General features: G+C 36.5%; 1 protein-coding gene across 1 annotated transcript; it reads left to right on the top strand.

The window, feature by feature from the left end:
* Positions 1–24,500: 24,500 nt before the first annotated feature.
* On the top strand, positions 24,501–53,128 carry RASEF (RAS and EF-hand domain containing). The gene is made up of 17 exons (XM_021534473.2): positions 24,501–24,899; positions 34,906–35,052; positions 35,833–35,923; positions 38,614–38,709; positions 39,698–39,775; positions 40,299–40,414; positions 41,152–41,220; positions 42,064–42,148; positions 43,450–43,541; positions 46,236–46,470; positions 47,475–47,612; positions 47,706–47,853; positions 48,726–48,807; positions 49,814–49,928; positions 50,780–50,899; positions 51,774–51,850; positions 52,913–53,128. Exons 1-17 carry the CDS (start codon positions 24,532–24,534, stop codon positions 53,019–53,021), a joined length of 2,166 nt encoding a protein of 721 aa, XP_021390148.2. The 5' UTR covers positions 24,501–24,531; the 3' UTR covers positions 53,022–53,128.
* Positions 53,129–72,089: the final 18,961 nt, after the last annotated feature.

Below are 72,089 nucleotides of genomic sequence, written 5' to 3'. Positions count from 1 at the left end.
GTTGAGGAAACAGGTGAAAATGGGCCCTAGCAAAAGTTACAGATTTTTAATTAAGTTTTACATTAATACAAAGCATGGATGTATGTATACAAACATGTTTGTAACTGTCATAGAGGCAATGATTTTAAAAGAAATAAATATTTGAGTTACAAATTCCATAGAGCAAAGAGGTGTTCTGGGCTCAGTCTTGAGTACCAGTAGTTTCTGAAGATGAATAAAGTCTGGGGGATTTTATCATAATCTCCAAAAAAAGCCCCAGCTTGTCAATATACTACATACAACAGGGTCATTTGTACATATAGTTTGAACTGATCTACATCCCAGAATGAGAATAAAGAGATTAAATCAATTAATTGAAATGCCTAAGGTTTGTCAAGTCATTTAACATGGAACTTGTTTTGTAATTACTTTTTGGAACTGCAATTTAAATTAATGAAGGTAGCTACTTTTAATCCATTGAAGTTTTGTTGTCAAATGCTAGAATGAGTTTTGGCACACAAAAAAAGACACTAAGGGGATTCATTTAAAGTAATATAATACATATTTTGAGAAACAGCAGATTCTAGACATTCTGTGAATTAAGTTTGTTATTGTTTTTGTCCTATATACCACTTGACATGCATCTGGTATGTTTTGGACAAGTAAGCAAACTATTTTAGATTTGTTCTAGATCAACTTAATGACATTTGAAGCAAAGGACAGTGAAAAAATGGGAACACATGATAACAGTGTCTTAATATACTTTTGTGACAACCTGAAATCCTGAGCTGTAGATCCTTAGAAGAGGTGAAATGAGCAACTCATAAATGGCAGCTACTGTTTTCTAGGATGTTTTCAAATGAAAGTGCAAATTCAGGTTGCTGTCATATTGAATATCTATGCAATAATGAGAATATGAAAAGCCATATGAAGTAGTGTAACAGGTATTATCCTGTAGTGCTCTAGTTGGATGTAGCATAAAGTTTGATGTGTATAAGCAGAGCAGTCTTATCACCTGAATCCACTGCATGTTCCTTAAGATAGTTTTGGCAACTTTTAGGGAATTTCTATGGCACCCTTCAAGGAGAATTCAACATGTTGGTGCTAAAAATAGAAAAATTGAATGAATGATGTATGGGGCAAAGTTTCACTGCAATCCATTGTTCTACATGGAGTCTGCAAAGATGCTTCACAGGAAGATCCCTCATAGGCACTTGAACCATCAACAGCACCAATTTCTTGAGTAATTGTTTGGGGCACCTGAGCCTTGCCTTGGGTCCCTTCCTCAGCCCAGCTCTGCTGCCTCAAGGCTTACCCTGCATTCTCCAGCTCTAGAAAAGTCCACAAGACATTACTGAGACTTGTTTCTTATCCCATCACCAAAGAAAACTAATCCATGTCAGGGAGACCTTCTGCCCCTGGCATTCCTGCTCCCAGCCACCCTAACCTTTTTTTGCAGCAAAGCCTCCTTGCCCTCTACTTTGTCACAAATTATGGCTGCTAAGCAGTCTCAGTTAGATTTTCCCTTTCACAAGTAAAGTATGACTTATTTTTCATGTCCTAGATTTGGATTTTTCTTATGCACTGAGCTTAGTAAAGTGCAACCATTTAATCCTTTATTGATCTAGGAGTTTTGCTTTCCCTTTTTTTCCTTGCTGTCTAGCGCTCTTGATATTAAGCAGCTAATTCAAAATGTATTTCAGGTATTTATATAGAGTACTTCCTGATGTGGGATCATCAGCCAAGTAACAATATTTAAAACAGAGAAAGGGAGGTAACTGAGGTGGCAATTCTTAGTGCCTTGCCTCACCCTCTGCTTGGAGTGGTAAGTATGCCCTGGATCAGACTCATGGGGTTGCTATGGACGCTAGTATACAATGTGCTGCAAACAGAAGAGGACTGAACTTTCCAGAGGGCCCTTCTGTTAAGTAAGTTTCAGCAATTTGGAAAATGTTGAACCTTTAAGGTTCAACAGTAACAGTCAAACTAACATTTTTAATAACAAGTATTAGCATTTGAGTATGTATTACAAGTGTTTTGTTACTTTATTAAGATACATGCCAGAAATAACTCATGTTTCTGCTCAGATTTTATCTTGGTTATTTTGTTTAAAGTCAGCTGGAGTTAAGGCTAAACCACTTTCACAAATGAGCAGCTAGAAGTAAAGAGTCACAGCTGGAAAGAAATACAGTAAAATCTTGGGTATTAAGATCCTTTCAAGACCAAGATTAAGAAAAGTTTTATCAAGTCCAGAAGGGCTCTGCCTAAATGGAAACCATTCTCATATCATGACCATGTTGATGAGGTACTTCAAAATGTAAATGTGGAATGTGAAATCCGCTCTCAAGTATGACCTGAGAAGTGTACTTTAGATGAGTTTTCTTGAAAGGTTTTATTATGCTTCCTGTGTTAGCCCAGATACTCAAATGTTGTTAAACAGGCTCAAACAGTGCAGAACTAATTAGCTGACATCAAAGAAATTACTTATTTGGAGGGGGATGAAGTAAACATGATCCACATGAACAAGATGATCCTTTTCTGTGAAATAAACAGAGCATGACCAAGGCTGAGCTGTTCTTTATGTAAGCCTGACATCTTACATGAAATTGATAATGCACCTTCAATTTTGAGTAAGCACCAGGTAGTCAAAACTTTATCAGAGCGTTTAGAAACAAATACAAAAATGCACCAAAAACCAGAAACCAATTTTTTTTTTAAATTAAGATGAAGAGTAGGGGTAACCCTTCAAAGAAAGTGGTAGTATAAAACCAGAAGAGTGACTGTGTTTTTATGCCACTTGTAAGGGAAACAGAGCTTTGTGAACACACTGTGTCAAGAAAAAAAATTCATCTCTGAAATCCATATCTTTCTATAGGTCCACCTTCTAAGAGAAATAAACTTACAGGAATCTGCTATAGGACCTAATAATGTTGCAGAGTAACAAGTATTCAGCAAAGCACATTTTTAAAATCTTTGAATTGTCTTTTGCAATAACTTCAAATGTACTAAAAATATGTGTTTTGAAAAGCAAGAGAAAGGTTTTTCTAAAAGTTTTACACATACTGATACAATAGATAGAATTACAGAATTTTTAACTGCTGAATATACTCAAATGATACCTTTTGTTTGGGGTTCACTGTCTAGAAGTGTTTTGATTAGTAGTTCAGAAGCTAGAATTAGTATTCAGCATGGCTCTGCTCTGTGCTAATTAGCTTGATTGGCAGAGCTAATTAGCCTGGATGTAGCATTGTGCTGATACAATTAGACAGCTTTTTGATACATAAGCTAATATTATTGCATGGCAATGTGGTGTTCCAGTTCATTAATAACTAGATCAGCTCCTTCCCTAGTATGGCATTGCATTTCCTGCTGTAGATATGTTCACAAGGACTTTGCACAAGGGATAATATCTGAAAATTTACCATAATGATTAACATCCTGCTGGAAACACTTGGATATTTGAGGTAAGACAGGTTGCTTTTGCTGCTGCTGATCATCAATCCTGTCTTAGCAAGACTTCAACTAAACAGGTGGATTTTTAAAAGACTTTGAGCTATACTTATTGAGACTAGACTTTAAATGAAGAGAGAAGAGAGTTCTTAGAAACTGATTTGATAATTGGCATAGCCTATCAATAGTTTTGGACTTCTTTATTTCACAGAATCACAAATTAGCTGATGTAGGAGGGAGGTCTAATACACCAATTAGTCCAATACACCAGCTCAAAGACAGCCAGCTAGGCCAGGTTTCTTAGTGTTATCTCCAGTAGGGTGTTGAATATCTCCAAGCATGGAGACTCACCAGGGAGAATCCACAGCCTACATGGGCAGCATGTTCTACTGTTCAATAGTCCTTAGTATCAAAAAGTTTTTCATCTATTTAAATGTAAATTCTTGCATTTCATTTTGTGCCCATTGCCTTTTGTCCTGCCATCAGATACCACCAAGAGAAGTTTGACTGTCTTCACTATAACTTACAGTCAGGTAGTTATGCACACTAAACCTTCCCTTCTCCCTGCTATCTCAGCCTTTCTTTCTGCGACAGATGCATAAGTTTTCTAATCATGGAATATCAGTCTTCTTCATAGCTGTTTGCTGGTGTTGGTCCCATGTGTCCAGGTCTGTCCTGTGCTGGGGAGCCCAGAGATGGACCCACCTTTCTAGGCGTGTCTCACCAGTGCTGACTAGAGAGGAAGGATCACATCACTCAATCTGTTGGTGATACTTTCCTAATGCAGCCCAGGCAACTGGTGGCTTCCATTGGGAATCTGCTGGTTTGACTTGTCCAGAGGGCTCACAGGTCTTCCTTTCATGCAGTATTAAAGTTTTCCACCACTTTCTGGAAGTGGGATTATATCATTGGCATTATTTCCTTTGTTGCTAATTTATAGGAAACATATTTATCTTGCTGTCCTTACATCTGACTATATTTTACTTCAGAAATCTTTAGGTTCTCTAATCATTTTCCAACATGTTATAATTGCATTTGATTACCATCTATTTTTTTCATTTTAACATAAATGAAATTATTTTTGTTTTGTTTTGTTTTATTTTTCCTTATTGTTGTTTCTAAATGCAGTTCTCTGTTATTTAGGCAGACTATCAGAATTAAGGAGTTCTCTCAAGCACAGCATTTGTCATAACTTCAAATTTTAACTAAAGATCTCAAAGCCCAGTTTTCTCTGAAAATTGTTCTTTCCAGTATTTTTTCTTACAGCTTTTTGAAATGGAAAATGTAGTCCTTTTGAACAGCATATTACTTGTGGGAACTGTATTCTGTATTTCCATAACAAATACATGTGTGTGACAATAACTGAATTTTAAGCAACCACTAGTTTCCAATGTAGTAATTAAATAATTTTTATTCTATTGAGATTAAACTAGATCTATTTACTGTTTGGTAAAACCTTTGCTTTTCAATTACCTTCTATACTATTAATAAATATTATGATTTACTGCTTATTGCATAAATGTGTTGTATAATAAATAATTTGAAGTCTACTCAAATCCTCAGGTTTAATTTTTATCTATTACAAACAAAGATATTAAAGAAGGAATTTTTTGTCTGGTCTTACCTCGAGATATTAAGCTATCAAACTTCAATTTTTATTTGTTTTTTGGTGGCTTTATCTTGTTTGTTTGTTTGTTTTTGTGTGTGGGTGGTGGTTGTTTTGTTTAATTTTTTTTTAAATAATGCATATTGTGACATCCTGTAAATAAGGATATGAAGAAATCTGCACATTTAATCCCGAATTTGAATAGAAGAGGCATTACTTGCTAATATTAGTATCTTGTAATGCTAGTTTTGGCACATCAGAAAACATTCTTTTTTAAGTAGAGTGAAATAAAGTTTGGATAACTAAAATAATTTTATTTTGCAGTCAGACTGTAAAAAATCTGAACTGTCATGCTAGAGAAATCAGTGGCACAGATTTTGCAATTGTAGGCAAAAACCTACATCAGAACTATTGATCTTTTTAAATTACTGGATACTTAACCTAAGTCATCTAAGGACCTGTTGGTTAAGTTTTCAGATTAAAATGGAGACTAAATTTAAACTCAGCAGCACTGCTGTTAAGGTACATAATTTTTGTCTTGGTTTTAGAGGTGGTACAAAGAACAATTAACTTCGATTCATGAGGCTAACCAGTGGCCAATTTTTGTCTTATCTGCAACTTTTTTTACAGCAAACAGAGACTGTTCATGATACACAGTATTATAAATGTAAGGAGATTGAGTTAAAAAAAAAGATAACACAGCAAGTTAAAGGCTAATGAAACTATCTTGTTTTTTGAAGAACATTCAAGAAGCCCAGAGTTGGGAAGTGGTATTGACAAACCTCCACATTAATGCAAGAGAAAGGGCAATGCAGAACCTGTAATAAATCTTGGGCATGTGTTTTCAGAAACTCATTATCACTCCAGCAAATGAAACCATAAGCAGAATTAACTTTGGTTGCCTTTAACAGGATGCAGATGTCTAGCCGCATGATCTGGCAGTATGCTTAATTAATTATCCATTCTGAAAATGATGAATCAAGAACTCTTTGATTTTGATCATTTACAGATGATTTAGAAAAATGTTATTACACGGAACACATTTTCTTTCAGAACATTCCCTTGCCTGTATGTTACTAGTCCTTACAAATTTAAGGGGTTTGTGTGGAAAATTAAAATCTTTCATAACAAAAACCACGAGGGGGAGCCCATGTCACCACGTTGGTTTTTTTTTGGGTTTTTTTTTACTTTTTTTATTTTTTAATACACTGAGCAAATGAGCCTCTGTGGTTTAGAGTTAAGCATGATGTTTTTTCTTTAGTAATTAAATGTCTTCAGCCTTCTTTTCAACTGGACCTGGTGAAAAGTCATCTTGATACACCAAACTTCTGAATGTTACCTTTATATAGGAGATGTATTAAACAGGTAAGAACCTTATTTTGTATAAAACCAGGAAAAAAAAAAGTCCTGAAGCTCATTTGAGTCAGCTGATTATTTAGTTTTCCTTCTGTGTTGCCACACTGAAGAGGAAAATATTCACAGGCAGCAATTGTCATAGATGTACTTTTGCATACATAGAGTCATGGAATGGCTTGAGTTGGAAGGTACCCCAAAGCCCATCTTGTTCCAAACTACCTGCCATAATCTGAATGTCACTCACTAGATCAGGTTGCTCAAAGCCCCATCCAATGCGGCCTTCCAGGGATGTGGAACATCCACAACTTATTTGGTGAACAGGAACATGCAGGGAAGCAGAAGAAATCCATTGTCAAGGCCTCAGGTACAAAGAAAATATACTGCATTTTCTGTTAATTAAATTGAGTGTAGTGTAAGACTGGAGAGCTTATATATATAATGTTTATATCTCTAAGCTAAAGCTAAAGCTTAGAGATATAATTCCCATGGAATTGTCTCATAACTATAAAATGACACAGAGCATTTTGTGGTTGAAACATATATTATTAGGAACTGTTACATGGAATTTTTGCTTATTTATTAACAAGATAGCCACATATTTCCAAAGGAGATGTAGCTAGAGCATTTTATCCATAGTTACAGAAAGTCAGTCTACAAAAGTGGCAATAAGAGGAAGGCAAAACAATTGTATTATTTGGACAAGGAAAATGAGTGTCAGACAATGTAGGAAAAATATTTACATCAAATTATGCATAAGGTAACCACAGTAATTTGTATAAAATCATTGATAATAGAGATGAATGGATAAGTGCTCAACATTTTCTAGGGGAGATACAGGTTAGGTAACACCTGCATAACTCAGATGTTTGCAATTGATCGGGCCTTCTGTGCTTCCTCCTGACTACTGCTCCTAAAGCACAAGCAGATAAAAACTAAGCCATAGCTACAAAGTTATAATTGTGAAGAAAGGGGTCCCAGAAGACTAAAAGCCCTTACCAGTATTTATTTTTGAAAGGAAGAGAAGCAAGCACTTAACTTCCATTCCTTGACAAACTTTCAGAGAAATAATCAAATTTCACTATTACTAGTGAAGGGAAAAAAAACCCAAAAAACCTAAACAAAAAGAAATAGCTACTCTCTTTCAATCAATCTTACCCTGCTCTGCAATATGCTAACAGACCTTGAAGAGAGAGTAAGAATAGATATCAAATGAGTTTTTGGCACTGTTCTCTGTGTTGTTCTCACAAGCAATCAAGTGAAACATGCTATGTGCAAATATTTACAAATTAATGAAAAAATGTTTTGAATCTATTTCAAGAGTAGATGGCAGTGATTTGTTTTAGTGTAGAAAGAATGTTTTGAGCTCTTCACAGTCTTTTCTCTTAGTCCTCTATAGTTTAGAGTTTTCAGTGGTGGCCCTTATGATTCTTCTGGCTTTGTAGTTGAAATCAAACCGAGGGCATGTGGCAGGGCTTTTCCAGTCGGAATTAGGTAACAAATCTTAATATGTTTCAGTAATGTCGTGTTGTTTCACAAAAGGTGAGAAGGGAAGAAATAAGAAAGTTTTTGACATTTTGAATGTTGGAATCTCAGAACTGCTACTGCTTATTGATGCAGAAGAAAATCTCTCAACAACAGGAGTCAAGTAGTCATGTTAGAGACTGATACTTCATATGCATGGGTAAGTGCATAGCTGCAAACACATAGGTATAGACAAACTAGTTAACACATTTCATATATTTATTATACCCCAAATCAGTAGTTTGAGCTGGGTAACAACCAAGTAAGATGAACAAATCCTTTAGCAGCAAACCTGAAGTTACTGGTAAAAGAATTTAGCTTGTAAATAGATTGTCATGTACATACATTTCCTAGTTTTCTTCCAAATGTTAGCAATAGATGCATGCTTCCTAATGAGAGTCTCAGATTGCACAGTAAAATTATTTTAAGACATAGAATATGTCTTATAATATTTTAAGACTAAGAATAGTTAAATTGATTTCTGCAGCAAATCATTTTTGTGCAATAGCTATTTCATTATATATCCATTTCTGTAAATTTCAGATTATTGAATTGGAAAAAACCAAAATCCACTCTAATAAAGGTGTTATGGGGTATTTAGTAGGACTTTGGTAGAAATATTAATTCTTAGCTCTGATGCTGGGAAATTGATGTTTTATGAAATTTGAACTAAATACTCTTTCTACTCATAACTCATTTAATATAACTACAATTTAGAGTTAATACAACTTCCATTACTGGAAGTAGAAAAGATCCTAGTGGTTTCTGTGAGAGGTAGGTTCTTCCTTTCCTCTTTGTTCACAGATTTTGAGGTTCATCTTTTGTTTATATATGGTCTTCTTCCCGGTGTTTTATAGTAAATCTGAAAAAATCTGGTTGGTTCTGTAGTGATTAAAGAATTCCCATATCCATCTCTTCAGTTCATATTTTTATTAACTGCTAATGGGACAAATCATGACACTTTTATTCCCAGAGGTCACTGGAAAGATGTTTTCTTTACCTGTCAAGTGTGATGATAACACAATCCTAGAACATACAAAATTATCTTTGCAGATGAGTAGGGGAAGAATATTGCATTAAAATTATAAATAATTTTCAATATTGTTAATATATCTATCATGCCATATATGAAAGCAAGAGAAGGAAAGAAACAACAATATTTAACTGGAGTCCCATGACCCAATTCAATATAAATATTTTATTTGTAGTACCTAGTGATTTGAAGATTGCATAGATGAACAATTAATTGGTAATTGATTTAAAATTTATTAAAAATACAATAGAAACCTGTTTCAGTGCTTTATTCCACAGGAGAATAATAATGAATTTTCTATTGATTAGCACATGTTTTCTTTTTTTCATTGGAAAATCATATTTGTATCCTGTCTTACAGAGAAATAATTTGTGGTACCACAGTAAAGTTTCTGGAATTTACAATTGGTTTCATTCTACTGCAGTGAGTAAGTTTCAGAGCAGGGGTAGAGAGAATTCAGTTGCCAAGGGGACAGAATGTCAACCAGAGGAAAACCATAGGGGGTATCTGACTGGGGCAGCCCATAATACCTGACTTCAGTTCAGAGATACTGGCATTCAGTCAACTGTAACCAAGAGGGAAAAAAAAGAACTTAGAAAGGACTTTGGATTGCTTTGTGAGGAGTGATTAAGGGCAGCCTTGTAATATGATTATCAGCTGTGAACTTGCCTTCTGTTCGGAGAACAGAGTGGAGTGCAGGTCCCAAAGGCTTCACTGCACCACTGGGTTTGGGAGAGGGGATTTAACTGGCTGAAGAGGAAGCGAGGGAGGACACAAATCCAGGCACTGGCTGTCTTCACACTCACTGTAAACACACACTGGTTTGTCCATAAGAGTGAGTGTGGTGAGTGTTGTCACACGGAGAACTAACTAAAGATGAACTGCCTGTGGGCTGGGAGAGTAATTGCTTGCTGTTGCTGCCCACAGCTTGTGCTTCATAACTCCTGAGGCTGAGCAGAGAGAGAGCAGCCTGGGAACTACATGCTTCAATTTGCACTCTAAACTGATGCATGTGGCTACCTATCAGTCACCCCTGAGTAGAGTATTTCTCCAATTATTTTGTTTTAAGTGGAATTAAAACAGCTTGAAACTTATAGCTGGGGTTTTTGACTTTTAAAATAGATAGAACAAAATATGAATGCCCCAGCTTATAATTTTATTTCTAACAATAGACCAAGGAAACAGAAATTACCTTTGTTGTCCATTATTTTCTAGTCAACATCTGTGACTTTAACTAATGAACAAGTTACATTGGAATAAAATGTAGAGAACAAGGCTATAATATTACAGAGGTATAACAACTTCAACTCAAACTGTTGAAATCTCACTGAAGTGAAATTCAGCAGCACACAGCCACATAATATACAGCCAGAATTTTGCAAAGGTGTACTGTATTCACACCTACAGAAATATTTATTTTGTTTTGCAACATATAAAATATGTAACAACACACATAAGGTAATGTAAACACAGCTAATTTTTCACATCTAACTCTACACTTTTTGTAAGAAAATTATGTAGTATATGCATGTACTTTTCTATATTTATATATACCTATGTATTTTTAAATGTGCTAGTAAAATTCTATAAAAAAAAGAAAAATCTGAAGCCATTGAAATTGTCAGTTTTGGGTTGTTTTGTTGTTGTTGTTGTTTCTTTTGCTGTTGTCTTGTGTTTGCTTTTCTGTTCCCTTTTCCATTATTTTTTTTTTTTTTCCTTCCAGGAGTGGAGAAATAGATATCAATGTTTGCATTTCAGTTTTCAAGGTACTTCTGCCCTTGGATGCCATATTACTGATGATACTTCAAATATCCTGTTGGAAAAACATGGTTAAAGATAACTGCCATTCAAATGAACATGTGCAGTACAATTATCAGTTTACTGTGGCAATGCAGATTCTTTTGGCTTAAAAATTTCTTCTTAAAAGCTTAAAAGTTTTTGGCTTTGAAGTTTCATCATCTGTTTTGACCTCAGTAAAATTGTGCACAACTGTGTTTACATCAGAAGGTGGATAGTAATATAATGTGCAAGGAAAAATTTCCTTAACTTTCCCTGAAATTGGCTTGTAGCTGCTGCAAAACAGTGCTTGTTTTGCAGAGCTCTAAATCTTTATTCTACATGGTATAACACCTGGTGATAACCTAGTGGTTTTAGCAGCTGGGTTGTGATTACCTGAGGGTAATCACATTACAGCTGTTTGGAGTTGTGTTTTTCACACTCGAGAAACACAGACCTATGTCAGAGCTGTTACTGTCGATTGAGCTTTGAGAAGTGACCTGGCCACAGCTTTGAGACAAGTCAAGGCAAACCCCCATAAATTTCCCTACTCTCCAGTAAGGAACAACTCCTTAATAATCCCTTGGCCTTACATATATTTACATCCATCTGTGAGAGATCAGGTTTCATTCCAGATGTGTTTATGAGTTATACATTGAAACTAAAGAGTCATAATATGAATTAGTACTGCTCGAGTATGTCACCATCTGACTGTTCAGATTTAAGATTGCTCATTCTCCTCTAAAAGGATTCTGTGCTGTAACAGAGCTAATCAAACATGAAAAAGAAGAACTGAATGTATGATTGGCTTGTTTCTTGGCTTTATACAATTTAAATTGGTTGATATGTTGTGTAAGGACCCAAATATCAACCTACATGAATTTTATGTCTCAGAATATATAACAGGCAAATTATTTGCTAGGAAAAACAATCAAACTGTGAAACATTAAGGGTTTGTTAACAGTGAAAGCTATGTTAGCATGATATTTGGAGAAATAAAGCAACAAGATGCATGAGAATGAGAGAAAATCTGCTAATTTTTGCAATAATTTAGTTGTTCTATATTTTTCATAAAACACAAATCTAATAAGCAGGAGTAGAGTGCATATGTGTGTTACACATATATTCCTGGTTAAAAAACAAAATAATTTTTTTACATTAAATATTTTGACAGTAAGATATAAGAATGAATGTGTCGCCCTGTGATAAAAGGAATCTTGGCTGTGTGGCATCTAAAGAGTAAACAGAAAAATTAAGGGCGTGAATTGTGACATTTTTTCAACTATGCAGATAAAGGAGTAATCTGGAGCAGCCTTTCTGGCTTGTCATTCAATTTTCTTGTAATATATGGAATTAGGAAACATTTATATCTGTGGTTTGTATGTGTGTGTGTTTCTGACATTCCATTCATTATTGCAAATAAGTGTGACGCAGAGGACAGAGAAGCTCAGCCAGATGAGACCTATTTGTCTTTTGTTTATAGCCAGTGGCCAGTCCTTTTCCTCAGATGCTTGCTTAGGGTGGAGAACAGCAAATAAAAAATCATGTGAATGAAGTTAAGGGTTATGAAGACGTTAATATAGATTTCTTCTGAAATGCAATGGAGTTAAGTTTTAGGTGAAAGCCTTGTTTGGCATGAGAGGAGGTAGAGGATTTAATAGCTCAGACAATCAATATATTTTATTCAGTAGCAAATTTCTCACTGTGATTTCTTGGGAGGAAATGCTGGTCTCTGACTCTAACAAGGAGTTAATCCAGCTGGTTCAGAACATCTTCAGTGTGCAACAAGTATAAATGAATTGAAATTCAGTCATGAAATCCAGTCGTGACTTCAGCACCTGTCTGACCTCAGGGGATAGAAAACTTCTCTGATGGTGTTTGGGCAATTGGTGAATGTCATTCTTGTGAGTTGCCTGATGTAGTTGAACTCAGTGCAGGCTAAACTGAGGATTTCTGTTTGTTTTGCACACTTCAGCTCTGTACAGGAGCATGGAGTGTATCAGTCCTCCTTGTCGGGACTAACTCTTCCAGCTGAAGGGGCATGTCATCCTGTTTCTGTCCAAACTGATGACAGCTACTTATTTCTAACCTCATACATTAGCCAACCAGCTGCCGTATATCAGAGAATCACAGAACCAGTTAGATCAGAAAAGACCTCTGAGATCATCGTGTTCAACCTTTGACCAGACATCACCTTGTCACCTAGACCATGGCACTGAGTACCACATCCAGTCTTTCTGTAAACAGCTCCAGGGACAGTGACTCCACCTCATCCCTGGGCATTCTGCCCCATATGACTTAGTTGTGTAAGTATTTTCTGTTCATATCTTCTTGGCAGGACTTTTTAAAAATCCCTTTTGCTTCCCAAGATTGTGGGAACTGCTTTTTTTTGTTGTTTTGGGGTTTTTTGGTGAGTTTCTGTGCATACAGTAAATACAGAGTGGTTCTATGCTTACTAACTACATAAAAGATAAGCAGTACTCAAATAGTCCTCTTGATAGATAGGTTTTTAACTAATGTTCTGTAAGGAAATTTCTTTCTCATTCTCATAAGCATGTGAATGGTTCCACTTTTGTTAATCTTGTCTAAAATTACAGTCTTTTACATCAATATATACAAATATATATACTTACATATAAATGAATGCATATTAAAATAACTGGGTTAAGACCAAAATGTATCACATCATAAAATTATTTTTTTTAACTAATGCTAATAACTAGTACACTTTAATCACCCAAGTATGTTGATAGTGTGAGGCTGTGAGCTACCTGAATTTCAGTTGTGAAACACTGACATGTGAGCACAGACACTGTAGTGGTCAGCACATAGGTGGCAAGTGGAACAAGACTGGAACCTCCCGTGTTAGCTGTACGGACTGAGTACACAAGGGTCCCATGCATGGGAGAGGTGCGGGCTCACTGCACACGCTGCCTCTATATTTGCAGGAGCCTGGGATGTCCTAATGTCTGCTAAGGACAGAAAGCAGTTGTTTTGATCAGGCTGCCAGGCATGTGTAAAATCCTGATCATGCGGACAAATTGTAATTTCAATTTGTACAAAGTTTCTAGGGAAAAAAAGGAGGATCTCTTGGGGGAAGGTGGTGCATATAGGTTACACGTGGTAGTCCTGTACTAAGCATCGTCTCCTTCTCTTCAGGACTTGATGCTTTGAAACACATAGCGGGGTGGTATCTTGTAGGTCTTACAAATTTGAAAAGCAGTTTTCTGTGTAAAATGGGGGAAATATCTGATCTCTCTCAGGGGTAGGTAATTCATAGTTCCTAAAGACTGCATTTTGTAAAGGTTTTTGGAAATTTCATGACAGTATCAGTTGTTTTCAGTTAAACTAATTGTGAGAAATTGAGCAATAGGAACCAATTTTTATCTGTTTGAAGCAGTTCATACCTGAGAAATCAGTTTATGCATTATTTGTTGGTAAGGATGACATACTTCAGATATTGTAGTAATATCATCCAGTGAAAACTATTACCACTTGGGCAGCAAATTCCAGGGAAGGATTTGTTTTTCATAATTCAACAGGTTGTTTTTTTTTTTATATGGCACATTCCTAAAAAAAAAAATTACACTAGCAAGAAGAGAGGAGAGTACTAGTAATCAGCTGCACTCTCCTCAGAGCACTTCTTCAGCATTCTGTGCAAAGAATGTGTGTTACAAATTAGGCTGAGGGAAACAAATCCTTGCCCATATATTGGATTTCCTTCAACAAAGAAATCATGCATGTTTTAAATGCTCTGAGGTTGCTTAAATGTTTTATTTTAAAGTTGCATCTGACTGATTTATTTATTTAGACTGACATGATTCTTTGATTCTATAACATAAAATTGTTTTTATAGGATGAACTGCTTATCCTTCATCTGATCTTCCTGTTTCATATCACACAGTATTGGGTATTATAAGTTAATGTATATCAAAGCTTAAGACAGGACTCTGCTCCCCACAGTCAACTGGAATTGGAATTGTTCATAATGAACTAGAGCCCTGGCCAGTCTAAAGGAAGCCCAGCAGGGTACAAGTCCTTGCCACAGGATCATCTAACTCTCCAGACTACCTCTCAGGAGTCTGATTTTTTTTGTGTGTGTGGTTTTACATTTCTTCATGGCAGGCTTCAGTTAGTTTTAACAGTAGGAAACACAACATAATGAAAACATTATCTTCCTTTGGAATTATGACACAATCTTTAGTCTGAGTTTCCTCTTACAAGTGAGGTATCTAAAATAAATTACTTACATAACAACTTCAAGACTGGCCTGATTTTCACAGCTGGCAAATACAACCTGTGTAGCCACTGTATGTTTCACAGGGCTAACTGAATTTCACAGTTTAAGAAAGCAGAAGTACTGAGTTGATTTTGGAGTGGCCCACAGTGATGTTGGCAGGTGCCTGCAGCAGTCTGATGGCTGGACTGAAAGGGGAGCACAGGGGCCCTGTGGGCAGCCCTGCAGGGCTGTGCTCCAGCTGATCTAGACAGGCCAGCACAGGAAACTTCTGCTTTCCTGGGCTGGATAACTCAGTCACAGTTATCCCAGGAAACTCTTCACCATGATTGGTAACATGTCCTTTAGGGATACCTGGCTTTAAACTAGCTTGGTTAAGCACTGGGCTCTTATGCCAACTTGACAATTGAATCCTTCAATTTCCTATATATCTACATAAGGCTGCATGACAGGTGGTTGCCAAGTGCAACCAAATATAAACAAACCTGACAGGATCCATATCCTGTAATTAAAGTTTCAGTGGCACTCCTGACAGTTCTTCTCCAACTGCTCTTTCATCACTTTCAAATATCTGTTCCTCTGCTTCCATCTAGGTCTTGTATTAAATATGAATCCCCTCTTACTTCAGTCCCTCGAATTTTCTAAGACTGAAGGGACTCTAGTGTTGGAAAATATGAAGACAGATGGAAGTAGTTATGCAATGCATGGAGAGGAGAGCTCCTCTTTTCTTAAAATAGTAGAAATGGCATAGTAGAAATGGCATTATGGGTAGAGAATATGAAAGAATAGATTTGTCTCTTTTCTTCTTCAAATGGAATGAAAATATTTGGAAGATGGAAAAAGGAATAGATGAGATAATTTCAAAAAAGTTTTTTTATCAGAGAGAAGGAAATATTTTAATGGAAACTGGTAATAAGAAAAAAGAATAAAGTTTGAAGTAATATAAGATGTATAAGTAACATATAATTCTCTTCAGGAGAAATGCTCTTCTTTATATGCTCCTAGTTTCAGGAAATAATTATACCAAGTTTCCAGCACAGTGCAGGTTCAAGCTTATGATGAGAAATTTAAACAGGGACTTTCTTATCTGGGTGTATATTTGCCATTTTAAAGCAGCTATAAAAAACCTATTACCTTGTCCTGTGTGACTCATTTGGGATGGACAGTCAGGTTTGCTGCAGGATACAGAATGTGTTCAGTGAAGGAGGTTGATCCGTATGAAACTTGAGTTGCAAGTGAGATCTCTGGTGGCTCCTGTTGCACAGCAGTAGCTTTAATGGTAAACCACTAAACAAACAAATGAAGAGTTGAAACTAAAACAATGTCTTCTCTTTTATGCCACCCTTCCTTAAGGAAAAGTTACTTACTGGTTCATCCTTAGCTTTAGTTTGAAAGTTATCAGTTCACAATGACTATTTGAAATTAGGACTGTTCTTACTTCTACTGAAAACAGTCACATGAGATGCTTTTCCTCCTGTGTTAGATGGGAGAACGCGATGGCTCTTTTTTCTAAGAAAAACCCCAGGAGTCAGCAGAGTGCATTCAACTGTCACAGAGCTATCAAGTAGTATGAAATACAATATCCCACAGCTTTTAGTCTTGTAGTATAGCCAGCTAAAGCACTTAGACATCACCATGGCTAAAGCCTAGTTCAGTGCAGCTGCACTGAACAGCGTGCATCAGCTGTTATTTTCGGGTTTCAGAAATCAGGTGCTTTAGAAGGAGGGTCACCCTGTCACCAAAAGCATTTATGTTACAAACACAGAATTAACTTCTCATAGGAGTTCTTGAGTATTTACTAAGAGGTAATTTCAGATGTAGGTAAAAAAAAAATGGAATACTTATTTTTGTAGCCTTCTCCAGTTGTGTAACTATTGAGGAAAGTGTATATCAAGTCTGTTGAAGGATTTAGGCTCATAAGAACATAATATTTATCTTTATGCTTTGGGGGCAGGTGAAAGGCAACCCTCTTTTAATAACCCTTTGTTGGAAGAAATGTTCAATATGATTAATTCTCTTTTTTCCTGTCTGATTTTATACTGTGTTGCTGAGATGAATTTTTCTTTCAATTTCCATGCTGAGAAAAGAATTCTTAAATTGGTAGAAATGAAAAATTAGTGTGCTTTATAACATTGTGACTATTTTATGGGTTGTTTTACTTTTCTGCTCTGAGTAATGTAATCTTTAATCTCTTTTGGTTTAAATCCCCCATAAATTTTTTTTGATGCTTCCTGTTTAGAAGTTCCTTTAGGAACGCTTTACTACATCTTCATTTTTGTCCACCTCTCCAATATTTTATGGTAATATTTTTTGGTCATGCATTGTAGTAAGTAGTAACTTAGGGTTTTTTAATACACTTATTTTATTTCTTTCATGATACAAAAAAATAAATGTTCATGGCCATGTTCACAATTATTCAGCATTTAGATTTGAACTATTGTCAAAGTGCAATATATTCAGGAAGTAAATTATAATAGGATTATCATCTCAAGTGTTATTCTGACCTTTTATAAATAAAATGGCCTACACAGGTAATTTTCCTACCCTTTTAAATTTAAGAAAAAGGACTGTTCTCTGGCACTGAGGTCAGTGGACACTTTATTATTGAACTGGGTTTACCTTCCAAAATAGTGTGGCCACATTAAAACTGGATTAAGTGTTCATTAAGACAGAATCAGGGGACATGCTAGCTGTGTTTCAACCAATGCCAGGAATTTCTCTAAACAATCGAACAGCATAGGTAATTGAGTTTCAGAACATGAGGAATTACAGAATCATTAGTTGAAGTCAAGGGGACTGACAGAAACCATCTGGTTTTGGCTGGGGTAGTGTTAATTTTCTTCATGTGGCTAGCATAGAGCTGTGCTTTCCATTTGTGCTGAAAACAGGGTTAATAACATAAAAATTGTTAACCCTGAGCAGGGCTTAGACAGAGGCAAGACCTTTTTTGTGCAGTCACACTGGTGAGATCTTTGGGGGTGCCTGGGAGCCTGTGAGGGCAAACAGCCAGGACAGGTGACCCCAGCTGACCAAAGGGGTATTCCAGACCATATGACATCATGTTCAGTACATAAAGTGTGAGGAAGAAGGGGTGTTTGGAGTGATGACATTTATATTCCCAGATCACTTAATTTGTGATGGGGCTCTGCTCTCCTGGAGATGGCTGAGCACCTGCCTGCCTTCGGGAAGCAGTGAATGATTTCTTTGTTTTGCTTTTCTTGAGTGTGTGGCTTTTGCTTTCCCTATTAAACTGTCTTTGTCTCAACTCCTGAGTTTTCTCACTTCCAGTTCTGTCCCTTATCCTGCTGGTGGAGGAGTGAGTGAGTGGCTCCATGGAAACTGGCTGCTGGCTGGGGTTAAACCTTGTCCCCAGCCAAAACTGCTGCCAATGGGGCATTGGCCAGTGATGTTTTCCCCAGGAAAATTGCCCAGAAGCCTCAAATTGTAGGAATGTCCAATGGCCCTGTGGGCACTGAGCAGCTCAACAGCAAGCATCCCTCTTGGGATCCACAAGTAAAACATTCTTCCCTCATTCTTTTAAGGCCTGCCCTGTTGATGGTACACAGAGTTTGTCTAACATGAATAGCAGAAGGTTTTACAATGTGAAAGAGTGGCAGCCACTCTGGCAGGAAGAAGTACTGAATAAGTGTGTCTTCTTTAAGGAGAAACATGAAGGTAAGAGCATTACACACAAGATTGGACATTAATTCAGCCTTTCTCTCTGTCTGATCAGATTTAAGTATTTCTTGCCCTAGGTAAGCAAATATGTTTCAGACTGTCTTACAGATGCTCAAGTGGTTGAATAGAAACCATCTGGTCAGAATCTGTGAAAATAATGTAAGATTTTTTGGACCAGACAGAGAGAAATAAAAGGTGGATTAGTGATCAACTGGCATATGGAAAATTGTCATCTAGCATTTTCACCAAAGTCTATTTTTGTCTATTTATAATGCACTGTAAAACACAGACACTTGGCACAGTGGCTTTGAGCAGCTGTATTCTTCTCAATTCCATCACTCTCTTCAGTATCTCTGTGGTTAGGACACTTGCATTAGAAATAACAAAGGTAACCTTAATATCCTTCTGGCAAAGCAGTGATTTAAACTTGAATCTTCTGCTTCTGGGGAAATGTTCCAACACATTGAGCAAGAAAGGGAGATAGGTAGAGGGTGAAACAGTGGCCATTGTGTTTACAAGGGAAACTGTGTTTTAAAGGAGCTTTGGCATAATTTTGCAGAAAAAGGTCAAAGCTAATCCTAACTGGAAGGAGGCATGTCTGTTTGACCTAACACTGTTTATCTCTGTCCTGAAAAGGACACTTCTATCTTCTGTCTTCAGCAGTGCTCTTTGTTAACAGGATTTGCGCATAAGGAATTGCATTTTGAGATGTCCATTTCTTTAAGAACAAAGAAGTTTCATCAGTAGATGTGATTTGGTTTTGAGTTTTAAAACTGAAAAAACTATGTAGCCTACCCAAATCAAGGGAGGCTTCCCATAAAAGATAAAATTCATAAGTATTTCTTGTTAGCTGCTTATGTTATTCAAAAACATTACAGATTTTGAGAATTGGCCATGTAAAAACATGTCTTTAGGTCAATCTTTTAATGTTATTTTTTGGGGGCTGGAGAACTTATTAGACCAGCATGAGGACGACAGCTAACATGTCCAAACTAGTCCCAGCAGTCATTATCAGTCATTTCAGCATCTCCGTGGTTATTCAGTTGATCATACAGACAAGCTTTTAAAAAGACTGCCAGTAATTAATAGTTTCTGTGAAAGCACCTTGAGTACTTTAATATTTAAATATCAAGGGTCTCTTTTGTCTTTTTCAGGCTGAAGATTCTTCATCTGAAAGATTTATTTATACTTCATGATCTGGAGTCATGATCTGGGGTTTGTTAAAGTGTTATAATACCATGAAGGTCTTTAACAACTTCATTGCCTGAATTGCTAAATGTTTAGGAGAATAAAAAAAATATCTGTATATCCTGAGAAACATTTTTTACTTTTAAATATACCTCTTCTTAGACAAAGAACTTTTATTGTCACTTTTTGTGTCATTTTTTACTAAGTTAAAGCATAAAATTGTGTTCTCTCAAAATATTATTTTTTAATTTTCTGGATAAAGCTTTTAAAGACAGATTATGCCTTTTTGAGGGTGAAACATATTCAGTAGTACTAAAAATCATGCAGTAGGGAATGAGAGCATGCAGAAGTGTTCTGTGATCTGTCCAGACTTGGCATTTAATATGTGTACCCATCCTATGTGTTTCACACAGAGTGCATGCCAGGATAGGACCAGGTAAACAGTAAGTTTAATGCCATCAAAGCACATTTTAATGCACCAAAGCAAAGAAAATGCCATCTATGTAATAAAGAGTACAAAGGAAGACATTGTAAGGGAGAATAGCAGAAAATGGAAACTAGTAGGAAGAACCACTACCACAGCCAATCTCCTGGAGAACTCCCAGACTCTGCTCTGCACATCATGTCCTTCATGTGTGTCTTGGTTCGACAAGACAGGAGTCTGCGAAGGAGGGCTAAAGCCTCCTGTGCAATGGAGAAGGTAAACCCCCTCCCTCTGAATTACTAGGAGTTTTAAATTAAAAGGCTCTCAGGCAAAGATATGGGAATGGGAGTAACAATTCTTTACTAGGAGAAAACTAGACAACAATTTAAAAAGGCAAATGCAATCGGTACAAACAAAACCAGTGAAAAAGTCCACAACCTGAGGATTTGGGGTGCCAGTAGCAGTCCTGCTGGGACGATTTCTCCCCTTGCAGAGGCTGATGAACTGCAGCTGCAGTGGTGATCTTTTGAAGGGTATAGTTTTCCTCTGAAGATCTGGTGGCAGTGGGGCCGGTCTTCCTCTGCGCCGGGGTTGCCTCCGAGCTCCGCCGCCGTTGCCTCAGCGTGCGCCGGCTGCTTCGCTGCGAGTGCCGCCGAAGAGAGCTGCTTCTCCGGGAATCCCCCAAAGTAAAGAGCTGCTCTGTCCCCAAAAAGGTACCCCCTTATATCCAATAAAAGAGTGCTTGGCTTCCCCCTCTGGGTGGAACATCTCACAATAGGATGGTGTTATGTTACCAGCCCTGCATTGAATCAGTCAATGGCCCACTAACAAACCATTACCTCTTAGGAGCAAAACCGGTTATTGGAAAAGATAACAAACCTGCCCAACCATCAACAGATGGTAAATAGAATACAAGCTTATCTTACAACCCAGGACAATGTGCCTGTGCCCACTGTTTCCCTTCCTGATGAAGAGGTCCTGGCCAAGTAGGTACAAAAGGTATAGATGTACTTGTAAAAGCCACACTGGGATAGTGATGCTTTGAGATGTATAGTGACTTGTAGAGGTGGTAAAGTTTGTGTTCGGGGGGGGGAGAAATTGGAGTAGGTTTATATAATTAGTTTTCAGGGTGTTGTGGTTAATGTGATACCTGTGTGTGATATGAACTGTTTTCAATATCACTGGTTGATTCTGTTTTATTTATGCTCTCTTGATGTCATGTACTTTCCAAGTAGATTGCACAGTTTATGCTAAATTGCTTAAACTGTCCTAATATAAAACAGAAAAAGGTGAATAAGAGAGTAATTGCAAGCAGAGAGGGAATGCTGGGAAATTTAGCTGAAGTATGCAGAAACTATCCAAAAGATATATTCGGTCCTCAGCAGAAGATCAGAACAGTACAGATGACATTGTAGATAAAGCCCAAGACCAACAAACACAATGATAAAAAGTAAATCAGTGAACAGTTGTTCCAATTTATGTCCTATTTCCTAACTTTTAAATGCTTGATGTTCCAAGTTAAAATCTTCCTTTAATATGTATGTAAAGTTCCTAAGAATACATTGAGAGGGATGGGAAGAGGGTTTCTATTTCAGGCATTTGAATCTGCTTGGAGCACAGCACTCCAGCTTTTTTGGGCTTCTGCATAGCTCTGCATAGTTACCTTCAGAGACCACATGCATTCAAATAGCATTCCAAGGTTCCATAGTTTATCCCAGTGGTCAGCTCAGCTCCTCTGCTCTTTTGCTTCATGGGACAATAGGTCTTGCTGTCATGTGTTGCCACGCCTTTCTTTTCTGGATTATCTGCCTCTTCCAGTCTGTAACACTTCTGTCTCTGTAACAGTGTCAAAATCCACTTTTTTCCACTCAGTACAATAGTACTCTTTAGTAGTGATACAATGAATCCTTTCTTGTTCATCTGTTGCCTTAGGTCTCTCTAAAGTTCCTGAGAATGATTTAATTTTCTCTTCTGCCTCTTCAGCCAAACAGGTGCTTGGGCTCGCTTTTGAATTTCATGGCACATGAAAATTTAGTGCATGGTATATCTGTATCTTCAGTATCTTATGCATGAATTTAAAACTACTATGACACATAAACAATGCCTTGTACTTGCATATTTATTTAATTTAAGTTGTTCTAAGAAAAGGGACATGATTTCAGAAGAAAGCACTGTTTTGCCATTGCCTGCTGGTAATCCTGGTCTTACCACTCATTCTTTGGTGTTAACAAATAAACCATTTATTATCTTTGTGCAGTTGGGTCAGAACTATTCAACTAAACCATGGCCTGCCAAGCAAGCATGGGCTGTGTATTATCATGAACTATTGCAAGCATGATCTCTTTTGCAGAGCATACCTATGCCATGGCAGTGCTAAATGATACACTGTGCTTCATGCAAGTGCCTGAGATTTGTGTGACAAAACTTCTCTAACAGGAAAAAGAAAATTTAAAAAAAATAACAGGGACTACATGTCTGAAGTTTAGCAGCCCAAGGTAGTGACTATCACTAAAGATACACAAAAGAGTATATAAAAGAGTGGGTAGGATAGCTGATGAATGTTCAACTCATAAATCTGCAGCCACAAAAGAAAAAAAAAAACAAAACAACCCAACAAAAAAAGACCAAAAAACAAACCATAAAAAAAAAAAAAAAAAAAAAGGCAAATAAGGTGAGCACATTGATTTGAGTGGGAACTCCCTGTCTGGCTAGTCAGACACACTCAGACCTGGATGAGGCTGTTCCAGTTCACTTCATGAGCTTGCCCATTCTGAAAGCCAAATGTCCCAGTTCCTACAAACAGAGCTGGGTTTTATATGCAAGAGAAATTTCTCTCTTTTGATGGCTGAACAACCCTTCATCAACACTTAAGGGCTCCATGGCACACTTTAGTTATAAAAATTTTATGGATAAATAAAAGACCCTAGAACAGGAAGAATACTTTTGTTAAATTAATTCTGTTTTACTAAAACACTAAGAAACTGATGATGAGCCACTTCACTATTATTAGTAGTTTTGCAATTTTGTGGTGGAAATGTAATAAAAAAATGTGCAAAATCATAAATTTAAGTCTTTATGCTACTCATACTTTTAAGCTAAAACTTATATTTCAAATTGGTTAACAGCTATATTTCCTTAAAGTATGGGAAACATTTTACAAAACTCTTTATTGTCTAGAAGAAGACTGTTGGCTGTCTGCCTAATCCTGATGGGTTAATAATCAAAATCTGTAAAAAAAAGAGGTAAAATGTAAAAATGCCCTTTGTGGGCATTTCACATCTTTGGCAAAGGAGCAGTTGATCATTCCCATTTACAGTATATGCTTTATTCTGAGGAGAGGTAAGATAGACTATTTGTGCTTTGCTAGATCACATAATCAGGCTATGTTTTGATCAATAAGGAAATACTGTTTTGACCATTAGATTTGTAGTCTGTTTATCACTCTGTGGTATAACACAATTTACATTTGCAGATAGGCATAAGCAAGAATAAGTGTAGGGAAATAAATAATAATTAAAAAAATATCCCTTAGATTCAAATGGAATCTGAGTCTTGAGTCTGACTTCAACAAGAAAGATATAATGACTCCTGTCTTGAAGACTTGTCTTCTTCTTGTCTTGATTTCTCTGTCAAGAAATACACTAGTTGTTCAGAAAGCACTGAAAACTGTCTCCTCTAGTTTATTGATTTGAATGCATCTTTTGCATTTTCAGTTTAAGATGGTATTTTAACAGTCCACATTTCTAAATCACTGTTGGTGGGACATCTGTGAGCACATACCCACAAGGTATAACTCCAAGACTATTCGTGCCAACGAGAATTTATCTGTTCAAACTTTGTGTCATCATGTGGTTTCTGGGTCTTCCATGAACGTGAAGAGAGAGTATTTTTATTATGTTGGAAAACGGAAGTTCGGTTTAACACCTTACGGTGACCGCATAGTATCAGGACTCACATTTGAGTGCTGCAGGGGGGTGAGACATAATTTTTACCCTACGTTGCTGTCTGTAGCTACCTGTGCCGTTCGCAAAGCGCTGGGCCCGAGGGCAGCCCCGTGCCGCTGCACTCCGCGGGGCAGCGGAGCGGTGCCAGCACCCGGCGCGGGACCTGCCCCGGGAAGGAGCCGCCACCTGCGTTCCGCCCCCCGGCCGTGCCCGGCCCCGCGGGGCGCCGGGGCGGAGCAGGACCCGGCCCGCCCCGCGGAGCCGCAGGTAGGGCAGCCGCCCGCCCGGTCCCGGCGCGCTCTCCCCGCGGTCCGGCCTCCGCGGCCCCGGCGTTGGCCGATGGATCCCGAGGCGGCGGGGGACGAGCTGTCCCGCTTGCGCGCCCTCTTCCTGGCGTGCGACGCCCGCGGCTCGGGCCGCATCGAGCGGGAGGACTTCGCTGCTCTCTGCGCCGAGCTGCGGGTGCAGCCGGCCGAGGCCGAGGCCATCTTCCAGCGCCTCGACAGCGACCGCGACGGGGCCATCACCTTCCCGGAGTTCGCCCGCGGCTTCCGCGGCGCCACGCGGCCGCAGCCCGCTGGCAGCGAGCCGGGAGGCGAGGGCATGGAGGAGGAAGAGGCGTCAGCGGTTTGGGTCGCCGCGGGGCTGGATCAACCCTGGAGGGACTTCGAGGTGCGGCTCGGGGACGAGGCGAGGTACATCCCCAGGTAAGGTCCGGAGCCGCCGGTCCCTCCCACCCCGACGCTGGGCCGGAGCTGCCGGAGCCGCGGGCGCCCCGGCCCCGCCGCTGCTGAGCCGGCCCTCCTGGCGGAGCCGCCGCCGGCGCTGATGCAATCCCAGCTGGGGAGCGGCCGAGTAGCCTGACCCCTCGCCCCCTGTGCCTGCAGGTGTAGCGAGCCCTCCGCACACCTGCTTCCCGGCTGGAGTGGTTTCCAGCGCTGTTATCCAGCCTGCAGCCACTCCTGGCTTCTTCTGCTCTGTTACGCCGGCGACCCACGTGGGGAAGTCTGGCTGCTAGAACGCACGAGATGTAAAGTTCTGCTGGCTCCGCAGGAACTTTTTCCTCGTGCTGTTCTCCGACCAGCCCCCAGCATTTTTCTTCCTGCCCAGTCAGTCTTTTCCTGGTAAAGGCTGACCAGCAACATCGTTGCCTCCACATTAACGGTGTTGGTAAATATGGCTCTCGGTCTGATGGGCTCGCTGAGATTTGTGAGAATTTTTGTCCTCGGGCTCAGTGAAATGAAAACAAATGATGGTAGCTTTGTTGGAGATTAAATCCGTTTACCACGGGTCTGTCAGTACGGGACTGGTTCCAGTGTACAGAGATGAATTTTGGTCACTCTCAGGAATCTGCCTGAAAGCTGAGGTGCTCAAAATTAATATGAAAATGTTGGCCATAGAAAGTACAGAGTGATTCTCCTTCATTTTAAAATTGTAATTTATGGTGGAAAACAAGTAATCGGAGTTTCAGGACTTGGCAGCTAGTCAAGAAAGTTTAAAAAAGTCATGCATGTGATTATATCTCTATGTTGTTTCTATGTAATACTCCTTAAATTCCAACCTATACCAATTTGGTTCCAGCCACATTAAAAATACTTTTGGTTAGGAGGCAAAAAGTTTCTTCAGAGAATTTTTCAGTTACTCAACCTGCTGCTCATGTGTAAATCTGGAGTAAATTTTCTTTTCTTTCTGGTCTACTCTTTAGTCTTAATGGACTGTCCCATTTCAGACAGATCAGTAATTTTGTACAGGTCTTAATTTGTTCATGGTGTTTTCCCTCTTAGACACTTGCTTTCTAAAGAACAAAAGGCTGTTTGAAAGCTTGCAGACACAGTTAATAACCTGAAGTCAGAAACTCAATAGGAGCTGAAAAAAAATCTGAGTCATGAACAGTGGTAACTTGTGAAAGCATCTGTCTCCTCTTGGTAATAGTTCTGTTTCAGTATCTTGGTTACTGTTTGCAGCAGTACTTCCAGTATAGTCTGATTGTCTAAAAGGATAATAGGAAGGGGAACAGCTTTAATTGGCTGCACGATGCAGCTACATCTGGTAGTTTTGCTAAATTCATCATGACAATGTAATTAGTGTTATGGCTCTTTTACATAAAAACCGAAAACAGCTAAGTTTTGATGGTTAAATAGTATCAGATAGGCCATAGTTTGATGTAAATGTTTCTTTTTCAGTTTCAGATTTGAACATCCCTCACAGTTGGCTGTATTCATTAAACGTGTGTGTCAGCTGAAAAACAGTGTGCCCTCTGTTTTTTCTCTCTCCCATCCTGAAGTGCTAGAACAAGGTCTGTTCGACAGCTCAACTTTTTTTTTTTTTCCATTTGTAGCCCATGTCTTTTTTTTTGTTGGAACATATATGTAAGGTTTTTTCCCATGTAAGTAGTCCCAATAAAATCATTAGGTCCACTTACATGAGTAACGAATAAATTGAAATTCTCTGAGGAATCTTAAGCAGAAAATCAAGCAAAGTACAAGCTGGACTTCAAAAAAGAGATTTATCTTTTTTATTTAAATTATTTGTTTTAGTTGTTTATCACTTCAAGTTTTTATTCAGGAAAAGACAGTACTTTGAAAACTAGAACTGGCTTGGAACACACCTGCATCTTCAGTGGTATGAAAGAGTTGGCATGCTTGTGCTGGGATTTCATATACTTGTGACATCGACATCTGTGAGAAAAGTAATTACAAAGGAGAAACTTCTCAAAGCCAGATGAGTGCAGCTGGTAGTCCATACTTTTTAATCTCAGTTGTGTAGTTTTTATCTTGATCATTTTAGGGTTCAGTTCCTCAGAGTGCTTTGCCTTGTGGCCACAGACTAGCAAGACACTGGCACATGTGCTTTGATGCTATTGGGGTTTACACAGAGAGAAACAAGGCATAGCAAATGGAAGTAGTGAGATAAGGGTTGAAGGCAGGAGAAAATGCCACAGTAAACACCTGTGGTCTCTCACTCCTCAGCTTGAGTGAATACCCATGGAAATCAAAGGGAAAAGTTCCACGATACACGTGGTTCTGTCTCTGTTTCAGAAACTGAAAATTCAGTTTGTGTGACTGAACTTTTAAAAAGCATAGATACCCTCCATAATGAGGTGTGAAACCCAGTAACAGGTCTATACCTTGCCCTAGTCCTCAGTGTAGTAGCAGGCATTTAATGCAAAATTATTTATCACCAGATACTAAAATTAGCATATATTACTATAAGTGTATTTTGAATTTAATTACTTTTTCTGCAAAAGGTAATTTTATTATAGGGTGGATCATACCTCTGCTGTTTGGTGTATCAGTTGCACAGTCCTTTTGGGTTATACTTCAAAAGATTTAAGTCTGTGCTGAAGCTGTGGTTTTACTGTTTGCAATTAAACAGGCAGAGTTACATCAAAGAGTTTCTTTGCAGCCTTGCTCCTTTCCTCCTCACTTGAACAGATTTTTTTTTACTAAATTAAGTTAGATTTCTTGGTAAGGTACTGTGAGTCAAAGCATTGTTTGCCTTAGCCTGTACTTGTGCTTGGTAGGCAATTTGCCTCTAGGAAAAAAAATGGTGGAAGGTCTTTCCAGGCTGATAACCTCATATGTGAAGTCAGACTTTAGTGGAATTGTACAGAGGATTGATTGTTGTTTTTTGTTTCTTGTTGCTATTTTGATTTGTTTGTTATTAATTTAATTTAAAATGCAGTTACCCTTCTGCGTTGTTACATTTAATCAGGAATAGTGAGTAATTAAACATAGAATCATGCAGTGCCTTTAGTTTATATGTATTTATAGTGAATTGCCAGCTGGAGATCTGTTTTATTGAGAAGTCAGCCGTGTGTGTTAGTTTATTCTTCTAGGAAGTATTTGCAATGGCACAGGAGTGGACAAAAAAGAAATGTACCTTTTTGGTGCTCCAGACAGTGAGTGCTTCAATGCACTGCCACACTGGAAGTGTTTAGTCCTTGATGGTGTAGCTGGATGTTGCATTCTTTCTTGTGGCCAATCTCAGTGGTAAGAATAAAAGGTTCCCTCCATGCTCCTAATAGAATGATATTTTCCTTTAAGTGTGTGGGAATGTCAATCATGTATAATGGCAATCCTTTTCCATTCCTCAACTTGTGTAAGGAATAAATTAACATCCTCTGACACTACAAGAAAAATCCTGTACTTAAGAATGCTATGGCATTTCTCTCTATATAAATTATAGGCAAAAAAACTTCTTAGAAAACAGATTTTTAAATTTCAATGTCAAATATTTCAGTCAGGAAGAACAAAGGCTTGGGACTGTCAAAGCTCTTCCAGGCAACTTTTTGTGCAATATTTGGCAAATTGGATAACTTTATTGGAAAATGAACTAAATTAATTGGAGCATGAATGGGTGGATTAATCTGAAGTAGAAAGTTTGTATCCCTATTTTTAGTTAAATCTGCTGCCACTGAGAGGCTTCATATTCCATTGCTTTGCTTTTCAGTCTTTGGGTCTGTTTTATTTTTGTACCTTGTACTTTCAGCCAAGCTGACTATTCATTAGACTCAGATTTCAGTGCTGCCTGATTGTGAGATTTTATGCCTCATACAATTCCGAAGTTTCTTAATATGATTATGTAACAGGGTGTCCCCAGTCATGTCATCTGGAGCTGTATAGAAAATGTGGATCTGGGGGATGTGATAAAATGAGAAAAGCATACTTTACATACATGTTCTTAACGTGAGCTACTTAAACTGTGAAAACAGGTGAGGCTCATAGGATGTACTGCTGCACTACAGCAAAGAAGAGAAGCTCTGCTGCATGAAAAACCCATCCAAAACGTGTCTTGGTCTTGCTGTCATAAATTTTTGCTGAAGTCAATATAGAGCACGGTATTAACTTTTGTCAGCAATTTGTGTTTACTTTCATGAGATGATGAACCATGATGTCAGAACTGGAGAGGTTTCCTTGGAAGCTGAAGCATGTTCCCTGGAGAGGGGATAAAGGAAAATCCTCAGAAAAACCAAATGCTGCATCTTTTTTTTTGCCAGTGTTGGAGAGGAGATCTCTTCTATGGGAATGTTGTCTTGTCTTGTAATACATATCATGACAGGGTTTTGAGAGATGTGCTCTGCTGAAAATGTGGTGAATGCCTTTCTGTGAGCTAGAAGACTTTCTGAGCTACCTTAAGTTTTACTGCTCTTCTGATTTTTGCTTTAATCAAAACAACATCTGTCCCAACTAACTTAAACACTGTAGCATTAATTTTCCTGGATTATCTTCCTGGTATCATCATGTGATCATTTGCCATAATGTCTTTGAGGTGTTCTCCTTTTCCACAGACTTAATCTTTCCCTGTCTGTCCCACAGACCTTTCCACTGCTGCTCCACTGGCTCTAAATCACCTCTAAGGGAACAGCATTCATGCTTTGGAAATATTAAAAATCTTTCCACTGGGAATCAGACCTTGGCTGGGCTGTCTCATCTGGGGGTTACTGAGTTGAATATCTTCTTCTAATGCAGCCTAAATGAACACTGTTTCTGAAGGGGCAGATATAGAAAAAGAAAAGGTAGTATTAAAAAACCCACAGTGCTTCAAGTTTACAAATATTTCAATTTTACACCATGTTAGAATTCTGTGTAATCTATTTTTCCTTCAGGCACTCAATCTAGATTTACCAGTCAGCATGTCCAGTGTGTTTGCTTTTCAGAAAAAAATACTTCTTAGTCTCTTGGAGGCACACACAGAGGCTGTTGGTCTCCAGTGTAAGGACAATTATCAGATGCATAGTGCTTTGTTTTGTTCTGACCACCCAGCTCAGACCACATTATGCTTCATCTCTTCATGTCCATACCAGAACAGAACTTCTACAAGTGATCAGAGCAATTTTACCAGCTGACCTACTGTAGAAAGGGATCATTAAAATAGTGTTGTAAAACCAAATACTTCCCTTAGGGTCAGACTGGATGCACATGTAAGCACATGTGATGCACAGGGAGCACATGTAAGATACTGAGCAACTCTGGAGTTGTTATTAGTTGAAAAATTCCATCATCTTTCTCTGAACAGTATTCAGATTGTGGATTATTAGGCAAATGGTCACTGTGTAATCAGCAAACCAGAAATAATACTATGAATTGATAAGGGTTAATATAGCTGTGTGGATTAAAGGAAATTATAACACAACATAATCTAAATATTTGATATCCCCAAAATCAGTGTTTATGTTTTTTTTTTTTTTTTGGTGTGGGTCCTCTCTCTGCCTTCCTTCTTCTCCTCTTCTATTCCATGGTATTTTAAATTTACCATATTAGAAATAGCGTTATAATCAGAGCGGTTTTATTTTCTTTCTGCAGTTCTCATAGGAACTTTCTGAAATCATGTGAATACTGTAACTTTGCTGAAGTTAACTCATGTGAAGCTGTGCAAATATTGACCAGTTACTCTTACTAAGTACTAATTTTACAGATGGTTTATGTTATAAAACCTTTGAGATGAGGTAAGGTAAAGCCAAAGTAGTCCTTGGCCACAATGCTCTACTTTTTGTGGATTATTAGTTTGGTGTCTGCATTTTGCAGAAGCAATAGAAATAAATGCATGTATGATGAGTAGTATAACCATAGTGCCAGATGAGCAAAGTGACAAACTTTCATGCCATATATTAAAATACTAATGCTTTTTCTATGCATTAGTATTTATGAATACCTTTAAGTTCCACACTAAACAACTGTGTTAGTGTGGAACTTATAGGTTTGCAGCTAAATACACTGAAAAATGAATTTAGAATTTCAAGGAAAGCCAGTTTAAAGAGCAAGTCCAAGCATTTGAGATTAACTTTGCTGAAGCATTTTGTCTAGCAAAAGGACAGACTATTCAGACTTCAAGTCACCTTGGTGAAATACATTTGTAAAATCCTCTTTGATAGTTAATTTTGAATAACTAATGAATTTGCAGAAAGAAATAGCATGTATGCAAGAAGAAGTGACGACAAACAAATTGGGCAATATTCATTGCAGCTAATCTGTCCTGCTGCAGCAGTGTCACTGATATTCACCAAAGCATGTGAAAACAGAGGAATGATTAAAAATGTAAAAATGGCAATTTGGAGCAAATAATCTGCAAATACTTACTGCATGTTGATATAGAGTCCATATAATTGCTGCCTGCCTTCATCATGGATTCATGATTACTTGGAGTGACTAAATCACTGACAATCTTTCCAATTCATGAAACTGTATTATGTCTTCCTGAAATCATAGGTGATTAAGTAATCCTGCTAATTTTTTTACATGTCTTTGATTTCTCATCTGTTTTATTGTTGTTGTGTTTGGTGTTTTTTTGTGATTTTTTTTTTGGTTGATGTGGTAGTTGTGAGCCTACTTTTTAATTAAGACATCCTCTATCATTGCTGTAGAAGCACTCATAAGTATCATTGAGAGTTTCAGTGATCAGCTGTGATCTTTCCAGGCCCTTTCCAGACTCCTGCATTGTTGGGTTGTATGGATATTGGTTGACTTCCTAAGCCTAAGTACTGCTTCCTAAAAATATGTTACTGAAATATTTTGAATCCAGCTGTGTGGTTGCTGGTCATTGGGGTAAAAAGGGATATGAAATATAATTTTTTTTTAAATCCCAGAGGGAGACTAAAACCTCACAGTAACTACTTTGGGTTTCTGACTACTGCATCTTAAAGCAGACTTAGCTGTGTGGCAGAGGGTCAGCATTACAGACCGACTGGTTTCTATCTTAAATTCAGGCATGTGTAGTTCCAGATCACAGAATATTCTGAGTTGGCAGATACCAACAAGGATCGTGACAGCCACTCTAAAGTGAATAGCCCATACAGGTACTGGACCCACAACCTGGCGTTATTATCACCAACTAACTGATCTCAGGGTGTATATACTTTGAAAAGAATCACGGAATAGTTATGGTTGGAAGGAGCCTTTGGAGATCTTCCAGTCCAACCTCCCTGCCAAAGCAGGGTCAGCTAAGAGCAAGTTACACAGGAGTCTTGCCAGGTGTGTTTTGAATGTATCCAGAGAGGGAGAGTATCTTGGGGCAGCTTCTTCCAGTGCTCTGCCAGCCTCAATGTCAAAGAGACTTTTCCTCATGTTGAGGTGAAACTTGCTCTGTTTTAGTTTAGGGCCATTGCTCTTAGCCTGTTGATGGGCATCACTGAAAAGAATCTGGCACCATCCTCTTGGCACCCGCCTTTCAGATATTTATATGTGTTAATGAGATCCCCACTCAGTCTTCTCCAGACTAAACAGGCTCAGTTCTGACAGTCTGTCCTCATAAGAGGGATGCTCCAGACTCCAAATTATCTTTGTGATCCTCTGCTGGACCCTCTCCAGAAGCTCCCTGACTCTTTTACTGAGGAGCAGAACTGGACACAGTGCTCCAGATGCAGCCTCACCAGGGCCAAGTAGAGGCACAACTCCCTCGACCTTCTGACCATGCTCTTCCTGATGCACCCCAGCATACCCTTGGCCCTCCTGGCACAGGCTCACTGCCAGCTCGTGGACAGCTTGTGATCCACCAAGAGTCCCAGGTCCTTCTCCACAGAGCTGCTCTGTAGGAACAACCCTCAGCCTGTGCTGGCACTTGGGGCTTTTGCTGCCCAGCTGCAGGACCTGACACTTGCCCTTGCTGAGCTCTTTAAGTTTCTCTCTGCCCAACTCTCCAGCCTATCAAGGTCCCACAGAATGGCAGCAGAACCTTTAGGTGGATCAGCCACTCCTTCAGTTTAGTGCCATCAGCAAACTTGCTGAGGGTACATCCTATCCTTTCATCTGGGTCATTGATAAACAAGTTGAACAAGACTGATTCCAGTACTGATCCCAGAGAATGCCAGTGACTACAGGCCTCCAGGTGGATTCTGGAAATGTCCTTATAACAGTTTTTTAAATGCAAATAATTAATTGAATAAATATACATTTGAGGATTTCTTTAATGTTATATTATTTATACAAGTTTGTAGCACCTGATGATCAGATAAATCTGTTCATTATTGCTACTGTTTGTGAACTTCAACATTACTCTCTTTAGAATACATTTTGAAAAAGAAATTGTGTGCGTACAATGGAAGATTTTTACTTACTAAATGCAGGTAATACAGGATTAATCTTTGTAAAGGAAATACCTTGCAACACTAAAACATGTATGTACATAGAAATTTCTCAGGCATCAGTAAATCTTTATCTCTTTGTGCTGGTTTTATGTTTCTCTATCTCAAAATGAATGTCAACATTTCAGCTGGAAACAAGTTTTACAGTATCCTGAAGTTGTTAAATTGTTAAAAAGGGAATTGAGCTATAGTAACAGTTGTGGTACTGTTTTAATTATGTTCGACCAGCATTGATAATCAAAGCTGTAGAATTGCTTCAAGTGAGAAAAAATTAAGAGAATATACACTTGTTGAATTGCACAATTGTTGGTATAATGTGTGAATGTATAATGGTGAATGTATTAAGTAGCACTACCTTCACTGAAGATAGGAAAACTTCAGCTGTCTAACAAAGAGGATTGTTTAATCAGGGTTCAAGCTTTTGTTAGCAACAAAAAGAGGGCATGTATTTGTGATGTTAATATGGTGTTAGACTTGAACTTGCAAAACATTGTTTCTGGTTGTATTTCTGCTTCTGATAATTTGCATTTCCTCATTACTGGCCTGTTTTTTCCACGTTTATAGACTTCATCTACTCTGTTCCTTTTTTCCATTTGGTTTTTAAGTTGTTTAATACCTGTTCATGTTCTAGTATATAATCTATGTCAATCACATTCAGTTTTCCTTAGGACAGCTAAATTCTGTTACAGAATATTTTCTGGTATGTTGCCTAATGTAATCCAGGAATTGGAACCTAGCAGGTGAAACAAAGGTTTTCATGACATACCAGTAGCATGAACAGAAATCAGTGCTTTTTATGTAGTAGACTTTGTAATAGTGGTTTGGCTCTTAGGCTATTTTTTTTTCTTGTAAAGGTTCTTTGCTCTGACAATTAGAACAGTATGCAATCTATGTAAATTAGTCCAGATTAAATAGAAATCAGAATATACTATTCCTGCATTGAGGCAACTTTTCACTATGAATTTCAGGAGAGCTTTTAACAACTAAAATACATACAGAAATGTTTATTTTTCTTCTTTATGAGATATCTATCTCATTTTTCACTTGACAGATACAGAATTTCACAGTCATATACAGAATTAACTTCTTATAATGACAAATTTGATTAGGTATAGACCAGAATAATTTGTGTGGAACTGAAGAGCTGTATTCTTATTTTGCCTACAGCCCACCTCTCTCTATCTCCTTCCCCTTTTAACTTAGGTAGTTGGCATTCATACCCATTTTCAATTCTTATGCAACCTCCTGAAAGCTTAGGTTTCTTCAGAGATTATGATTAACATTAGAGCAATCAAGAAACTTGATATACATTGTGGGTTACTCCAGCGGCATTCTCTTCACTACATTATGAAGAGAAGTAAAAATGTTACTTCATTAGGCAGTTTGGTTTTTTTTAGTGTTGTTTTTTTTTTTTTTTTTCCCAGTAACTATATTAAATCGGAGAAGTGGAAATGGTAAACATAATTTAAAGAATTTAGACATGCTGTACTGAGTGTTGAAAGCCTGTATCTAGCTTGCTAATTTTTAAAATAGTCAAAGAGCGGAATATCTTAATTTGTAGTAAGTTTTTCAAAACTGTAATAGAACATTGTCCCAAGTAAGTGCATTAAAATGTGCATATCTCTCTTTTTCAGACAAGAACAGGTCAGTGTTTTGTATCAGAACATACACATAGCAGAACCAAGATTAATCCAGCCATATGAGCATGTCATTAAGAACTTCATCCAAGAGATCAAACTTCAAAGCACAGAGATGGAAACTCTGGCCATAGCAGTAAAAAGGTATCGTGAATTGTGTTTCTAGTTCAATTCTGTAATTTCTTTTTTATTTCTCTTCTCGTGCTTCTTTGGATTAGACTACTGAGAGTTAATGCCAAAACATGCCATGCAAAGTATTTATGTAAACAGAGTTTTGAAGTTAGTTTGTGTGCAGGCCCTTGTGTGTAAGCATATATAGCAACCTGCAAATGATTGCCTGTTCATATGGTAAATTCTGGACCAAATTTTTACAGACTCTGCTGTTAGTTAAATGCCTTAAAACATTTTGACTCCTCTTCCTTGGCTGCAACTTTGAATTTTATTGTACGTGTCTGCTGTACTTTCATTTTAGAGATAATATTTTTGCTTTATGAACTTCAAGGACTGTATTTACCTGTTTTAACTACTTGGCACTGTCAGTCTCACATCATAACTGACAAAACCAAACAGATTAGCTCAGAACAGATACCTTGCATGTGTGGGTGATGCAAGTTGCTTTTGAAGTTTCTTCATAGGATAACAAGAGGCACCTTTTATCTTTGTAACTTAATTTTAAAAATGCAGATGTATTTCATGCTAATCATCAGCTTGCAGCTATTATTTAAAATCTAATTTGCCAGTATCTTCAAAATAATTTGGGGTTTAGGTTCCCAGCCACACCAGTTTCAAGGTCTGGGCAATGTTAAACTGTTCTCTGTCTTTCTGTCTAATTTGTTTCAGTTGAGGTAGGCAGATGTGTTTCACACAGTGTTTCTTTCAAGCTGGAGGGCAATTCCTAAGCAAATATTTTCTTCTAAATTTTAGAGCTCAGGACAAAGCAGCAATTCAACTCAGTGAGTTAGAGGAAGAGATGGAGCTACGGATACAGGCTGCAGAGCATAAAGTTAAAAAGGAAGTGAGTATTTTATATTTACAGTATTTCACGATTACTGAACTCTCAGTGATCTTAAGCAGGATTGATGGCCATGTGTGGTTTTGATCCTGATGGAATATGGAATATGGCTCATATGGCTGGATTTGATCCTGACTCAAAACTGCTGTAAGCAGGGCCTGGATGAAAAAACGCTATATATGAGATGAAAAATGAATGATTTTAATGCTTTCCTAAAGAGAGTATCTTCTTAGGTGTAATAAACCAAGCAAAAGTAGTCTTTTCTTTTTGTGGAAACATACTGGTCAAGAGGAGTTTCTTTCTGAGACCAATATTGGAGACAGACTGAATAAAATGATATTTTAGCACTAAAGAATGTAATCTAGTTCTCCTAGAAAAATAATTTATGTAGAATTTAATGCTTTGATTATTTGATCCTGCTTTCTATATCTGCTTAGAGTAATGATCTTTCTTTCCTCCATTCTCCTGCAACTACATTTTAGAGACTTAAGAGAGGGTAACTGTGATGGCAATATGTGAGGGCCTCTGAGGGCCTCAAATTTAATGGGAAATTCTGGTTTGATCTGCTCAGTTTTAGCTGTTGTTTCAACACACTTGTGGTCTATATGAAAAGGAGTAAAAATCCTCTTTTCTTACCCAGGGAGAGATACATTAGAGCCGCATGTAACTGCATAATTCAAAGGAGCAAGACCAGCTCCCTCTTTCATTTTGAATTGTTACTACATTCATTTAAGATAAGCCAAACTTTATATGGGCATAAGAGTTTGTGAAAGTATTCTAATGAGGGTATAAGAAATGCATTAACTAAAATATATACTATGGACACAATTATTGCTTGGTTAGACATGTGGTAGATAGATTTACTTCAAATAGCGTTCTTTCCCATACAGGAGAAAACAGTCTTACCACACCATAAAAGTGTTCCTAAAACCAAAATATAATGGCATAAAAATCTTAAAGATATCACGCCTCCAAAGAAAAGTGTGGTTTAACATGTTTAACTAGTAGTAATGCAGCTCATAGTAGAGATAAATTTTCATTTCCAGAGAAGCTAAGTTGTTAATGTCTAGAAAACAAACACATTTTCTCTGAAAAATTGCTGTCCTCAAAAAGTGATACATCACTGAATAAAACCACAGAATGCCCTCTTTCACTGTTTTAAAAAGATGTCTGGGATGTGTTTGTTTACTCAGTACAGTTATGTACTGGTCTTATGCAGAAGTCAGTCTTCTGTGTATTGTGTACATCTAGTCTGTATTCTCAATCACTCTTTGCATCTAGCTATAGGTATAAAAGATGGTCTGTTTACTTGTTTCTCACAGGGCTTTTTTCATTTTCACTCTCCAGTGTTCCTTGTAGCTCCTAGCTCCACAAACCACACCTATTAAAACGCCCTGAGAGTAAACGTTAAGTTATTTACTTTGTGGGAATGTACTAAGCCATTAATCTTAATGTCTGTAATCAAGGCTATTGTTTGTCAGAGTGATCTCACTCATGCCACTGGGACACCTGCTTCTGCATGAGCCTATCCTGTATTTTGTTTCTTCAAGGGATGCAAACAGTTACCCAACAATACTCGTGAGTCTATGTAGTTGGCAACAGTAGGGGAATCCAGCTTAAATTGATTACTTTGATTATCATTTTAACACATGAATTTCAATGTCACCTATGGGAAATTCTAATTCTGAATTCAAAGCAAAATCCATGTCTGCCTTTTCCATGTGAAAACTCAACCTGTCTCTTTGGCTCCACTTCTCAATGCTGCATTCTGACTTCTTGTGTAGTGAAACTGGAGTCCCTGGGGAGCGACTGGAGTGAGAAACACACCAGTCAATAGCACACCACACACACTATTCTTATCATTGTGATTGATGCACAAATTGGTTTGATATCAGACTGAGTACCATATACAGGTATTGGTATTTAGACTGAGCACTTGTGCTGGTTTCAAGCACAGTGAGAAAATTAAACCCACTCCTGTTGTCAGCTTTTACCCTTTCTGCTCCTTCCAGTAATAGAGGAAACTGACATTATAGTTTACTGGAAGGCTGCAGTAATCACAACAATATTAATAATGTAGGCTATACAAGGGAAAGAGGGCGTTTGACCCACAAAAGGGCATTCACCCCTGAACATCTCCGTGGGCAGTACTTGGTGCAGTCTCTAAATACAGGCACATATCCTGCCATGTGCTCTGGTAAAAGATGGCACTGCTTCCATTTCCATCTGCTGAGATCATCATGGTAATGTGGATGGTATTGAATAGACACAAAAAGCAAAATCACGCCCTTGTCTCTGTTCCTGGGATGGTACAATTTATCTAAAACTAGAGATGCTGTTGTCTGCTTGCGTTTTACTGACAGGGGCCTGTAATGTTCTAGCACTTGCAAGAAAAAAAATTAAAAAGAAAAACAGAAGTAAAAAAGTAAGTGACATTGAGAATGTTAAACACAAGAATCATGAAAGAACAACACTGAATGGACCCTTATCATTGCTTTCATGCCACCATTTTCTTTGAGTGTTTTACAAGTGCACTATAATTACAGAATCAGAACCTATGGATCTTAAGGAAGGGACAGAATGGAAGGACACATTTGTCTAAGTAAAAAGTATGCTTTCCAAACCGATGAATGAATTTTCTGATAAACATTTGAAACCTGTCTTAACTTCTAATGAGATTGAAAATATTGCAGGAGAAGAAAAAAGCTGAAGAAGCACTAAATGAGCTGAAGCGGCAGTATGACACTGAAGTTGGGGATCTTCAGGTGACAATAAAAAGACTTAAAAAGGTGAGTTGAAGTCTGGTGAGATTTTTAAAGTGTTTTAAGAGATTTTGACCTTATGAAATGCCTCCCTCAAGATAGATAATCATAATTGTAGGTTTCTAAATTAATTTTTATTAGTAAATGGCAACTGCAGATAACTTTTAGGTTGTGTTGTCATCTGTGCTTTTGTATTGATGCTGTGTAATTTGTTGAAATACTTAGGAAAGGGAGCAGCAACTATTACCTAAATTCTGTATCTTAACAATTTTCTAGGTCCATCAGGTTGTTAACATTGCAGTTACCTAGTCTTGTGTTTGGTCCATTAGAAATAGTCCAATATATTGCCACTTAGTATTTGTAAATTTTAGATAAAGATGGAATTGGCAACCCAGATATAGTAATTTACATATAATGCCATTTAGTACCCAACGTTATGTATATTGCCTTTTAGAGCTCAGCTGCAATCTGATCTTATAATTTGATACCTAGTAATAAAGTAAAATGAAATCTCAGATAGGAATGATATTTTGTAATATGGGTTTAATTTTGACCTTGGTTTTTGCTTTAAGTTTTACCAGAATTATAGTGATCATGGTGGATATATTTTTTTGGGTTTTGTATTTTATTGCACTTAGAAGAACATTTGTAGAAATTGAAATTTATTACAAGAAACATGAGAGTTTCTTGTCCAAGTGTTACATAACTGATGTAGTAATATTTTTTTATAATTTTTTTAGAGTTACTGTTTCTATCTTAACAGCTGTCTTCTGTGTCACTAGTAATGAATGTTTTATACCTAAAGAGTGCAAAATGCATATAAATTTTCTAGAAAGCCAGTGATTTTTAAAATAATGCTAGTCTACTAGTACATTTGGAAAAATGCTTAAGTTTTAAAAGCCTTAGTAACTGTAAAACCTTTTAAGGACACTTATTGTGATTTCCATAAGGTGTTTTTTTTTTTTTAATCAGAACAGTCAAAGACATTAATTGTGTATTTTTTTAATACTTCAAGCTGGAGGAACAATCCAAGTATGTCAACCACAGGGAAGACGTAGTTGAACTGAAAAAAAGAATACATGATATGTTGCTGGTAAGAGAGTATTATTATTATCAACATATTAATTTAGTCTCAGTTTTAGTGTCTGCAATACAGATTCTTATACTTGTGGGGATTTGGGTTTTGATTTTTGTTGTTTTTTTTTTTTTTTCTTTAAATGTAATGGTAATCTTTCTAGATTACATTTAGTAATGGTAATCTAGAAAGTAAACTTTTAAAGTGTTGGGTAAGTGTACATGGATCTGTTAAATTGAAAAAAAGTCTTGTTAAATGTATACACATTCTATGTGGGATGTTTAGAAATGGCTTGAAAAGATGGGGTCCCATTTTTTTTGTAACTGAATGGAAAAATAAAAGTTAAGAGTTTCTTGCATGTTAATTTACTGACTTCTCTGTTGATTTAGCCTTCTTTCATTTTCTTTCCCTCTCTATGCCAAATCTTAGAGTGCTTCATTTTTATGTAACTTCGATGATTTTTATTCTACTATTATAAAATATCAACATTTTGTAGAGGTGACTATGGCAGCTAACATCTAATATCTTCCTTTTTTTGCAGGAAAATCAGAGACTTAAGAAAGATCTCTTAGAAGCACAGACAAATATAGCTTTTCTACAGAGTGAATTAGATACCTTGAAAAGCGAGTATGCAGATCAGTCTTTGAACACTGAGAGGTAAGTACTTCTTCTACATGATAATATTTTCAAGGAAAAAAACAAAATCTATTTTCTGATGTAATTATTATGTATGCAGTTGGCAAATGTTATTTTCTAAATTTGCTCTAAAGGATAAGGACATATTTGATATCATGTCATCAATGCTGTTCATTTTTCTTGTTAGGTTTCTGAAAGAGCAAGTTCTGGCTATGATGCTAACTCTCACAATCTTGCAACAATATCCATTGATTTGAGTGGGACCTTATTAGTAATAAAACAACAGTACAGCATCAAGCATTTTTTTTCTTCATGGCTTACATTCACATGAGGATCTGTATGAATATTAGGGAGAATAGTTTAGGAAGCCTTTCATGTCTGCCTTAACCATTTGTTTTTCTAAAGTATTGAATGCTACTTCTAGTTACTCTTTTAATGGAGCAAAAAAGGCAGTTTCATTGTATGGTTATCATCAGATAACACAAATTATATTTCAAGGGAAAAGGCGTCAGTCCCTATGGTTATTTTGTACAACTTTCATTTTTTATTCACATTCTTTGTTGAGTTATAATGGCAGAGATTAATGAAGTCATTTTGTGGGAAACTGCTCTCAGCATATTTCAGCATAAGTGTGAACTCTGCCACTCTGCCAAAGGCAATATGGCAAAAATGTAAGAATATGCTGTTAAGTATAAATTCATTTAAGTTTGGTGTTTTTTTTTTTTTTTTTTTTTTTTTTTTTTTTTTTTTTTTCCCAGGGATCTAGAAATTATCCGAGAGTATACTGAAGACAGAGATAATCTGGAAAGACAAATTGAAATTCTTCAGTAAGTTTTGAGAAATCCAGTTTTTAATTATCAAACTTTGTCCTGCCATATTTGGGATAAGTGTTTTTGTGTGCAAAAGGTCAGGGTGGAATTTGGGAAAAAGTTGCAAGTGAAAATACTGAAACAGCCTAAATTATCATAAAAGGTATTCTCAACTGTCATAAATGTTCTTGTGGTATTAACTCCACTGTGGTACTGACACACTAACACTTCAGTTGGTTTCTTTCCATTTATTTTCTTAGTCTCACTAAGTTTCATTTCTTTCTAATTAGCTGAATGCAATTTGAGTCTATTCATGCTATCATAAAAATTATTGCCTGACTCCTTTTTCTTTTGGCTTTGGTTCTCTAGTAACTCCCTGTCTTGTTGTCTGGAAAGTACTGAGAGTGTGCATTATTATACAATAGGTTCACAAGAAGGGTTACAATGAATAGATTTTTTAAATATCTTTACTAATGTCCTCATCCTAAACATATTTTTTATTTCAAGCACATTAATTATATTTGTCTTTACAATCACCTCAGCAATATTTAAAGAGTAGTCATTTTGTTCCTACAGTACCTTTTTTCCTACTCAGCTGACCAGAGACCATGCTGTACAAGTGAAAATGGGCTTCTTGGGTTGCCACTGAAGCCTAAAATTCACAGTGATTTTTTTCAGATAATTTGTTTGAGTATCTGTCAATACCTGTCAATGTGTTTCTAGTTTCATATTACTTTTTAGTATTTAGCTAAAGAAAGAAAGGGTTTTTTAGAAGTATTTTGAAAATTTTTCTTTTTGAGTAATTACATAGCTTTTTGTGGTTTCTTGAGTTCTTCAAGTTAAACTGTATTTCCTTGTTAGATCAGCTAATAGAAAATTACATGACAGCAATGATGGTTTAAGAAGTGCACTTGAAAACAGTTTCAGCAAGTACAACAGATCATTGGTATGTATTTATTATTTTTTTATATTGTCATGAAAGGTATAAGAATCAACACAGCACATTTAAATTGGCACTTCAGTGGGTACTCAGAAAATTGTGTTTTATTCAGTGGACTCTCTGTGAGAATACTCCTGTGTAGTTTTGTTAGATTTTACTTATGTTTAATGGAAGTTTTATTAGAGTATAAGTGCTTTCTGAAGTGCTTTGGAAAGTGACTATTTTTTTAATATTCTGTGATATTTAATGAGGTGAATAAATCAACAGTTTCTCTTGTGCTAAAGGGTTTGTGTTGTGTATGGGAGCGTCCTACCATTGACAACGCACTTTCTCAGAAAACTGCCCTTTTTTAGTAGCAAGGTCTTAACCTAACTTGAACTTTTGTCCAGGCAAGTCACTGGGAAAATCAATAGCATGGACTACTAATAGAGATCTTAGTTAGACCCTTTTTTTGCTCTCAGAACTGCATTGGAGTCTCTTGTAGTAAATGTCACCTGATATCCTCCAAACTAGAGAAAGGAAGGCTTGAAAGTAAGAAAAAACCTACTCTACACCATCATTTTGAAATCCTGTGAAACCTGTTAAAACTCTTAAAACTAATGATTGGGCATCATGACTAAAGCAGATAGCTTTTTTAGAAGGATGTGCCCAGAATAATGGGCCCACAAAGACAGTACTGGACAGGAAGGAAGAAAATAGGAGTCAGGTCACTGCCTGTTTCCAGTATTCCATACCAGTGAACATGAGTGCTTTTTGCTGATACAAACTACCAGAGCTTCACTACAGATACAACAATGGATACCATTTCCTACTGTCATGCCTGGAAATATAAATTAGCATATTACAGAGGAGACAGAAAAAGCTGTTTCCAGTGAATAAATGTATGGAGGCACAGCAGAATGTACAAAATACTTTGTCAAGACCTTTCCTTCACGATCTCTCTCAAGAACTAGGAGGTTGCTCTCCTGAAACTAGCTCAGATAGTGACAGTTCTTTTTTTTCAGCATGCAATGATCTAAATAACACTTTTCAAAGCTTAGCATTTCAGAGTCTTGAGGTGCAGTCAATGAAATCATCCTCTTGGAAATTTCTGTTGTCTTCTGTGGTTGAATATGACTAGTATGTTCAGTATAAAGGCAGTGGTGAAGCCTAAATGCTATAGGAAATAAGCCTTCTGACCCTCAGTCATACATAAAGTATGAGGTTTAACTAAATGCAAGTAGGTAAATATAGATAGATAATATAAAGAAATATATATTAAATACATCCAGCTTTTTTTCTCAACATTTATTATGTATCTGTTGCAGCGGTTAGCAAATACCTCACCAGGAAGTACCATTTCTAGAAGCAGTCCTAAATTTAATGGTGAACATTCTCCTTTAAACCCACGGTATGACAGGTAAGCCAGGCTTGCTTTTGTTAATTTGAGAATGACTTAGAAGAGCAGATTACTGTTAAATAAGAGAAAATAGTTCTGTCTGATTTAGAAGTAATGTGTGACCATAGCAAATGGTCCAAAATATACTAAAGTCAATAGGAATCTTATAAATTATTCCAGAAAGTTCAGGATAACTTTCTTCAGGAAGGCATAAACTTATGGAGAGGTCAGCCTCTTGTCTGGTCTTGACCTATTTTGATTCTAGTTTGAGTCTCAGTCTCTTTGTCTCCAAGAAACTATAATACTCTTCTGAGGACCTTTGTTAGATTTACTCAGTACTTGAGAAATCAAACATTTTTGGTTTTATGTTCAGCTTGTGTGCCATTTTACCCATATAATAATTATTACAAATGTGGGCCTGATTATTCAAATCACCTCATCTCACACTGAAATGCAAGAGTAGAGAATGGACTTGGATATTAATGGGATAAGAGTACAAAACCAGTAAGTTATCTAAATGCAATTAGATGGCCAGAGGTATTTATACTTACTGATAATACTTACAGATAATTGATCAGAACTTCCTCATAATTTCAGAGACTCACTGAAGACAGTGGGTATTGGAGGCAACCCTGACCGCTGTCATGTTATGCTTTCACACTTGTTTTTTTAAACAGTTAGATCCATCAGCAAAAATGTATGTACTTATTCAGTTGATAGATTATCTTCTTTTTCTTTCAGTGGTAATCCAAACCATAGAGAGATCTCTAATAGAGGTCTTAGTAGTCTGCCAGAAAGAAAAATATCCTGGATAGGAATTAAATTTTATTCTGCTTCACACTCCATTCATTCAGTAGTGTTCATTCTTACTCTGTTGTCTCCATGTGAGATGTGATTGCTGGTTGTCAAGTTTTGGTTGTCAGAAACACTTTCCTGTCTCTGAATGTACATAAACCCAATTCCTCAATGTTGGACCCTCTGCAAATTTTTAGAGGCATCCACTCCAAATTGCATACTACATTCAGTAATTTTTCTGAGGGATTAACTAAAACCTCTCTGGAGGTTTAGTTATGTTGTTCTGTATGAATATTTATTAGTACATGGCACATGGTGCAATGCTTGCATTTCCACAAAAGTGAGAAATACAAGCCACTTTAGAAGAAAGTGTATGTTGTAGGAATGAAGCTTAATCTTAACATGTGTGACTTGATAGTATCAAAAGAAAAAAAGAGATATGAATGTCCCAAAACCTGTTTGTTTTCAGTACTTTGTCTCCTGATATCAGATCAGCATTAAGAGGTATTGGTTTGTATACAAACATATTTTAAGCAATTCGTTGTAATATGTAAGATATTTTTTTTTGTCTGTAAGATTCATCTGGCTCTAACTTGCTTTAAACATATATGAAATTCCCAGCATTGAATTCATAGTTCAATATAGTTGAGAATTGCCTCCTAAAGAGCTTTTTTTCAGGGAATGCCTGACAAGCTTAACTTTGTTATAGCATGCACTCTTCCTCTGTAATTCAGTGATTTGATATGGCTAGCAGGTGCTTGAATGCAAAGACCATGTGCGTGTTGATATTCTACAGCAAAGATCACATTAATTCATGTGATTATTCATTAGCCTGAAGGGTTGTAAATTAGATGGTTCTAAATGTTACTACATAGGACGATGATGCCACTGTTACCCCCATTTGGCCAGGTGCAGGGAGGAAATCAACTCAGTAACAACTTCATAATTTGGTGATTTTACCAGTGTATTCTCCTGTGTTGTGCCATCACACGGGAGCCCCTCTGGGAGCAAGCTGTTATTACAAGGATTGATGCTGACCTTGTCTGATTTAGCAGGTCAGTGCATCACATTCATTCCCAACAGGGCTAAGCAAGACCCTCTCTTCTCTGCTATGACTTGGGGACCTTTACTGCCTCACTTTAGTTGATGCCTATCCCTGTCTTGCTGAAGGAGCATGATAATGATTGTAGCCATTGTAACCTTTTTTATAAGATTGATTTTGTAAGATTTACTCTATTAACCTTCCTTTTTGTGTGGTTTTATTTCCATCAATAAAACCTTTTTTTCTTTAAGCCATACTGTCATTGCAGCATTCATTAAAATATTTTTATATATTACAGTATCCAGAATGAAAAAAAAAAAAGACTTTTAAAGGAAAGTTAAGGGAAAAGAGAGGAATTCTGTGTAAAAAGTTTAGGTCTATCAAACTGTAAGAAAATTACTCCTGAACTTGGCTGCTCCATCTTCTATATTTATAGCTGTTTCTTATTGGCATGCATGCCTCTGTGAGCAAATGCATTAATTTAAATGATATACAGTATGTCAGGGTCGTTTTATGTCTTACAGTAGGCCAAAATTTGATAAAACATTGTATGTATTTTTCTTTTTCTCATGTCTGCATAGTACACCACTTTCTGAATGTTTTTTAAGATAGGCTTTTTAAAATTAACAGATCATCATAATTACTGAGACTTGGAAAGTCATCATCAGTAACATAGATTAAATAATTTGACCTGAGCATCCCAAGACATATGATTGAGAAAGGCAATAAAGGCAAGATAGGAATTGACATATGTCTTAAACTTAATATCAGCATTTCTAAGAATTCACTATTCCAGACGGGCTCACATTTTGTTGGGAAGAGCAGTTATTTATTATATGGAATAATTTATTTTTCCCCTCCAATAATTTTTTTATTAGGTCCTCTCATTCGTCATGTGTCGATGAAGATTATGATTCTTTAGCTCTTTGTGATCCGATGCAAAGGATAAACTGTGAAGTTGACAGCTTACCTGAGAGCTGTTTTGACAGTGGTTTGTCTACCCTGAGAGATTCAAATGAGTATGATTCAGAAGTGGAATATAGGCATCAAAGGACTTTTCAAAGGTCACAGGGTATGCAGGAAGGTTTTGGTGGTGATGCTTCTGAAACAGATGTAAGTGCCAGATTTATTTTGTCTCTGAGAAAAGACTTTGATTGGAGACAAAATTAGCTTTCTGTTTTTAAAATAAAATGGATCTTTGCTCACAGGCCAGTTAAAAGTACATATTTGGGTCATACTTATTTAAATTAATTAGTGAACTTTTTTTTGAGAATGTATAAGTAGTTCTCTTTTTGTTTTTACATTTTTTGATACATTTTTGAGGTAATAACTTCATTTTTGAAGTTTATGTGTTTTTTGAAGGTTGTTAAACTCTATGCAGAAAAGAGCTCATTATCTAATGATAAAAAATCAGGCAGAAATAAAATAGGTTTCTATTCCCTTGCTCTTACTGTGCTGTGGCAGTGGAGATGGTGTGAGATAGCCTGTAAATCAATGTGTGCTAACAGTATTCTAAGGTCTTGGAGAACTAAAAAAATCTAAGAAAGTGTGTCTGTTTTATTAATAGTAATCCTGAAAGAGTTTCTGAGAACTGCATAGTAAAAATAATATCAAGCACAGTAGAATATGCTCTTTTAAGGTAAATTGTTTGCTGTGGATTTAGTAGACATTAATCTCTGTGGAGACTTGGCTACAAATAATGTTGATTACAGCTGTGCTCTACTTAATTTAGCTTGCGTAGTAATAGTATAAAGAGTAATGGTTTTGGGGAAATTCTTAATGTTTGCAAAATAAGATTTGAAATAAAGTATTGTCTCAATTGTTTTTATGACTATGTTTTAAGCTGAAATTTTTATATAGAAATTAGTTTACTCTATTAGAGTACTGAAAGAATAGATGCCAAACAATAAAAATGTTAAAAGACAAAATGTAGATTATACTAAACTGCAGAAATGAATGAGAACAGAATTATCACAGTATTTTGATTAAAATTGCACAGTTGTGTCTGTTCATTTATCTCTGTTTAATCCAAACTGTTAAAATGTTTTAATCAATCTTGGCTGTGGCTTTCCAGAAAAACATACTTTTCTCACCAAAGAACTAACTCATATTTTCAGGTTCCAGAGATCAGAGATGAAGAAGTGTACAATCCTGCTAACAGCACTGTAGTTTTAGACTGGAAGCCCTCACGACCAGTTAGTCGAAGCAGCTCAGTTGCTTCAACAAGGAAACACATACCTGCTCTCACTCCTCAGGTAACCAGTTCTTCAGGGGAAAAATGGAAGAGAATGATACAGAGGGGTGGATTTTTTTATGAGTTGTTACAGAGGGATTATTTTTATTTTCAGTCAGATGCAACTGAATGCACTCCAAAATACCCCAGTACAGAGAAGGCTTACAAGATTGTTCTTGCTGGAGATGCAGCAGTGGGAAAATCCAGTTTTCTTATGAGATTTTGCAAGAATGAATTTCAAGGCAATACCAGTGCAACTCTGGGTATAGTTGGTGTTCTTAAAATATTGAAATGAATTCCATTGTTATTTTGTAGCAAAGAGGATGAAAAGCTTTGCCTTTGTGATTACTTGTTAGGGCTATACTGAATTTCTCATGCAGGCTGTGAAACCTAATTGAGTACTAAAGCTTAGTAATAACAGCTGTTTGTAGTGGATAATTGGGTACTGGTCTAATTTAGTTTTTCTTTATGAAGCCTCTTCCTGAACAACACAAAGCACCAGAGGAGGAATGTCAGTGTAAGGAACTTTCTGTGTGTGTATGAGCTTTTCTGCATTTTTCATTGCTTTCTTTTTTTCTCAACACTTCCCTCTTTCCTTAGTATTTCATACTACCCTTTGATGTCTTTCATACTATTTCTTCAAAGTGTTATTGAAGCTTTGGTTTAAATACAGCTAGAAGGATTTCTGGCTTCTTCTGTATATATATATAAACTTAAATCTCAAGTATTCCAAAGATTGAATTTTGTCTTCCAATCAAATCATACTTAAATGTTTGTTTTACTGCCTCGTCAGGATTCTTCTGTTCTAATTTATCTTTTTCTTCCTTGGTATTTAAAATCAAATTTTTTATAAACATTTTAACTTATTTGATAAAACTAGTGAAATAGAGCAGCGAGAGATATCCTGTTTGATGTTCAAGATACAATTTGTATTAATTCTTCTGTGAAAAGGCAAATACATTCAGGGGATTATTGCAGCTCAGAAGTATGCAAGGATGACTGACTGAAATCTCATAACCTATTAAAAGAGATGAATTTTGGATAAACTGTTGTATGTAGCCCCTACCTTTTCAATTTTGGTGGTTTCTTTAAGATTATTGATGGTTTTTTTTATACTACACATAATTCTTTTCAGGTGTGGATTTTCAAATGAAAAGACTAATTGTTGATGGAGAACCTACAGTGTTACAGCTGTGGGACACAGCTGGGCAGGAGAGGTTAGTGATCCTCTGCACTTAGCTTATTTGAATTCTTTTGTTTGTAAAAGTCATTTACCTTTTTTCATCTAGCTGAAAAAAAAACCCAACATTAATTGTATGGTCCATATGTAAATATGTGTAAACTGATGCAGTTTTTCTCTGATGAGACCTCAAGACAGATGGAATATTTGTGTTAGCTTCAGTGATGCTTGAGGTAATCTTTTCTCACTATAGGGAGAAATAGTTGAGGTAAACTAAATCTGTGTGTCCCTCCTTGGCAATACTAAATGATGGAGTAGATGCATATGGTTTCTTCTGTTTTTAGTCTTTAGCTTTCTTTGTTCTTATACACCTGTATTTTTAAGCAGGCTTTTTCTTAGAGATTCCCTTCCCTTCCTACCTATCTCCTGTTCTTTCCTTCAAAATCATGGTCCCAATTCTATTGTATTTAATATATAAAAACTTCTTTCCAAAGACTTTGGAATTTTGCCAGCAATATCTTTGTATTTCTGAATTTATATCCAGGATTCTCTAAAATACTGTATAGTTTCCGCGAAATCCTATGACGTCTTTACTTGAGAGCCATTACTTCTTTACCGATAGCTTTTAGGGCTTATTAAGAGGTTAATGTAGTGCCATGGAAGTCACTTTAATATGTTCATTGACTAAGGTTTGTGTTGGACTGTATGTAGGTAGGGATCCAATCAGTCTCCTGTCATGTAATAAATTTGTGAAGAATATTTTAATATCTAGTGTAAATACCTAGTTACTGTACTTAGTTGAGAAGGTTATATAAAGTTCATTACAAAGATGGCTGTAATTGATCATGAAGTCTTCAAATAATTTTACTGGATTTCTATCCTTTTCAAAGGAAGTAAAGTGAGCCAATCAGTTTAGGAAGTTACATGTAGGTGGATCATAAAATCATAGAACCATTAAGGTTGGAAAAGACTTAATAATATTAAACTGAACTATTGTTTGATAATGTGGCCTTATGCAAATTTTCTATTTTTTTTTCTTAAAGATTTCGAAGTATTGCTAAATCATACTTCAGAAGAGCAGATGGTGTCTTACTACTATATGATGTAACATGTGAAAAAAGTTTTATTAATGTGAGAGAATGGGTGGATATGATTGAGGTAAGACCCTTACATATGTTAGAACTTAGAAGCTATGTTTCACTGCATTATTCGTTTTTTTATTTATAAAATTATATTAGATGTAAATTGTAGTTATCCAATCTGGAGGCTGTCATAGTAATAAAAGCTACATGGAAGTCCTAAATGTATCCTGACATACTCGGTTAGAATTCATTCTGCTATGTCTTTTTGTGTTAACGGATGTTGTGCAATGACACTCTTCCCATTCACTTCCTTTTAAAAGGAATGTGGTAACATATTTCAGATAACTTCTTGTGGATGGCTTGAATATTCCCAGGAGTCTGTATTTTAAACCAATATATTAGATTCTGAAAATTAGCTATAGCTCAAGTGAAATTTTCAGTATTTCTTTCTACTTCTTGATTTTTTATTTGAATATGAATTTGCATTAAGTTCAAGGGGTTTTTCTCTTGTGCTGGGGATGCTTAATAGGAGAGGAAGTGACAAGCAAAATACTTAGTTCATCTTTTGTGAAAGCATTTTCTTTTAGTGATGGTATAGGAATTGTTTACTTTTCCCTTAGTAATTTTGTCATACAGCATTTAGATGCAGTAACCAATAGCATTAGATTAACTTAACACATTAAATTCCTTTTTGGGAAACAACGATTATGGGAATGGAAATACATCTTTGCAGGCTGATAGTTAAGCTGACTGCTTACATTTTGAGTGGTTTATAGAAAGTTCTCAGCATAGCTTTCATAGTTTGTCAGTTTTTTTCTACTAGTGTGCAAGACTTTGTAGAAAGGAAATTGATACGACATGATGATGTTAGCCACTTCTTTGTATTCTGAGTGTTCTAGCAATAAGGAAATAAAATTCTCCTCACAGGATGCAACTCACGAGAATATCCCAATTATGATAGTGGGAAACAAGGCAGATCTCCGTCAAGATGTCATGGAACAAGGGCAAAAGTGTGTGCCTATAAACTATGGAGAAAAGCTCGCTATGGTAAGGTCCAAGTGTCCCTCATTAATATAAAATGGTCTTAGGAATGTTTGGTGGATTAAATCACATCTCTGTGTCTGCTGAGCTGAACTTCATTACTGGCTGTGGAAGACTTCTCAGTCTTTCTCGTAAAAAGGTGGATGGACAAAGACTGAGTTTTTGTGCTGCTGAATAGAAGTTGCCGGTTCAAATATGAAGCACACTTTGACTGATTTTGTCTGTCCAGATTTTGTGTGGAGTATTTTCATATTCAAGAGCCTCTCTTATATTCCTGCCACATGTGCCAAAAGAAAAAAGGAATTCTTTGTCATAAATAGAAGTGTGTACAAGTTATTTTTGCATGTATTTATATGGGTGAAAGAGATGTACAAATCCTTTATTTTATAGAATAATAATAGGAAGTATCTTAAGGGTCTTGAGTGGCTGAGTGCTTGCACAAGTGATTGATTATACTGGGGCAGATACCATGTCTGTTACTTATGGAATGATGTTTTTTTTTGTTAACCTACAGTAACCAGATTGTGTAATTACAACAGCTAGCAAGTTAGATGAAGTAACCTGTCCTGGACACTTTCTTATATTTTGCAGTCATGTGGACAAGAAGATTGAGTTTGAGCATTAAGCTTACAATATGGCTTTTATTCAGTTTATTAATTTAGAATATACTGATTATAATCCAGAAATAATTAAAAAACAATTACTGTTTTATTTCACAGTACTAAAGAGAATGTGTTGGACAATAAAGAGCACTAGAAAAAATCCTGTTCATTTAAATGTACTGTCATTCTTTGTGTTATTCAGGAAACTATTTGTAATTAAATGTACCCATGGGAACCGTCTCAGGTCAGTTAGCTTTGCATTTTATTTTTACTCACAGACTTACAATGCGCTATTCTGTGAAACAAGTGCTAAAGATGGATCTAATATTGTAGAAGCAGTTCTTCATCTTGCTCGGTAAGTAATTGTTTCTATTTTCACCTAAACACATCTGAGTATATTTTATAACAAGGACATTGTATGTGAATGCACATAGAAAGATACATATATACTTTTAAAATTGTACCAGTGCTAAAAAAAAAATTTGAAAAGAATACTCTGTTAAATCATTATAGGCAAATGCAAGATGGGATGCATTCTCAGTTTAATGAAGTAACATTTTTGCTTGAAAATGTTACAAAGCTCTCTCAATAATTAACCAGGACTCAGTTACAGAGCCCACAATTTTAAGACCTATTTGCTGAATGAATTGCAATTTTAATTGTACATGGATTCATTTTCTTGACACATCCATAATTTATTTTGAAATGTAATAATTCTATGTGTAATTATTTTTTGTTTCTTTTACACATATTAATAAGTATTCAGTTTTATTACAGAACATTCTGATTACATATATTTTCTTTGATGTCTCCTTCTCTAAATTTTTTACAAGATGGAAATTCTGTTTATGTACATTTAGCACCCTGGTATTTCTATGATAGTGTGTGAGCCAAATATTACAATTCTACTACCTTTTCAAACCATTTTTGGTTAAAGTGTAATTTTGAAAGGCCAATGCTCTGTAACCCATAATCAATTATATGTGCACAGCTTTTAAGTCTGCATTTCTAAAAAACATCCAACAACATGCATTTTTTCTATTAAATTAAATTTATACTTGAAACTGAAGTTATTTGGTTTTATACTTAGACCTATGAACATACTCTTTTTCTATGGTAAAGTAAGAAGCAAATAAGAAACACTTCTCAAAAGAAAATGGAAGATAAATCAGAACATGGGGGAGTTACTAGATATTAAAAAAATTAGATTTTTATCACTATGAATTATATAGCAATGTCAGTATTATTACCAAATTGGAAACTTGTGATACATGTTGATTCCATACTAATTTACATAGTATTAGCTGTATAGTAGATGGTTATAAACTCTGCAACATATAGTAGGGAAAAACAGAAGAGTGAACATGAATAAAAATGTGTTAATTGAGCACATTTTTTTTGTTTTTGTTTTTTGCAGTGAGGTGCGAAAAAGAAGCGATAATCAAGATGATACAAGATCAGTAACCAGCCTGGCTGGGACACCTGTCAAAAAGTCAGCACTCACAAAAAGTTGTTGTAATGTTTAAATGACAGATAATTTTCCTTAACTAAATAACTTGTATATTTAAAAAAAAAAAACAAAGCCAACAACCAAATCAAAATATTTCAGTAGTTTTTCCTTTTTATTATGAATTTATACATTTGTATATTTAGAAGCGACACATAATGTTCAAAATCCAGACTCTACTTTCTACTCATTAAAATTTGTGAAATTGCTTCACCCCATACACTCTTTTTTCACTTTTTAAAAGTAATATTATTCAGTGCAATGAGCTCAGAATCAATGCTACAGTAGTCACTGCATACAATATTGTAATATATATTATTGTCTCTACCTGCATGTTTCTTTATGGCATTTGTATTTCTTATATATAGAACATAGTAATATCCAATATCAGTCAAAGATAAAGGAAAAATAACAGCTTCAGTTAGTTTAATCTATTTTTGATCATGTCTACTCATCTAGTTTTTGACAGCCTTAAGTATATGTTGATTAAACATTTCTTAAGAAAATTCCAAACCATTAAGGGTTGCCTAGGTCCAAGTAATCCCTAAGTTTAGGGGAATCAGAATGGCCTTTGTCAGGAGAAGACAATGGCAGGTGCATGGTGTTCTGTTGTAGTTCTTCGAAAGTTGGCTAGTTAGAATGTATTTCGAGTACTGAGGTTTGACTAAGAAGTGAGAGGTAGACTTTATAACTGATTCTGCACAGCTAAGAGGTGAAATAAACATTTGTCTGGAATATTACAGTTCAAAATTCCAGAGAGAATGTAACACCTGTGATATGTAGGATTGCTGAAATGAGTTTATGGTCCAATATCTATCTGTTTAGGCTAGGTCACTATTGTTACTAGAGTGATACAAGTTGTAATTTTTCCTTTGCTTTTTCAAATATCTTCTATTCAGTCAGTAATTGAAGGATTGTAATAGCAGGAGGATTGTAATAGGAGTCTGATTTAATATATATTTTTAGTGTATTTTTTATAAGTTTTAAATCAGCAGGCGAAAGAATTGCTGCACATGCACAAGCATTTGTATAAATTTTTCAGTAAAAGAGAACCCTGGAATGAGCAGCAATCACCTTAATGAGAGTTTCTTCACCTGATTTTAGAAAAGTTCTGAGAAACTTAACAGTGGGTGGTGGCTTTAGTCAGCATCTCTAAAAACTGAACTTTGCTTAAAATAGTGCCCAAGAGTTCCATAGTGTAGTAAAAAATTATGGGCATTATAAATTAATGGACTGTATAAATTATTATTTATACAGTTAGTGATCAAAATTCAGTTCTTCTTGACGGTCACTGATTTTGATCAAAATAGGATAGGATCTTTCAGAGCCAGCAAACTGTTGTCTCCTCTGTTTCCATTAATAAAACATCTCCAGGCTGAAGCCTAGTTCAGTAAATCAAACCTGGATAAAGTTTTATCAACTGATGGAAAAACTGTGTGACTAGCAGCTATTTGCTGTATTTTATCAGCACTGTATGTCAACACTGTATGGCCTGCACTGTGTTATCTCTTGTATAAAATGTGGGGATCTGAGAAACAGGATGGTTCATAATTTACAAAAAATAAATGGTTTCAACTAGGGAAAGTATTGGTTTTAGGCATCCTTTCAAATCTGTAATCAGAGCAGCTAATCCTTGGATAATTATCAGAATTTTTTTCCCCAATAGAGAGAAATCTAATGCCAGAATGAATAAGACATTTTATTTCACTGTATAATAGTTCAGCCCTAGAAGACAAAACATGTTTGGTGAGAGGTTTTTGAAGTACTAGAAGAATCTTCACATGCTACCTAATTCCTTGCAGGAGATTTCAGGGTTGTAGCATCTTCCCACAGAGCAATAGAGGACACATCACTGTAGTTCTGAGACTTATCTAAAGCATGTGGCAGAGAATGCAGGACACTCAAATGTATCAGGAATAGGCCTAATCACATACATATTGGTTGCTGTTAACCCTATATTATTTAAGAAAAATACAGCTTCAGTTAGCTTCTTTGAGGAGATTAGCCAAATTTAACTGACTGCACTGATGAGGGCCTCCTGTGTTCTTTGTGTGAACCCTTCCCTTTCTCCATATGAATGAAGTGGAATAAAATTAATTTGGGATGTATTTGCAGCAGGGAGAAGAGAGAAAGATGATACAGTGCTTGGTTTGTGAAATGTGAGCCTTCAACATGTAGGCATTTGCATTTTCTTGGGATAAGATCATGAATAGTAGTTGTTACATTCCAAAAATGTTTCTCATTCAGTGTTGTTAGCCTGGAGAGCCTGGACTGGGGATCAGTGTTCTGTGTTATGTGTCCTGAGCTACTGTGTTTGACCAGCTTTGTGGTCTTGGCCTGCAGTAAGTGAGGTGCAATGTTTGCCTAAACATTATTGACACACCTGCCTGAGGAAAGTGTTTTGGCTGGATACAGAGAATCATCAGTGATTTGTAGGAAGAATTTCTAGAAATGATTTTGTCCAGCCTCCCAAGGACCCAAGCAGAGATGGACTTTCACCAGCCCTAGATTTGGTTATCTGCTATTTGGGTAGTCAGGCTGTGAAAATGCCCCAGGACAGAGGTACTACCTCCATTCTGGGGAACATGTCCTCATACTTTTCCTCCTTTTCTGGATAAACATTTCTCTTCGTGTCCAAATTCAGTTCCCCAAATGACTACAAATTTATAACAATTTCCCCTCCATTATGTCATCTCCTGCTACTAACAAGAATTTGACTCTTAATCTTGGTGACTTCCCTTTCCCTTGGCCTTCTATCCACCAGTGTCACAACATCAGAAGTGTCTCTTGCAAAGTTCTGGGTTCCACATCTCAGAATTAGCAGCATGTGTGCATATGTAGTAATTGCTTTTGTAATATTTTTATCATACAGAGGATGCCATGACAATATCCATGTTTGTTTTTATCCATCTTTCACATCCTGTTTGAAGGATATGAGTTCAGGGACCTACCTTCATACCAGCTTTTCCTTCTCTGCAGGCCACTGATGTTTTTGGTACTTCTGTTTTTAATTTATTTTAATAACCAAAATCTGTCTTATGATATTTAGTGAAATTATGTAGCCTGAATCAATTTATTAAGTTCTGTAATTTTTTTTTGTGTCATGTAAAGCAACTTTAATTTAAAACAGTGTTGTTTTCTAAGTAAGATTCAGTGTTGAAGGTTGTTAGCTGTTAAAAAAGTTTTACCTTGGAGTAAATTCATGATCAATGTCTAGAGGACTGAAAAAGCACTATGAAATGGGGATATAACTATAGCTCAGTTGGAACTCATTTTAGAAATCCTGTGATGGTGAGCTCCATCATGTTTTGAATGTTCACATAATACTGTGTTGAATTTATGTTAAAGCAAAAGAACTTTGAAAAATATTTAAATCTAGACATCAAAGCATGTATTTATATGTGGATATAATGGATGCATAATTTTTTCTGTTCTTTTACTTTAAAAGGTCACCTTGTCTTCAGCCTAAAAGGTAAAATGGCAAACACCAGCTTTATGCTCTGACATGGTTGCACTATTGTCCTTTGAATGTTTTTATGGTTTTGTTTAGTACATAAGAACTGTTCATTTAACCACATAAATTTATTTTTTTAGTTAGTTAAAGTGTTCCCTTAATATATGTATTTATTTGAAAAGGAAAGGTCTTCTATGTTTTTCCTCATGATCTGTAAATAAATTATTTTTATTCAGTTGACATGGAAACATTATTTTATCCTGTATTTTTGACCCTTTTTAATTGTAATTTATTACACATTTCTGAGGCAATAATTTCTGACATGCTCCAAAAATGTTTTGATCACATAAGTTCTTGTAACCACTTTGTGCCTGTTTAGCATATATTACTGGCTTAATAAGACAAACTTCAGCTTCTAAGTTCTGTTATGGCTTTACATGGCTTAAGTATTTTTCTGTGTAACTACTTTTGTATTGACTAGAAAATCCTCTGGAAAAAAAATTTACAGTTATAAATTTGTATAAGATGCTAAAATGTAATTTAAGAAAAATATCTGTAGGCTGCTCCTTCAAGGAATATCACTCAGCTTTGCATACATGCAAATCTCCAAATAAAGTAACAGGTTCTGTGCTAGTGCAGGTGTTCCATATATCCTTTTAAAGAGGTTTCCTATTTTTTTTCCCCTTATCAACTGCTATACAGCAATGGCAGGGTAGCATTTTTGGTAAAAATACTGCAGTCAAAGATCCCTGATTCATAAACCAAAGGGAATAATATATTCATGGTACTTCATTATATTATAAAGAAATGTATTTTCAAGATGTTTCTAGTTGTGTTAGATAATTATAAAAATGGACCAATATCTCATGTACAGTTCCAGTGGCCTTTACCACTGCCTCTGCCAGGCTTTGATACAGGGTGTAATTCTCTCTAATGCTGTCTGGGCTACTTACGGATTAGCAAAGCTTTTTAGAGTGCCAGTTATTTTATTATTTATCTTTCACTGTACTACTATCAGTCCTAATCCTTTCTTACTGGTATCCTTAGGACTAGTAATATCAGTATTTGTCATTATTAATTTTTTAAAACCATTTCTTATTTTGAAGAAACTTTCTGTAAAAAAAAATGTGGCTCAATATGTAAAGTATTATTGAGTTTGTACAAAGAAGTTCTTTCTCTGCAATTCTGCTCCTTGAGTTATGGCTTCAGATAACTGGACTAATACAAAATTAGTCATTAAGTGTCTGAGTAACAAAAAAAACCTAGCTGTGGATGTTTCCCACTGAATATAAAAAGAAGTATGTAAAATGTGAATCCATTTTCAAACTAATATGAGGAATAAATTGTACTCATTATGTGTTCATCTTTCAATAAAAGTATGTATATTCTATAAATCATGAAAAGATTTTTTAGATTTTATACAAATAAAACTGGATTATTGCAGCTTGTCCCTCCTTAAAACAACTAATCACTTCATTTACTGTAAGTTTGTATATGTGTGTTCAAAACTGACACCTTTCCTGTATTACAAATTACTGTATAATAAAATACGCTTCAATAGCCATTTTTCTTCAGTGTATATTCTTATCAGTACATATGAACAGCAGTCCAGCATAACATTTGTGTCCCATTAGCTTAATGTTGTTATTGTTTACCAATTTCTGCAGCTAGTTGTATGTAAAAGTGATGCAACCAAACATCTGGTATCTGGCTGTGTCCAAATTTTTAGCCTCAATGAACAGTCATCAGCTTTCAGCTGAGAAGTGCCTCTTGCTGTGATTCTCAACTAAATCTTGCTGTCTGTCTTTACAGAGATGCATTTAGCCATACTGTCTCTAACCACTAAATGTGGTATTAGTAAAGTAAAAAAGAAAAGATAAGTAGCCCAAAATAACAAGCCTCCTGCATATATGCTTAATATGACGCTAGGCATCAAGCAAAAAATACTTAGGGGTACATATATCAAAGAAAAAATGCCCCAAAATACAAATTAAAATCTGCATCAGGTAAAATTGTCCCATTCAAATGTTACCATGAAATCAAAGAATCATGTAAGTTAGAAACGATCTCCAAGACTGAGTCCATTGGATAAGACCAAGTCCTGTTCTTCTGAACTCACATATGACTTCACTAGTGATTGGATTTGAAGCTAAAGCATGAAGGTGTGCTGCTTTCTGAAGCAGAGCAATAAGCCCTGGAAAGATGGGATGGGGCTGAGGAGTGCATCACTGTCAAAATGCCCTTTTCAAAACCTGATATCCTTTCTTTTAGAACAGAAGACATTAAATTAATTGTCATGTTTGTTTTCCTCTTCATATTTTTCCCTATAATTTTTGTAACCTGTTCTTCACCAGCCACAAAAAATGAAGTTTTTTCTTTCTTTATAATTTGCACAAATTAAATTTTTTTGTTGAAACTGAAACATTTAGCCATATTTGACATCTGATGTTACCAATATATCATCAGAAACAATTTTTATAATCTCACATTGGGGGCTATATCTCACTGGATAAGACCAAGTTCTGGTCAGCAGGGTATTGTTCACAAGCTAGTTGTGTAATCCAAGGAAAATTAGATGCGCAGCAACAAAAGCTGGTCTTACTGCAACAGAAAATATACACCTGGTAGTTTTCTGTTTACACTTTTCTGTTACTTTTTTTGCCAATAATCACAGATTTGCTAAGAACTTGCTATTGTTTTAATTTTGAAATAGGTATTTTAAAAAATCTTACTTAAAAATAGGAAACAAATCAAAGATGGAATCAAGGATGTAATCCTATAAAAAATAGAAAAAATAACTTTATGACTTGCTTGTTTTTCTTGCTCCCCAGAACAAATAAGAACTTTCACAAGAACAAAAATTTTTAGTGTTTGTACCAGAATAAAAGATCAATGACAAAATGTAAGATACAGGAAAAAAGACAGGGACTATATTTAGCACACAATGCTGACTGCCTCATGTTTGTTTTCCTGAAAGTAGCTTTCCACTTCAGTCTGTATCTATTCCTATGGAGTGTTTCCTTTTTGTAGCTTTTAGGGAATTGTTCTTTTCATGTCACAAACATATTTTTAGAGAGAGAACTGTAATTGGGTTAGTTGGAGAAAATCTTCAGGAATTTTGCAGTAAATTTTTCAAAGTTCTCTTCATCAGTTAAGTCATAGTGCCTGAAAGATTTGCAATGGTTCCACAAAAAAAACCACCACCACCACCACCAACAACAACAACAACAACAAAAAAAAAAAAAACCAAAAAAACCCTCTCTTAACATTTATATACTGAATAGATGCACATTCTAAGATAAAATAAGGAAGCAAATTAACTGTGTAAGATGTCAAACTGAAACCAGGTCTGTGAGAGCAGATGGTATTCTATTAAACTATATCTGTAAGTGATGAAAATAAAAATAGAAGGTATTTATTGAGTGAAATGTTTTAGATTAATCTAAACCCCAAACAGGGAATTATAATGCCAGTTTGTGAAGTAGTTCATATTTTCCAAAATATTTCTGCTTGTGTTCATGCTAAAGTGAAGACATTGTTCTGGCACTATCAGAGCTGGAATATGAAACTTTTCCATAGCTGAGTTTTGGGCTACAAGAATCCTAAGTGAACTATACACAATCCTTGCTAACTCTTTCAATTCATATTCATTATACTTGATCAAACTGGTGGAAATCTGTTCCAAACCTGTATAGATAAAGTAAATTCTACTACGAGATTTCTGCAAATACACAAGAATACATACACTTCTTCCACATTTATTTCCATGTCCTCAGAAGTGTCCAAACATCAGTGATAGTGTAAGGCTAAGCAGTGACTAGTAAACTTGCTTTATATAGCAATGTTCCAATTCTGGAAAATCAGTTTTAGGGCAGTGTATACTTATACATTGCTGTATACACATAAACATTAGAATATGTACTATTTCTCTTTTTTGTTTATATATAAGCATACACACACGTATGTATATATGCTGCATGTATACATACATGTGAAACAATGACTACTGTATTTGCCTTAAAAAATTTAAAATCCTGGATCACAGGAGTCCTCCTGTAGTGGTTTTCATAAAAGATAATGGTGTAATCAGTCATTTTGTCATGTTTTTTAATCAGTGTATGCCTGCTCTATATCCAAAGGCTGTATCTTGCTAAACATGTATTGGCAACTACTTTTGCTTCTGAAACCCAGAGAAATTTTAGTGGGCTATTTTATTTATAGAATCACAGAATCATTGAGGCTGGAAAATCTCCTAGAGATCATCAAGTGCAACCATTATCCCAGCAGTGGCATCACTAAAACATGTCTGTGACACATCTACTTGTCTTTTAAATCCTTTCAGGGTTGGCAACTCAACCTTGGTCCCTGCCAAGGCTACTGTAACAATTTTTGTATCCCATTCTGTATTTACCTGAGAATGTGTATCAACTTTTAGATAGAAATAGAATTAATAGATAGACAAATAGAATTGCCTCAGAATGAATTTCTCTCAATATTTACATGGATAATTTACATTGTAAGGTGGTCCTAAGGAACATAGTGTCTTTTCTAAAGAATTAATGGACCATTTGAGCATTACAGTTCTCACAGAATAGTTGTGCTTTCGAAAAGGAATGTGAATAATTGTAACCTCAAAGTGCTGATGGACAGGAAATCTGTCCTTCTTTAGTGGGGAAGATATACAGATGATTTTATGTGCATAATAGATAGTTCTGGAGTTTTTTTCCTGCTAAAGAAAGTCTTGTGTCTTTTTATCTCTCTTTTTTTCCCCTCTCAGTGTATTTATGAATAATGAAGTACTAGGGTAGGTAGAAGTCATGCAGCCTGTGTGTAGTTGCTTTCCCAGAGAGCATGGTAACAAATCAAGATTTTAAGTGAGTTCAAAATAAATATGACACTTAAAGTGAATGAAACAAATAGGTACTTTAGAGTGTGAAATTTCTTTGATGATTAGTTACTGATAGGATTTTGTTGAATAAAAGCAGTAAAATTATACTTCCAAAGAATACATTTGAAGCTAGATGGGGAGCCTTAAAACCCAACCTGTGAAGCACAGACATGCCTATATAACTTTAAATGAAAGATGTATAAGCAGGTTTAACCTACATCTTTTTCTTTAAAGACAAGTTCTATAAACATTTTAAATCATAATATTTAGTTGAATTCCATCTTTTCCTTACTTTTATCTTAAATTTGAGATTCAGGATTTAGGCAAGTGAGTACTTTATATATCAAGAATTTAAAATATTTTCTTTTTGAAGGAAAGTAATATATTGAAAAAAATATAAGCAAATATTTGAAGATGAAAAGTCTGTTTGCACAGCACATGGAAAAAGACTTTCTGTTCTTCTCCCAAGTTCTGAAATTTTCTCATTCTTATTTTCATATTTCTATTTTTTGCTTTGTCTGTGTCTCTACTTGTCTGTCTATTCCATACTCACTATCCTCTTTCCATGCTTTTCCACGCCCTTCCATTCATCTCCATTACTAATCTTTTCTGGTTTTCTTTCACCCATAGCTATTTTTTTGCAAATGTCCATCCCTTCTGTTTAACAATGCAAGGACTTTGTCTCCTGACACTCCCAGACTGTGGCACAGAAAATTTTCTCAGATAATCATGGATAGTTTCTTTGCCATGTTATGAAAGTGGCCTAGGTGGTAGACACTTCCTCTGAATTATTTATTTCAGGTAGTGTGTTTTTATTGCTACTTCTTTTCAGATCACAGAAGTAGAAAAGTGCAGTGCAAGAACCTCGAGGAGTGCACTTACACGTCCCAGAGATTGATTATAAGTTAGATAGGTGTTAGGTATTTAGCACATGCTGTTCTGCCAGGTTCACTGCAGAACTAAAAGGCTTACTAATGACAGAGAAAATAGTTTGCTGCATTCATCTGAAGCGTTGTGGTGCTGAGTTAACCAAAAAAAGGTTTGTGTTCTGCTTGTCAGAGTACAAGTACATGAGAATCCAAAAACTGTTGGAAAACTGAAAGATAAAAAGTGCATGAGCATATTTTTTTAACAAAAGAGAATTTTACTGAAGATAAGTTTGCAAAATCAAAAAAATGTTGTGTCCTCAGGACTGATTGATCTGCAAGGCCTGGGTGTGATCATGTTCCCCATAAAGAACGCACTTTTTTCCTAGTGAAACATGTAGGTTTAAGATTTTGCATCAAGAGGTATGATTTTCACAATTTTTTGCAATACAGACAAGGTCCTATCAAAATGAAAATCTACAAGCTAAACAAAGAGAAAATAAGTCACAAAATATTGAAAAATTTGAGCTACAATATTAAAGACTATCAAACAACTTGCCTATCATATAACACATTTCTTGTAAAAGAATCAAGGTTAATTTTTAGCAAACATTAAAGCAGTCATTTATTCCCACTGAAATGATGGGTAATTTGTGGAATGAAGGCAATAATGCACTTTTTATGATTTACACTGCTTTTTGTGGAAATGCCTGACAATGTTTATTATGAGAGTCCCCAGTAGTGTAAACACTGTCACATTCATAAGAAATTTCATAGATAAATTAGACCCATTTTTTATTTAACTAATTGTCATGTAATATAGCTTTCTTGCTTTCAGCTTTTCTGAAATGCTTGTCATGTACAATTTTACTGCAACACAGAAGTATTGCTGACTGTAATTGTATTGCACTGCATATTATATTTGCAGAAGTATGTATTATTTACATTCAAATACTTTGTTTAATCAAACGATATTTTAAGGCTAAGGTTAATTAAGATTACACTCTTATTAAATTCTGCCATAGTTCAATGATCAGAAGATCACTTACCTTGAGAGCAAAGAAACCTTTTACAGCAAAAGCTCTCTAGGTCTCTTCCCTAACTGCATGTCCTATGTTGTCACTGGAGGGCAGCAATGTCCAACATAAAACTATTTTGTCCCTCCGGTTTGGCTCGTGCTGCAAAAGCTAAGACTCAAACCCCCCATTTTAGAAACACATCCAGTCCAGACGTGGGTTTGTATAGCAGAACATTTGCCCTATGTTAGTTAAATTTAGTTCTCTTTTCAGTAAAACAGCCTTTCTGAGCAGTATATTACTTGCTTGTGAAAACTCCCCCAAGGCTAAAACTTCACATTCAAGAATCTTACACCTACCCTTCCTTCCCTCCCTCCATCCCTCCCTCCCACCCCCACTACACTGGGCTTTTGCTATAGATTGGTTTGGTTGTTCTCTTGGAGTCGGTGGTGCAGCAGATACTTCTGTGGCTATGGGTGCCAGCTGTTGCCTTGCAAAAATAGTTGTATAAATTTCATTCTTGATTTCTTTCATTTGTCCTTTAGGTTACAATTATTATGGAAAAAACATTGCTTAGGGAATTTTATGTAGTGACAAGCATTTCATTATAGCTTTGAATGGAGGGAAAAAACCTCATTCTAGCTCCTCTGACTGATGTTTTACAGAATGAGGGATGTGTGCTGTGTTTTGTGTCCTAGACTATCTTGTGGGCTTAAGAGATTACTTCTTCCAAGAATCTCTTTATATGTGTATCTTGCTAGCCTATGTTAATTTTGAATAAGAAAATAATAAAAATTAAGAAGTAGAAGACATTCACTTTGCGACTATCCTGATTAGAGTTTTTGGTAGTGTTGAGACTTGCATTAATTGACAATCGACTCAATTCAACTAAAACAGCTGTAAATGTTGACTGGCTAGTCCCAAGGTATTTATTTATTCATTGCTCCATGTCATCGATGTAGAAATATTAGTTCTTTACCTACGGTAATTAACAAATATTTGTAGTTGGAAATAAATAAGCTCCATGCTAGCCTTACTGTGTGCAATGTAAAACACTTGCAAACATTAAAAAAAAAAAAAAAAAAAAAAAGACTTATTAAGTGGTGAACTTCTGACCCTGGAACAAAGACACTGACCTGATGCTACAGGAGTTTTTGCCTTTACTGTGGAAGTTATGGGCTGAGGTGAGAACTAGCCCACCACTGCTCCCACAGCCCCTGCCAATAAAGTCTTGGCTAACTACATGTGGCTGTGGAGAGCTTGATGAGCCTGTGGATCATGGTATCCTTGAATCAAAAATTTCCATATGCTGTATAAATAATATATAAAGCTGCCTGTAAGGTCCCAACCCTGCAAGGTGCTGGCTGGTACTGGCCAGTGCTAGTGGGCTAATGTGGGCTAAAGATCCTGGGGGCTGGAAAGAGAGGGTAAAGCAGGACCCTGGGTCGGGGGGCTCACCCTAAGTTCCCCCTCAGCAGAGGGGCTGCAGATGGAGTGGGAGGGTGGAGCCACAGGGCTATGCTCCCAGGTACTAGTTGTGGCTTGAATAGTGTGGTGAGGTGCTGGGGATAAGCCCCAGGTTGTATTTCTTTGAGCAGAGGACCTTTCTGTGGGAGAAGAGAGAGCAACATTGCTCTGTTGCAGACCGATGAGGCTGTGGTGAATGTGGAGAAAATCAGTGCCATGAGTGAAATAATTTCATAATTAAGGAAAGGGAATAGACTCAGAGGCTTGGGGAGAGATGGGACCAGAAACCACAAAGCAGGTGAGTGGAGGCCTAGAGAGAGTGCTGTTTATATGGACTATCTGCAACAGGAACCTATTTTGGAGAGGATGTCAGGGGTGTAGACTCCAAGCATGCTCTTCTGCAATGCTAGGTGACTTGCATAAAGAAGGATAATATTTTGTGCTCAGACAGCCTGTCTGTGTCATGTGTCCTTCCCCAACTTTGGGTGTTGATGCTGCCTTGAGTTCCTGCACTCCCTGTGAGGGAGCAGGGCACAGGCCTTCTATGGGACTCTGCTGTACAATTGTATAATATATTCCCATTGGTTTATGTAAGTTTTGGGTGTTTTTTTACAGCAGAGAATTTCAAGATTGTTTCATGTTGATGGTCTGGAAGAGGCCCAGATCTGACATAATTTGTCTCTCTGAAGGACATGTTGGTGGCTGCAGCTGCTGGGAACTAGGAGCTGCGGCATTCAGGCTTAAGTACCCTATAGACCTCTCCAGCCACACTGGGCAGCAAATGCTGAAACACCATACAAACTTGTGCTTAAACCTGACTGTGTAAAGGTAGGATCTAATCCCAAATTAGAGAGTAACTGAGTAGAAGTTGCATTACAGACCTGTTGGACCCCATGACGAGTTTGTAAGATAGTGGGTGCTGAAGCTACTGTGAGGGGATGGTGCTTCCAGAGACAAAATGGGTTGTGAATTGTTACTTTTCCTTTTCCTAAACTTAAACCATAAGAAAAAAGTATTTTTTTTTAAGTCTCATAGAAAACTTTGATTTCTGGGGTTTTCTCCTGTAGTTTTGGGAGGAGTTGAGTGAGATAACATTATTTTAAAGCAAATTCAGGTGTATCTCTTGTGGAGATTTGATGTCAAATGGCATATATACGTGTGTGTGTGTGTGTTTGTGTTTGTGCATGCCTATTGCTATATATACACACACCCCCACAAACACATTTTTCCAAAATGAGTTGCTTATGAGGTTTCAAAAGCCATGTTTCTATGATTGTTTTTGTGTTGCTTCAGTAACTTTGGAGCATTTATCCATGTAATAGCACGGTCTTCTGCACCACTGGTTATATAGAACTCATGCCTCAATAACTTTGTTTGATAGGATTCAGATGAAATGCTGCTTAGTATATTTTGTGTTTAAAAGCTTACTTTTAGCAAATAAGAAAATCAGGCATTTAAAAAGGCATAATCAGGTTGACTTAATAGGCTAATTGGGTTCAAACATATATGTTAAAATAGATGGCTGAACCACTTATTTTTAATTGATGTAAATGTTGCTTTTTATTGTGGTACAATTGAAATGTGGACTATTGCCAAATATAGCTTTTGTAAATGAAAATATCTTCATCCTTGTATAAAAAAAAAGAATCCTAATTGGCAGTGTATTTGAGGAATTGATTATGAAACTTGTTTTAGGAAGATAAATATGCATGTGACTTTTAGGAATATTCACAAATGAAGAGTTACTACAGGGCATTGTGGTACTAATTTCAATTAGTCTGCAAGAGTAGGCTTAACCCTGTGTTACCAGTACTCCAAAATTATTAATCTGACATAGTAGAATTGGCTGTCCTAGCAGATAAGTAAGACTCCATCAGATAAAACTTAATGAAGGAGCAGGACTTTCATACATAAGAAGATAATAGCTTAAATTCCAAACCTAGAATTCATTCCAGAATAGAAACAACTGATTGCACCTAGGGAAAGAGGGATATGACAGGTTATAGATGGACAACTATTTTTGAGTTCTGGACTCAGTAGGATCTATTAGACAATGTCTAAATTATTGTTAAACCACTTGGCCTATCCCCTCAAAATTCAGTAAATAAGAGACTAAGAATACCTGGAAGAGTTTTTTTCTAACAAGCATATGACTATCAGTTAGAGGACTTATTGGGAGAAACATGACAAATCATGGTTATTACACTGTCTCCAGAGTACTCTCCAGAGTCTATAAGATGTAGTTGTTTGCCAAAAATGGCTAGAAATCTACTGCTGATTTACTTCATCCTTTTTTAACTAGCAGGAAATGTGCTACTCAGTGGATATGGAATTGACTGGAGGGTCACACTCAGAGAACTGCAATCAATGGATCAAGTGGAGACCAGAGACCAGGGATGACTGATGTCCTCAGGGGTTGGTATGGGGACCAGTGTGGTTTAACAACTTTGTCAGCAACATGGACAGTGGGATGGAGTGCACCCAAACAACACCAAGCTGTGTGGTGTGGTTGACACACTGGAGGGAAAGGATGCTATCCAGAGGGACTGAGAGAGGTTTGAGAGATGGGCATGTGTGAACCTTATGAAGATCAACAAGGTCAAGTATAAGGTCCTGCACTAGAGTCAAGGAAATACCAAGCACAAAAACAGGCTGGGCAGAGAACAAATTTAGAGTATCTTGATGGAAATGCCTTAGGGATGCTGGTAGATGAGAGGCTGGACATGAGCTGGCATCCCAGAAAATCAGTTGTGCCCCTGGCTGTATCCAGAGCAGTGTGATGATCAGGGCAAGGGAAGGAATGCTGTTCCTTTGCTCTCCTCTGGTGAGACCCTATCTGCAGTGCTGCATCCAGCTCTAAGGTGCCCATCACAGGAAGGACATTGAGAAAGTCCAGAGGAGAGCTGTGAAAATGATCAGAGAGCTTGAGCACCTCTCCTGTGAAGATGGGCTGAAAGAGTTTTGACCATTCACTCAGGAAAACAAAAAGCTCCAGGTAGATTTTATAGCAGCCTTTCAATATCTAAAGGGGGCCACAAGAGAGCTGGAGACTTTTTTTACAAGGGCTTGTAATCATAAGACAAGGGGGAACAGCTTCACACAGAAAGTGAGTTGACTTAGATCAGGAGTTTTACAATGTGGTGCTGACACACTATTTTCTTTTGCCCAGAGAATTTGTGGGTGACCTGGAAGTGTTCAAGGCCAGGCTGGATGGAATTTTGGGTTCCCTGTTCTAGTGGAAAGTGACCCTGGAAGAGGGGTTGGAAATAGACAAACTTAAAGGTCCTTCCAACCTGAACCATTCTATGATTCCATGAAATATTGACATCAGATGTTTGCTATTTCTTTTTATTGTGGTAATCTTGGACCCACTGCTAAAAAGGACTTTTCCCATTCATGATTCAGGAACCTCTCCACAAGACACACATGTATACTTGAGCTATGGAAATCAATGTTTTGGCTATGTATTGTTAGTAGGTACACTTTAAATACTTGGAAAAGAGAGCTTCCTGTTCGGTCACTTAACTCTGAAGACAAATGATTCTTCCTTATTTGGTCTTATGAATTTTTTTTTTTTTTTTTAGTACATGCAAAAAGGTAAAGCTCTTCTAACACTTTGAAAATCATTGCAAGACAACTTTAACTGGTATGCCGAAAGTCTAAACTTCATTTATAAACTGTTTTTATCTGATCATCATTTTTAGTGTGTTCCCTCCGTCACCCCCCTACCTTCCCCCCACTATTTACAGTTTCCATATGAAAGTACACTGGTTAAGGAATTATAGAACAGGAACCACTGCCTGTATTGCAAAACTTGGTTTATTTTGAGAAAGCTCTAGGCTGTGTGCCTCCATCCAAGTTCTTCTTCCTGCTGTCTGGGTAAATCAGGTATTGGTGAGGCTGGGTCCATATCAGTCAAGCTCCCCAAACTTCTGTTTAAGCTAAGAGTTTCTTAATTAAAACTTTATTTCCTTCAATGAGAAACAGCTGAATGCCCAGCAGTGAGGAGGCAGAAGCATGTGGGCTGTGGGACTGGTCTCTACTATATATTGGAAATATGTAAAATGTACAATGGCAGAGTGTAAGATCTAAAATAAATTGCCTGAAATAAATTATTCTGAAGAGTAAGCCCTCCCCATAGTGAGCACCATTTGTATAGACAAAAACATGTTTTTAAACCTTGCTTAGAGTGCATGTTGTGAGCCACTTCAACTTCTGGAGCAGAGGTCTGGGTGTTGCAGTTTGATATGGTTAATCTTATTTCTTCCATTTTTTCAGGTGATCAAGGGAACCTGACAGGTTCGAATAATCATTGTAATACTGCAATACTCATTGTTCACAAATCAGCCTTAGATTAATCTTGCACAAGAAGAAATTCTTACGTTTTATTGCTTATGTTATTGACATAAGTAGCTAGAGATATAGTGTTACTTGAATCACTAGTGTGTTACCTAGAAACCATAGGCATGTTGACATCTGAAATTCCTGTAGCTGACCCCTGACTCTGGGATAAGAGTAAAACATTTTTTGAAAAATTGTTGCAGAAGATAGAACAACCAAGTGTAGGCTTAGTCTTTTCATCCTAGATATTATAGCCCTCTGTGGCATTCAGTTCTCTTTTGGTTTTACAGGAAGATACTGCAAGATGCAGAGTATTATCTCTGATACATAAGTGTATTTTTTCATAAGAGTCCCATGTCAATACGTACAGAATGCCAAGTTGCTATCTGAAGGGATGGAAGGATGTCAAGGAATGCTAAAACTTTCAAAGAATTAAAATAAAAATCTTGGTGTGAACTTGGACAAAATACTTCTCTGGTATCCAACTATTTTTTCTTCAAATCTCTAGACTTGTATCAAAAAAGAAAATGTAACTTTATTATTGTTTTCATATATTCTGCAGAATGTATGTTGTGAAGTGGCTAGTACTGCTAAACAAACAACCTCATATAAATGGATTATTTCACTTTTTTTTAATGTTTTTTTCAGGGGAATGGTTGAGTAATTTCTGATAATACATTGAAATAAATTTAATATAGCCTTAAGCAGAGAGAAGCATGAAAAAATAATCCTTAACTACTAAAATTTGCTGTAATTTTAAGAAAATGTTAGAATGATAATAAGCATAATGCAGTCTTCTTTTTTTTTGCAACACAAAAAAAGTAGTACTGAAATAAAAGTTGTAGAAGGAGAGAAGTAGAGTATGTATCAGAGTCATTACTTCTATACATGATGAAAAATATGCAAAATCATGTGTGTGTGATCTGTTACTGCATCACTATCCATCGTGAAAATTTAAAAATTAATTTTACAAAATTATTTGATAGTTTTCTGTGATTGATTTTTCAATTCAAATTGCTGTGGATGCAGATCTTATTATGCAGTAGGAAGGACTGATTTTTGAGGGGTACCTGTTGATTTTTGAGGGATACCTAAAGTCATGTAATCCTTTTTCCTTCATCTTCCCTTTTCTCCTTCCCCTTCCCTGTATAATTTCCCAGACAGAACCCTTCCAATAGAAATTAAGCATGTTTTTCACTTGTAGAACAGCAACACCCTAACTCTCTGAAGCAGAATCAGTCACCAGGAAACAAGACAAAATCAACTGGATTGTCTAATCCGCCCAAGAGAGAGAAGCAGTAGGGCCGAAGGTCAAAAAAAACTGTGAATGGAGACAATAGATAAGAGGGTCTGTATGTGGAAGGACAGTCAATGGATGATGAGGATGGATGAAGACCCAACTCCATTGGAGGTATTACCGTGTCCGAATGATCTACACCTCCTATCATGACCACTTCCTCAACAACAAAAATAAGACAGGATGTAGTTGTAGGTGATTGCCTTAATATTGGAATGGAGTTCAATATGTTCTGTGAACTTTGGGCCAGGGTTAAGGAAATCACCAGGGAGCTTCCTGGTAAGGCCCTTGGCCTACTGCCCATTGCTAGTCTGCCATGGGGGTAGGGATGAAATTGCAATTCCTAGGTTTTGGGTGATCAAAACAGCCTTCAAGGCATTCAGATTTTTGGGATGGAATGATTACATTCATGGACAATAGAAGGGCTGTGAATGTGACCTATCTGGGTTTATGTAAAGCCTTTGACATGGCTCCCCACAACATCCCTCTCTCTAGATTGGAGAGATGATTTGATGTGTGGAGTCTTTGGTGGATGAGGAGTTAGTTGAATTGAGTTGATTCCCCAGCAGGTAGTAGTCAATGGCTCTGTGTCCTTATTAACATCAGTGACAAGGGGTGTCCCTCAGATGTACATACTAGAAAGAGTACCATTTCATGACTTAAACAATGACATAGAGAAAGGGGGCAAATGTACCCCCAGAAAGTTTGCAAATGACATGATGCTTATTGGCATCATTGACACTCCTGATGGATGGGAAACCATCCAGAAGGTCATGATCAAGTTGAAGGAGCAGGACCGTGGGAATCACATGAGAATCACTTGCAACCTGGAAAGCCAACTGGGCTGCATCCAAAGCAGTGTGGCCAGCAGGTAGAGGGAGGGGATTCTGCCCCTCTGCTCTGCTCTGGTGAGGCCACCCCTGGAACACTGGGTCCAGTTCTTAGGTCTGCAGCACAGGAAAGACATGGACCTATTGGAGCAAGTAAAAAGGAGAACTATGAATTCTAGTAATAGCACAACATGTCCAATCAAATGCAAAAAGCCATAATCTCAAGAAGACCTTAGGATCAAGGCTAAGGTCTTCCTGAGAAAGGGAAACTAAGGAAATTTACCAGAGAAATGTAATGTTTCATGCCTACTGTACTGTGTCTATTTGAGATAGAGGATTTCTTGTTTGCTTTTGGGTGTTGGTTGTGGTTTTTTATATTTAAATATATATATGTAATTTTTTTTAATAACAGGCTGTATGATGTTGTTTTGAATTTGTAACTGAAATGTTGCCAACACATTCGTGTTTTGGATGTTGCTGAGTATTCCTTGCCCAGCATCATGTTTTTCCCTTTTTCTTACTTTCTTCCCTCACCTTACCCTCTCAGGGACTAGCTGGACACAGGCAGGAAGCTGGCAGGAGAGCTCACCCCAAAATGACTAAAGGGATAGTTTAGGCCATATAATATCACAGTCAGTAATGAAAGCAATATAAGCAATAAAAGGATAGGAGAAGGGATTAGGAACATTTGTTTTTTTGGCTTGTGTTTCCCCAATTAGTCATTATGTGTTATGATTTACTAAGTCTCTGTTTTGCAGGAAGTGACTAAACATCTTCTAGCCCATGGGAAACTGTTCTGCTTCCACATGTAATTATTCTTCTTCTATTAAATAGTCTGTTTTAATCCATGAATATTCTTTTCTCCATTCTGTTTTCTTCTCTTTCCAAGGGATAATGGAGTAACTGGCTGGATGTGTAGGTTTTTGCC

This window comes from Lonchura striata, chromosome Z, assembly GCF_046129695.1.
Source record: "Lonchura striata isolate bLonStr1 chromosome Z, bLonStr1.mat, whole genome shotgun sequence".
NCBI lineage: Eukaryota > Metazoa > Chordata > Aves > Passeriformes > Estrildidae > Lonchura > Lonchura striata.
The sequence above is the reverse complement of the archived record's forward strand: the minus strand, read 5'-3'. Positions and strand labels throughout refer to the sequence as shown.

Coding starts and splice junctions, on each gene's coding strand:
- RASEF (XM_021534473.2), top strand. CDS start 24,532: ATGGATCCCGAGGCGGCGGGGGACGAGCTGTCCCGCTTGCGCGCCCTC. Junction 46,471..47,474: donor GTGATGCTTCTGAAACAGAT/GTAAGTGCCAGA, acceptor TCATATTTTCAG/GTTCCAGAGATCAGAGATGA. Junction 51,851..52,912: donor GCAGTTCTTCATCTTGCTCG/GTAAGTAATTGT, acceptor TGTTTTTTGCAG/TGAGGTGCGAAAAAGAAGCG.